We start from the raw sequence: 70,688 nt of genomic DNA, 5'->3' as shown, positions 1-70,688 counted from the left end.
TCCCTTTACAAACATAGGCTACGTCCCTGTAGTAACTTCACCTTCCATGATGCTTCATGCAGACCTGTGGTATATGCTCAGATAGAGCACAGCATGTGGTAAATACTGGTCCTGATACACAGGTCAGAGCAATCTGACCATATACAACCTCATACAACACACAACATGGTAAGATTTTTCTAGAATTTTTCTCACATGATGAAGTTTATCTTTTATTGCGTATTTTTACCTCCTGATAATCAATTATTGCGAGGTGAGAATATTTTTTGTCTCTTCATTTTAGTTGAAGCAGGAATTTCGACACCATTAACCTCATAGTCTAAAAATATTAAACAAATTGGTGAATCGGTCAAATGAGTTGGTTGCGCAGTTCATCAACAAATAAAATATTTTTTTAGCATTATAAAGATATTCAAGACAAAATTAACTTGGTTATGGTTTGCGATTTTTCTAAGAGAATGAATATAGAAGTATAATAACCAATTAATTGTCAGTGATTGGCCTGTTGTTTTGGTGTTAATGGCAATTAGGTATCATTAAGGTATCATTTCAAATGAGTTAACAGTCGGTAAAGCTCATCAACAAGCTGTATTTGGTTGCACCTTGTTAACAAGACATCAGGTATATTCCTAATTGATGCCTGATTGACATTATTTGCCCATGATAACAACCCTTCCAATTTAGATAAAGTCATGTGGTGGGACATAAATAAATGCAAATTAGAAAATAATTGGCCAGCATGTTCTACTATAGTAGGTCAGTTAGAGGTCAGTTGGCTGAAACATAAATTCAAACAAAAACATCAAGGAATATTTTAAAACAAATTTACCAAAAAACAAATCAAATATGGGTCCAGGAAGCATAAAAAGTACCTGGACCCATGTACAATGTAACTCCAATAGAACGCGCTCCGTTATAACGATGTGTCCAATATAACATGGGGGGTCCTTGGATCCCGTTTTTCTCCAACCTTCATTTTATGATTAAAATCAATGTTATGAGCTGTATGTATTTTCTAAAAATTCAAAGATGGCGGCTATCACATCTTGATTGCTTTTTTCAACTATCGGTTTAACCGGTTTTAATCGCTTAGACGTTAAACGACACCAACATCTAATTGGTGTTAATCTGTTGTGAAATGTCCATAAAGGTATGAAAAGCTTGCGAGCCAGTGTTTATTACATGTTTTCCCTATCAAAGCAGTTCGGTGCGCTAATTTCAATAAGGTAAGTGCAAGCTAAATAATTATCAAATTAAAGTTATTCAAAACGATTAAAACATTCTTACTTTGATATGATAGCAGTTTGTCTATATTAAAGGATAGGCTAGCTGTTAAATATACTGCGCACAGTACGAAATTCTAAAACATATTTATTTTCATCATTTGTTCAAGATTATTTGTTGTAAGTGATGTTGTTATTTTATTGGATTTTCAGATTAATGTGCACATTAGAAAAGCGGTATCATGTATCGTCGCTGTCGTTCTCAAACCTCGTGGCTCCAAAATTTTCAAAATATTTTTTTCGTCTTTTCCGAATATATGAAGTCTGGCGCGTGTTTTGTGCTATATCTCGTAGCTCTACGCCAATCAGAGCCCTTGAAAAAGTCACGTGACTAAATGTTGTAGAATAATTGTTGGCTTTTTTCCCGGCAAAAAGTCGTAGCGACGCCATTTCACCTATAGGTACGTCGTTTCGTTTCAACAAATTTGACAAAAACGTTTTTATTTTATTTTTTATTTGCAACTACGAGGTTTCCTATCAGGACAAATTGTCGTACCTCATAAAAATGACAAAACTGTGGTGACAAAATATCGTAGCTACCATGTCTGACTGTCAGTATGACTTACGCGTCTACGGCTTATACCGTATTTTGCAGCTTCATCTGTTTGGTATTTTTACAGAATTTCAATTTCTAAAACATCGTTATAAAAAAATGAGACGTTTTTTTCTCTCTCCTGAAAAGTTGGCATTTTGTAGCTACGAGGTTTGAGAACGACAGCGACGGTGTACTGTTATTGATACGGTTGGGTTTAAATGCATGTATTGGCGATTGACAACACAGCAAGAAAAAGGACCAAATTATATGGGCTATACTCTACCTGTTTTTAAATCACCCTTGCAATAAATGAGCTAAAAACTTACAACGCTGACCGTTTATAACGCGGTAGCATGGCTTGCACCCCGTCATCCCCGTTATATTGGAGTTACAGTGTATTTTATTAAATGTGGGTTCTAAGGCTTTTCCAGGATAATTTTTTTTATCTCTTTCTCAACCCAAGTTGTATCAAATAAAATAAATGATTGATTACAAGACATTTAATTTTTGAACGCATTAACATTTCACAAATTATTCAGACTCGGAAAGCATTATCATTTGACAGATTTCTGTTTTGTTTTTTTATTTAAGTAGAGAAAGATATCCATTCTAAATGATTTCCGTGACATTCATTTAAAAAATATTTGTAATATATCAATATTAATAAAATCTATTACACGCAATTCTAAAAATTAGAGCTCTGTCATAAATTAGCATCATTCTAATGAAGTATCGCCAAATTTCAGCTTCATGTATTGAGTGAGTACACGGATGTAAACAGATGTAAACTAGAGCTTTGTCACAGACGTGATAAATACCCCCACATGCCGCATTGACACATAATATTTTGCATATCGTCTTCACAAAAAGAGCGGACACCATGCTCAATTTTTAAATCGCACTAAGTGACCCCTTGACCTAGTTTTTTGATCCAGAAAGGCCCATGTTCTAACTTGGCCTTAAGATCATCTCCATAAAACTTCTGACCAAGATAGGTGAAGATCGGATGTAAACTACTTGAATTAGAGAGCGGACACCATGCTGAATGTTAAAAAACGCACTAAGTGACCCTATGACCTAGTTTTTGACCCGGCATGACCCATATTCAAACTTGACCAAGACATCATCTAGATTCAACTTTTGACCAAGTTTGGTGAACATCGGATGAAAACTACTTGAATTAGAGAGCGGACACCATGCTCAATGTTCAAAACGCACTTAGTGACCACGTGACCTAGTTTTTGACCTGCCATGACCCATGTTCGAACTTGGCCTAGATATCATCTAGATACAACTTCTGACCAAGTTTGGTGAAGCACGGATGAAAACTACCTGAATTAGAGAGCAGACACCATGCAATGCTCAATGTTTTAAACGCATTAAGTGACCCCCTGAAAGTTTTTGACCCGGCATGACCCATATTCGAACTTGACCTCGAAATCATCTAGATACAACATCTGACCAAGTTTGGTGAGGATCGGATGAAAACAACTTGAATTAGAGAGCGGACACTTAATATGGACCGACAGACAGACAGACCCACCAACAGACAAGCTTACTCCTATATACCCCCCCTAAACTTCATTTGTGGGGGTATAACAAGGCCTTTCCCGCCAAAATGTGTTTGCTTGTATGAAAACTTTTTTTTTAGAGAGTAGAATAATATTTGTAAAACATGGCACCTGTGTCATCTTATTTCATGGATCAATTAGTTATATAATGATTGAGTTGTGCTGTGGAGAATAAAATATATGGAAATGAATTACTTTGAAATAAAATAAAGGGAGACAATTCAAAAACTAAGGTAGATAGAGTTATGGTTCTTAGTCACTGCGCTTCTCCTACTCTCCATCTGTTTAAATGTCAGGTTTCAAGTAAATCCATTCAGTAGATTTAGAGTTATGCTCCGGACAAAAAATTACTTTGAAATTATATAAATGGAGATAATTCAAAAACAAAGGGTAGATATAGTTACTGCACTTCTCCTTATTGCCCTCTGTTTATACTCTTAGTTTAAAGTAAATACATTGAATAAATTTGGAGTTATGCGCTGGACAAAGTTTTGGGCAGAAGGACGTACAGATGGACGCACAGAGACTATTACTATATCCCTTTCTGAAAAATTTCTGCAGGGATAATTAAACAAATCTTAATGAGTATACCAAGGTTCTTGACATAACTGCCTAATGTATTGTTAATTAGAACAAATAGTACAAGACATTAGCTGTTTAAAGTGCACATATTTGTCAAACTTAACGACATGGCATCACCAACATTTTTTTAAGTATTTGTTTATTGATTATAAAATAATAAATTTTGTCACACAATTTGTCAATTAACATTTCTAAAATGAATGATAAATGTACACACAAAAAGTGCCATTTCCCCTTGAACCTTATGCTTGGTGTTTGGAAGGCAATACATCGTTCTTCATATCCCATTTAATATCCACACTTAGCAAACATGCAAGCCATTTCTTGTAAATGTCCTTTAGTAATGTCGGTCAGAATTTTACCTTTTAGAGAAATGTCTGTAAAAATCCCAGACCAGAAATGACAACATAATTTTTGACGATGCTGGAACAGCGTCGTCTAAGGTTTGATAACCAGTAACAAAAATCTTCACAATGGGAACCTATGTAAAAGACCGAGCCAGTCCGATTGAGATAACTCGATTTTTCAGTTACTTCCCTTGGCATTCGCCACTGCGTAGGAGATTGCTCGTTGATTTTCATTGATAACATTCTCCTAGCAGAGTTGTCGTTCGTGTTGATAAAGGAAAATATTAATAGAACAGCATATCCTGGGGAAACAGATTCAATAAGTGTATCAGAACGTTAATTTAAAATTAGTAATTTTACATCCATTTTATTTTTATGGACCAATAAAACAACTATATATTTTCTCTATGTTGTTTGATATTTGTTCTCGATTTAGTAAATAAATTGCGAATAAAACATGTAATATTAACTTTTTACGTGATCACAAAACTAAAGAATGCGAAAAATTTCGAACCTGCAAATTGTGAACGCTGCACTGCTATGATATATATAGATATAACAACATTTCTTTGCGTAATTGTCCGTCCCGCTAGCGCAGTGGTTAGGATGTTAGCTTTTTCACCTTTACGACACCGGTTCGATTCCCGCTCCCGGCGCAATGTTATATTTTGTCTGTTTTGTGGTCACCATTCTGTTTTTTTCTGGATTATCTCATCCCCCCCCCGCAGCATTTTACCATATAAATAATTAAAAAGTATTTCAGTACAAAACAAATAGCTGGAAATTGCAGCTATCATTCAAAATTCGTCCCAACTGTCGTCAATCTAATCTTATTAGGTAGGAGTGCTGGACACACTCCGGGTCCCAATATTATGCAGCCTCAGCGGGGAGGTAACTCATTACCTTGGAAAACACAAATACACAGACTGGGTGCAGCCTAGGCGCGTATTGACTCAAACAAGGCAACAAACTCAAGTGCGGGCACAATCATTTAAAATTTACATATTAAATACGATATTCTAACAGAAATTACACAACCATCTAAGTGTACATACCATGTTTGATATTTTGTTCGATTGTTAGATTTCAGCATATACATGTATAAGGTCATTTCGCTTTTAATTAACTTATCCATATGTTTGTGGGCGAACTCGGTTAGTCAAGTGCTCATACGATTGAGCTCACATGGTCCAGCTATGTGCTCATACCTACTTTCGAGAATCATCATGAAGGCATTGCCATACTTAATGAACAAGAATGTGACCCTCCTCCCAGTTTCGCTCAATGGGTCAAGTTACCCACGGGTACTACTTCCCCGTACCCCTAAACTTTTTTTCGTACCAAAAATGTTTTGTACGCAATTTTTTTTCGTACAATTTTTTTTTCGTAGCCAAAATTTCATACCCAAATTGTTTATCGTACCCAAATGTTTGTATCAACATACACAATTGTGGTGATATAGATAGACTTAAATTGATGTTTTATATCCATCCTCTTCAAAAGCATCGTCACACCAGTACTGTCAGTACTTTGATTTTTCTGGTTGTTGATTTGTTTTTTTCACTGTTATCAACAGTTGTACCTTGAAGGTTATTTATAGCTGCTGGGTTAGTAAATTTACCAGTACAAAGTGCAAATATTAATATCAGTAAGTAACCATTGCCCTGCTCCAATTTGCTGTCGTGACTTTATTTTTGGTAAGTTGGAAAGCATAATAATGTTATGAAAGCCTTTGCTCAGAAAAAGGGTCCTTCGCCTAAAAAGGGACATAAATAAATTCAAAAGAGCAGTTGCTTTTGTATACACAAATTAAATGTTAAAACACAATATTATCTTTTAACAGATAAACAGTCCTGTTCTCAATAAAATGTTTTCATAATTCTATTATTATAAAAAAATTCCCAAACAAATATATTCTGGAAAAAAGCAACATAACGGCAGCTAGCATATTTGCGTAGGCAGGGCCGCTAAAAGACAAATGTTCATAATATGGTGTGGTCAGGGCTAGTACTTTGAAAGATCTCACGGGAAATCATAACTTGCATTGTAATTACATAACAAGGAAATCAGTAAAACTGATGGATGCTCCCCAATGATGCTTTGTCCATATATGGTGTAATTGTGATGAAGAAAAGGATGACCTTGAGAAAATCTATTATTAGCCTCAGTGGCCTTGACCTTGACCCCAGTGACCTCAAACATCATCAAAAAGGTAGAGGTCCATGCAAGGTACCTACATACCAAATATATAAGAGATTGATCAAAATATTAAAGGCGCTATGAGAAACTGTAACCAAAGTGTGACCTTGAGAAAATCTATTATTAGCCTCGGTGACCTTAACCCCAGTGACCTCAACCCTCATCAAAAGGTAGAGGTCGATTCAAGGTACATACATGCCAAATATGTAAGAGATCGGTAAAATATCAAAGGCGCTATGAGAAACTGTAACAAAATTGTGATGGAAAAATCTAGTTTTAGCCTCAGTGACCTTGACCTTGACCCCAGTGACCTCAAACCTCATCAAAAGGAAGAGGTCCATGCAAGGTACGTACATGCCAAATATGTAAGAGAACGGTAAAATGTTGAAGGTGCTATGAGAAACTGTTACAAAATTGTGACAGAAAATCTATTATTAGCCTCGGTGACCTTGACCTTGACCCCAGTGACCTTAAACATCATCAAAAGTTAGAGGTCCATGCAAGGTATGTACATGCCAAATATGTAAGAGAAAGGTAAACAAGGGATGTTTGTAAAATATGCATGCCCCCCATATGGGCTGTCAGTTGTAGGGGCAGCCATTGTGTAAATACATTTTTTGTCACTGTGACCTTGACCTTTGACCTAGTGACCTGAAAATTAATAGGGGTCATCTGCCAGTCGTGATCAATGCACCAATTAAGTTTCATGATCTTAGGCCTAATTATTCTTGAGTTATCATCAGAAAACCATTTTACTGTTTCAAGTCACTGTGACCTTGACCTTTAACCTAGTGACCTGAAAATTAATAGGGGTCATCTGCCAGTCATGATCAATGTACCTATGAAGTTTCCTGATCCTAGGCGTAAGCATTCTAGAGTTATCATCCGGAAACCATTTTACTATTTTGAGTCACTGTGACCTTGACCTTTGACCTAGTGACCTGAAAATCAATAGGGCTCATCTGCCAGTCATGATCAATGTACCTGTGAAGTTTCATGATCCTAGGCGTAAGCATTTTTGAGTTATTATCCGGAAACCATTTTACTATTTTTAGTCACTGTGACATTGACCTTTGACCTAGAGACCTGAAAATCAATATGGGTCATCTGCCAGTCATGATCAATGTACCTATGAAGTTTCATGATCCTAGGCCTAAGCATTCTTGAGTAATCATCCGGAAACCATTTTACTATTTCGAGTCATTGTTACCTTTGACCTAGTGACCTGAACATCAATAAGGGTCATCTGCCAGTTATGATCAATGTACCTATCAAGTTTCATGATCCTAGGCCTAAGCGTTCTTGAGTTATCATCCGGAAACCATATGGTGGACGGACCGACAGACAGACCGACATGTGCAAAACAATATACCCCCTCTTCTTCGAAGGGGGGCATAAATATGGAAGGTGCTATGAGAAACTAACAAAATTGTGACAGAAAAATCTATTATTAGCCTCGGTGACCTTGACCCCAGTGACCTCAAACCTTATCAAAAGGTAGAGGTCCAAAAAAGGTACCTACATGCCAAATATGTAAGAGATTCGAAAACTATTGAAGGTGCTATGAGAAACTGTAACAAAATTGTCACAGAAAATTATATTATTAGCCTCAGTGACCTTGAACCCAGCAACCTCAAAAATCATTAAAAGGTAGAGGTCCAAAAAAGGTACCTACATGCCAAATATGTAAGAGATCAGTAAAATATTGAAGGGGCTATGAGAAACAGTAACAAAAGTGTGACAGAAAAATCTATTATTAGCCTCAGTGACCTTGACCCCAGTGACCTCAAACATCATCAAAAGGTAGAGGTCCATGCAAGGTACCTATATGCAAAATATGGAAGAGATCGGTATAATATTGAAGGCGCTATGAGAAACGGTAACAAAAGTGTGACTGAAGGAAGGAAGGAACCTCAAACTGGCAACTATATGCTCCCCATATATATATATATATATATATTGGGAGCATAAAAAGTTGAGACCCTATGTTTAATGTAATACCCAGTCTATTATCTTACACTGTAAATCCAATATAACGCAAATGACGGGGTCAAAGCCAAGCAATGGCGTTATAAACGGACAGCTGTATAAGTTTTGAACTCATTTAATGCAGGGCGCTATAAAACAGGCACAGTAATGCCTATAATAAAGGTCCTGTTCATTGCAATGCTGTGTTGTCATTCATCAATACATGCATATAAACCGAATCGTATTGATAACACTACATACAACTTTTCTTATGTTCACATTTATCCGATAATCCAATAAAATTACAAAATCATTTACAAAAAAAAATAATCTTGAAAACCATATGCATACGCCAATGTTCATAAGTGTAAAGAGTTCAGTGCATTATGGGGCAGAGCTTTCATTGGACGAGCGAATTTAAATTTAGATTGAATGCAATACAATACATGTACAAAGAAATGTTTTATTGCGTCATACGTGGTCATGTAAAAAACGTGCTTCCCGGAGACTTTCTGATACTGGGCAAAAAATAAAAATGAATCTCTGTTAACAATTACACTTGGTTAGCATGTAAATAAATTGTCTTGATTATTTAATTAATTTGTCGTACATGTTCTGAAAAACGAAACGCCTTAATACTAAAATGATAATGAAATATCAGAAAAACTTGTTTTATACTGAGTGCAGTATTAATATTTAACAGCCGCTCCTTTAATATAGACAAACTGCAATCATATCAAAGTAAGAATGTTTTAATCATTCTGAATAACTTTAATGAGATAATTATTCCGCGTGCACTAACGTTATTGAAATTAGTGCACTGAATCGCTCTGATATGGAATACATGTAATAAACACTGACATACAAATTTTTCACACCTTTATAAACATTTCACAACAGATTAACACCAATTAGCTTCATGATCCTAGGCATAAGCATTCTTGAGTTATCATTCCGAAACCATTTGGTGGACGGACCGACTGACCGACCGACGACCGATATGTGCAAAACAATATACCCCCTCTTCTTCGAAGGAGGGCATAAATATAGAACAAGAAAAATGTAACCCCCATACCTGAGCCAATTTGGACTCCAGGTATATAAAGTGATTTACATAAACTTTGTAGGGCCCACAAAGGGATGCTATACAAATATAGGGAAACAAGTGAATCCTTGGTAAAACCATTTTTTACCCAAAGTGCTTGATATGAACAAACTTGGTAAAGTGCAACTTTAAAGGATAAATATTACACCTCTGACCCTTGTTGTTTAAGAGATTGTTTATGTTCATCGACATAAAAGTCGATATGAATCATGATGCCCCTGCAGCATGGCCATTTTAAACCCAGGGACAAGATTTAAAACAAAATTGTATCAGACCACTCAACAAAGTTACACCCCAAATATTAAAGGGGCCTTTTCACAGATTTTGGCATTTTTTTAACTTATTTATTAAATGCTTTATATTGATAAATGTAAACATTGGATCGTAAAAGCTCCAGTAAAAAATCAAGAAAAAAAATTAAAAAAGGAAAAGAACATTGCCCGGAGCAGGTTTCGAACCAGTGATCCCTGGAGACCTGCCAGTGTCCTGAAGTAAAAACGCTTTAGCCTACTGAGCTATTCCGCCGAGTACACATTCATAACGTATTTTATACATTATATAAGCAATCTTCGTAGTTTCACAAAATTTAACGACAAAAACAGAACTCTCCAAATTATTCAATCGTTTCGCGTTGCAACGCTTTATAATTTTTAGGTTTTAAAATCGTCAAAAGATGCATATAATGGCAATATTAGAGCATGGTTAATGTTCAGTATTACTGTTTCCTCACAAATATCATAACTAAATCGAAAACTTACGAATCTGAAACAACTTTTTTCAATTTTGTCAATTTACCAAAGCGTGAAAAGATCCCTTTAAACCCCTAACCCTGTGTTTTAGTGCAGATAGATAAGTTTTAGGTTTTAAAATATTTTTTTAGCTCTGGTGACCCACATATGCAACAGACCAGTGCTATTTAAACTATAAAAGAGGTTCTCCCAAGAATCATTCCTATGAACTTTCATTAAAATCTGTCAGGGTTCAGGTAAAAAAAGAAGAAGTGTACAGACGCAACACAAACACCAACTGACAGTTGATGCACATCAATGTATCCTAAAAGGTCTCCATTAGCACTTTGTGTTCTAGTGAGTTAACAAAGTTTGGCTTCCGTATTGACCAATACATATTTGTCAATCATGGCCTGAGTACACCAAACAGAGAGATATATTTTACTTGTCAACAGTCATGGCATGGATGAACAATTTATGTTCTCAGAAAACTGGGCATAATGCATGTGCGTAAAGTGTTGTCCCAGATTTGCCTGTGCTGTCCGCTCAGGCTAATCAGGGACGACACTTTCCGCTTTTATTCCATTTTTTGTTTCAAGGAAGTCCCTCCTTACCAAAAATTAACACTTTACGCACATGCATTAAGCCCAGTTTTCTCAAAACAAGGCTCAATTTATGTACTGCAAATCATTGGACAAACAACCTTAGACAGAAATGCTGAGTAACTTATGCTCGTCTATAGATGAATTTCTGACAATCTTGTGAATAACTATTAACAAGACCTCACCCTCCCTTACCTACACACTCATCCCCCCTCCATCCCTCCCCAGCTAACCAAGACACCTTACCTTGTCCATACTCCCCCCCCCCCCAACCCCGCAGCCCATCAGCCCCAATAATTTACCTCTTTTATGATTATAACACACCAACCCATCTGACAGTCTAACAACAAAGTCACCAATGTGACAATAGGAACTTCAAAGATGTTTATGTCTTACCTGAGCAAGCAAATGTAACTAGAGATTCTGTAACCCTTGATAGAGCTCGCCACTCTGTTAAACTGCTATCAGAGAGAGAGGCAGTGGTATATAAATGCTAATTCTGTGGATTGTAGCAGACAGTATACTACATTGACTGAGTGACTGCTTGTAGTAATATTAACACTGACAGAGATATACATAATATATCACCTAAAGGTGCTATATAACAAGAGCGTTATCTGATTGTTGGGCTGTATGATAAATAATATACCAACTGTTGGAGTCTAACGATACACACAAAATATCTGCACATATAAATATGTTAATTAAATGCATAACAATTATTGTATTTAAGGTATGAATAACACTAAATAATAAAAAGAACATTACAGCGGACAATTTTTCAAAATTTCTGTAATTTATAAACTGTGGCACTGAAAAAGAAATATTTGTGTGCAATTAAGGTGTTCAGTTGGTATTTGTGATCCGCATTTGCACGTGCTGGATTGTTATTCATATCAACAGTGACAGGACACTTTCAAAAGGGTTTGTGCATAAGGACAAGGCTGTGGCACAATTTTGTGATTTTCACATTCAAGTTCATTTGAGAATTGGTTATTCGGAAATAGCAAGAAAAGGTAATGTAAAACAAGTTTTGCATTTAGTAATAAAACACCTAAAATATATAATTTAATTATTTAAAAAGTTTTACTACGTTTGGACATTTTTATTTTTTTCCAATACCTTTTCAACTGTACAATTTATGATGAAAAATCTTGAGATTTTTGCATGAAAAAATGTAACGATAATTTTCATATATGGACATTATTTTTGTTTACATTTATGCATTTTGTTTGGTCATTTTATCTTTAAAATTTGTTGAATGTTTATTTTTGTTTACTACTTTCCTCTTACAATTCAATTAATCTTTCTATTAGAAATATTTAATAGGCTAAAAAGAGTTTTAAACATAAACTTTAAATTTATTACAACCAAACAATAATTAGCTTTGCAAGCTCTCAAAGAAGCTTAATGTTTTAAAAATTATAATTACTATAAGAATAATAATTCTCTTTTGTTTTTGTTCAATAAATCACAAGATAAATTATATTATTTAACTGGAACAAAAAACAAACAAACATAAAAATTCAGTGTCAACTCAATACAATTATAATAATTTTAAAATCATGTAATGTCTAGACATACAACTAAACTAGTTTATGAACTGTGTTTAATTGTTGAAAGTAAAAACAAAGGTGGATCTGTATTCTGGCTATCTTACTTAAAGATTGACATGGGGGTCTCAGATTTTAAAACGCTTCTGTCTGCATGCACAGTTTATTTGTAAGTCTGTTTTCTTTGTTTTTTTTATTTAAGCTGTTGTTAAATATTATTTTACAATATTAAATGATTGATTATGTGTAAAAAGGAGTATTCTGGTATTTTTCTTTTGGGGTAATTTTTTTATTAAAAGAGTGATTTTTTTTTTAAACAGGCATATTGGCATTAACAGTAAACAGTAATACGGCCAGAGAACTTTTAAATGACAGAGAACATTCCACTGGAGTCATTTTCTCTACACTATATTATGTCTTCAACATAATTGTTACTTGGCTATTGTGTCTACATGTATGCCAAATACCATCTAATGACCCATTTAATTTGATAATTATTTATTTAATTTTTAAGTAAAATCTGTTGCATGGAATTAAACATGTACATATTACAGTCTTACAATCAATATGTTACATGATACAAGTTTTAGGATAACTATAGTTAATTGGCAATCAATCTTACTCATTTTTACAATGAACTATGATTGCCTTTTTATACATGTTCTATTTTATGTAAACATTTTTTTTTTCTGTTTCAAAATGAATCTCGCTTATAAATTATTCATGATAAAAAGCAACCAACACACTATAAAATAGAAACTTCGATTAAAAGACATGCAAAACATTTCAACAACTATGACTATATCATACCCAATTATGTAAACATTTTTTTTTCTGTTTCAAAATGTATCTCGCTTATAAATTATTCATGATAAAAAGCAACCAACATACTACAGAATAGAAACTTTGATTACAATTCATGCAAATTATTTTGAAAACAAGAAAACATCGGAGATGGGTGATGCTCCCTAAAGTTTTTTTTTGTCACAATATTGCACTATATATTCAGATAAAAGGAAACATCTAGTAGTTGGGGGACAAGAATTGCGCTTTATGTACAATTAATGGAAAATTTCAAAGGGCCATAACTCTGTGAAAAATCATCCAACCAGAACCCGCTGATAAAATGATGCACATCTCCTCTTGGTAGTGAAGCTTCCCATAAAGTTTCATTGAATTCCGGTCATTAGTTGCTGAGAAATAGCCCGGACAAAAATTGTGCACGGACGGACACACACACGGACAGACGAAGCAGCGACTATATGCTCCCCCAAAATATTTTTCGGGGGAGCATAAAAACTATGACTATAACTCAGCAATTCTTCATAAAATAAAACAAAAAAAAATAAAACAAACAAAAGTTGTTTGTGGTTGGGTGGTTGATATGGAGTCTGCCTTGCAATCAGGAGTTGCATGGTTCAATCCAAACTGGGAGAGTTCTTCGAATCTGCTCTTTAGACTTAAGATGCACTCATTTTACCGTAGAAACTGACTCAAGAATATCTCTATAAGCTGCAGGCGTTTGTGCAATTGAGCTTAATTATATTTGAGCTCTGTGAAAATTGGGTCAAATGCATATTCAAAAAATATCATCCCAGATTAGCCTGTGCAGTCAACACAGGCTAATCAGGGACAACATTTTCTGTCTAAACTGGATTTTTTTCTAATAAGAGACTTTCTTTAACAGAAAAATATCATAAAAGCGGAAAGTTTCGCCTCTGATAAGCCTGTGCAGGTTGCAGACTGCACAGGCTAATCAGGGACGACACTTAATGCACATGCATTAAAGCCCCTTTTCACACAAAAGAGCACGCCCAATATGTTCCAACTAAACTTGTTGCCAATAAAGCAGCTGATTCTCATAATTGTAAACACCTTTATTATATAAATTGCATCTGTAAATAATTACACAAGTTGTAGATCAAAAGTTTGATATCCTTTCATAACTTGTTGCCAAAATGGAAGATAAAAGAATTTTCCTAGAGGTTGGAAAACTGTTGTTTTTCTTAATTAAGCATACTTTTTGGGAAATACCCTCAAAGTTCTGATACTGTTTAAATTGTTGAATAAAGTTTGTTTTAAATTTCATGTCTTAACAGATTATAAACTGTTCCAAGCTGTAAATGAAATCACAACACAAACCATTTTAAAATTGTTTGTGTTTAAAAAAAAGATCACACTTGTTATCAGATCCCTCAAATGTTAATTTATTTTTTGACAATAAATACTGTAAAGTAAACTAGAACTATATATTTTCTCTTTATATTCAGTAACCATAGGTAATAACAGATGGGGTATTCACGTGATAGTCAAGATGGCGATGTCTAGGCCGTTTTAAACCCTTTATTATTCTTGTTTAATTGTTTAAGGACGCTCACTTTCCAGCAATATCAGTTAAAAGGTGATTAGCGTTTATTTCGTATTTAAATTCGCTTTGTGTCTGGACTTTACTCTCAGCACATTTTCTTAGTGGAGCCCTAATTAGGTCATCCCGCTAAGAAATTTCGCACAGAGTAAAGTCGAGATATAGAGCGAATATTACAATGAAATAAAAGTCAGTAACTTTCTTGATAATATGGCTGGAAAGTGGGTGGAATTTAAATAATAATACAAGTTATTAAAGGGTATAAAACGGCGAAAAAAAACGGCCTCGGCATGGACGTCGCCATCTTGATAATCACATGATTACCCCCTCTAGGTAATAATATTTCCATCCATGTGGTATATTTGTTTACACTTTGCATAGCCAAAAATAAAGCCAATTTCTAAAGGAATAACAGATGTTTGAAGTCCCTGGGGTCATTCAGACATTGAACAGTCTGTTTTCTAGTTTGACCTCTACTCCCTAATTACTCTTCCAAACCCATAATAGTTTTTGATATCCTATTGGTTATTTTGGTACTTAATTCTGCCATTCCTGACAATTCTGAGCCAATTTAGAAATAAGCATTCATGACAACACTGTCCAAATACAGAAACTTTTGTCTGTGTGATTTTTAGCTCACCTGAGCACAACGTGCTCATGGTGAGCTATTGTGATCGCCTTTTGTCCGTCGTGCTTCGTCAACATTTACCTTGTTAACACTCTAGAGGCCACATTTATTGTCCAATCTTCATGAATCTTACTCAGAACATGTGTCCCAATAATATCTTGGACGAGTTCGAACATGGTTCGGGTTGATTGACAAACATGGCCCCCAGGGGGCGTGGCAGTTTTCCTTATATGGCTATGGTAAAACCTTGTTAACACTCTAGAAGTCACATTTATTGTCCGATCTTCATGAAACTTTGTCAGAACATGTGTCCCAATAATATCTTGGACTAGTTCGAAAATGGTTCCGGTTGGTTGAAAAACATGGCCGCCAGGGGGCGTGGCAGTTTTCCTTATATGGCTATAGTAAAACCTTGTTAACACTCTAGAAGTCACATTTTTAGTCCAATCTTCATGACACTTGGTCAAAACATGTGTCCCAATAATATCTTGGATGAGTTCGAAAATGGTTCCAGTTGAATGAAAAACATGGCCGCAAGGGGGCGGGGCAGTTTTCCTTATATGGCTTTACTGTATGGTGAAACCTTGTTAACACTCTAGAAGTCATATTTGTGGTCCAATGCTCATGAAACTTGGTTAGAATATTTGAACTAATAATATCTGGGCTAAGTTCAGAAATGGTTGAGATCAGTTAAAAAACATGGCCGCAAGGGGGCGTGGCATTTTTCCTTAAATGGCTATTTATTACAAAACCTTGTTAACACTCTAGAAGTCACATTTATTATCCAATCTTTATAAAACTTGATCAGAACATTTGTTCTAACAATAGCTTGAGTGAGTTTGAAAACGGTTTTGGTTTGTTGAAAAACATGGCCGCCAGGGGGGGGGGGGGCAGTTGTCCTTATATGGCTTTAGTGAAAACTTGTTGACACTATATTAGCCACATTTATTGGCCAATCTTCATGAAACTTGGTCAGAACATTTGTCCCAATGAAATTTTGCCAGAGATTGAAGCTGGGTCACATGAGCTCAAAAACTAGGTCACAAGGTCAAATATAAAAAAAACATCTTAAAAGTCACTTTTTTGGTCCAAAATAATCTTCATAAATCAGCTTGCATTTTTTTCAGAATAGTCTAGTGCCTTTGGCTTTCAGGTGAGTGCCTTAGGGCCTGATGGCCCTCTTGTTAAGTGTTAAAGTTGATTAAGTTTGGTTTGGGACGTTTTTTAAGTTTAGTCAATTTCAGCCAGGCTGCAGTCTCTATCAGAATGATATTACTGATTGAAATCACATCCCTCAAGCGCACACAGTGACTATAATCTAATTAACAAACCAGGATTTTTTTCCCAATTAATGAATGTAATAAGTGGAATACGTGTTTTGTATATTAATCATATAATGCATTTTCCACGAATGGTGGTTTGGAACTATTGCAATAAACAAGAAGCAACTTAATGTGTAATAGAAAGTTACATGGTGTTTTAATTAACAATCATGACACGCAACTGATGGAAACCTTACAGTTGTTTTGAAGAGACTATGCAATATTCTCCTATTTTATATTCTTAAAACTTGCTAAGCTGAGATACTCAAAATGTTAAATTGCTGATCATTCAGCAATGAATAATACAGATCAAAAATAAGATTACTACTAGTGAAAAGAATTAATTGTTATTGAACATTTTTTTTGTATCTTACCACTCTTAAAGGCCATATTATGGCATGTTGGTTGAAAAACAAATACTGTTGGATTTTTTTAAATCTAGTTGTATTTAAGTCTTTGGAAAACAAGCAAATTCGATCAATTGATATTCCGTGCCAAAAGAAATTTTTTTGACAGAAAGACAGACTGACAGATGGACTGACTGACTTAAAGACTGACAGACGGACAAAGCAAATTCTTTATCCCTCTGCCTTTGACAATGAAAAAAAAACCTGGATAATCACTACCATATTTCCAATCAAGTCTGTTGACACCCGTGGGCTGTCAGACAGTCAAGGAAGGCGAGAATTTTATTAACATGGTCACCCCAGGCTGTCACAATGATTACAAAACATAGCAAATGGTTATGAGAAACACAATTAGATATGGCAACAACTTAATGACTGAAGAATAAATAGAAATAGTATGGTGCGAATATATGATACAATGACACTCCTGATATCTATACATATGCATGGATTATGCACTGGTGTTGTACCCTTGTATATTTATAATTGGTTTTATTTATACACTTTTAAATGATACTGTTACTTTCGAGTGGCATATGATTGTATGGATTTTACTGGATTGCAGAACAGATTAAAGAAATATGTGTAAATGTAAAATCTTAGTTGCTGTATTTAAAAAATATTAAAATATTAATCAATCATATGAACCTTGCTTTGGGGAAATGCAGGGGCTTAATACATTTGAGTAGTGTAGTAGTGTTATCCCAGTCTGTACAAGCTAATCAGGGAAGACACTTTCTGCCTAGACTGTTTTTTTTTAAAGAAGGGACTTTAAACAAAAATTCCATCAAAGCAGAAAGTGTCTTTTCTCTGATTTGCCTATATGGGACGACACTGTACACACATGCATTAAGCACCAATTCCCCACATTACTTAAAGGCCAGTGTCTGGTAAATGGTGCAGAACTAGATGTATCCTATATATATAACGTAATAGCTCTATGTTTTCGGACACTCTAAGTTTTCTGACAACCCTTTTTTTAGCAAAAATAATTATTTTTCGTGACTCTTAATTTTCGGACACACGAGTTTTCGTCCATAATTAATGTCTCTAAGTTTTCGGACAGTATATTTTACAGCGCTATTTTACCGAATTTCGGTCCTGTTTTCGATATCTAATGACACTTGGATCATGGGGTTTTACAACCAGATTAACATCATAAGACATGGCAGCTGCATGCCTGAGGGCAACAGACAATTATATTTGCGTTATTGGGTAAATAACCTTGTAAACTGGTATTAAACAATGGTTTCACCCGATAGGGGTAGTTTCAATTAACAGTTCAATTATCTACCGCAATGGTACTACCCCTTCTCAGTAAAATAACTGTGACAAATACTAATCGCTTCAAAGCGTGATGCACCCTATTGCAAGTTTAACGAACAATGGAAGGTGTTAGAAAACAACTATCTGAAATGAACAAACAAAGAATTCATAGTGTGTTTTTTATTGCGTTGATTACAGGTTGATACTAGCGAGTATCAGTACATCACATGCTCATCTTTGAACTCGTTGGTCAAAGTACAACCTTGTAGTAACTTTCTGTCAAATAAATTAAGCATTTAAAATGATTTAAAATGCAGTGCAAACGTATATAACTGTAAATTATACTATACGGCATGGTTTTTTACAAGCGCATGCTATTACCGGTTGTCGTTGATACAATTGACGCTATTTTCGGACACTTCAATTTTCCACTCTTAGTTTTCGGACACCTGTATTTTGTGAATATTTTTCGTATCTAAGTTTTCGGACACGAAAAAAATTAATTATTTTTAAGTGTCCGAAAACATAGAGTAATTACGGTATATACATATATGCTTTCATTTCACGCTTTGAACAGACATAAATTTAGAAGATAATTTTCAATTGCACATTAATCATAAATCAAGTCAAAATAATTATACCCTCAACTAAAAATAATTTGGAAAATGTATTGCTTTAAGTTGTTGAAAATTAATCATAGAGATCAGCAAGTTAATAACAATGTGTCATAATTGTAGATATATATTTCATTATTAGAAAATTAGGTTGATTGATTAATTTATCCCATTTAAAATGACAAACATATGGTTTATTCAAATAATGTCACAAGTGATCGATGGCTGGCCATTAAACTTCAGAAAAATAATGGTGGAATTAGCAAATCAATAAATAAGGCTGTGAACTGCTAGGCAAATACTAGTGATCAACAGAAATTATTTCATGTCAATAATCTTCAGGCTTAATTGCAGTGGGTTTTGAAAATTTGCCTCATGCAGTAGTAGTGTTTTTAAAAAGCTCTCCCCAACTTCAGGTTGCGAAGTCCTCACAAAACCTATCCTGTTCACAGTCAAACATGGCTGAATAAATGTTTGTGTCTCAAAAATTTATATCTTAAAGTTGTAGTTATTTACTTCTTTTGTTCAGAGATTTCTTTTAAAATATTATTTACATTTTTTTTCCTAACAAAAGTATAATATTTAGAATAAATTAAAATAATTACAATAGAAATGGAAGTCCATAAGTAAAAAAAGTTGTCTATCACCAGGTTGCAAAAAGATCTGGAGAAGTAAAGCTAACAAACTCAAGGAAGCACGATACGCCATTTCAAATTTTACACACAAAAAATCTATCAAAACAATGTTTGTCCTATCGTTGCATAATTATTTCATCTAACTATGAGCTGTAGCAGACTGATTTCCAATATCTCCAGAGAAGTAAATAACCAGGTACACAACGGATACTATTGCATATTAAAATCAAACAATGACATCAAGCATCGATGTAATTATGTTACTAGATTAAAATGATGGAGTCTGGCTTCTTACAACAATAATTGCAATTCCTGGACCCCATTCATTGCACCTTCAATTACCTGGGGGGTGGTTGATTAAGCCATTCAACTCTTTTATTTCTGGACCTTAAAATATATGTTGACCAAGCAATCAATTCCATAAAATTCCACACTACAGCGAGCATGCACAGTTTTCCAGCCAGCTTGGCAATACATCACAGGTCACAGCAGGCTGCAATAGAAGCTTAATTTGAATTGTTTGCTGGAGAAAAAAAACAACTTATTTTATGAGAATGTTTTGCCAATGGTTTGTTTTCCTTCTAAAACATGCACAATCCTAATAACTTAAAAATGGCACTTATACCTTCTACAAAATGTCCCATTTTTTTCGGTAACATTTATGTATATCTATATGACTGTATATCAGAATATAATGGAAGCTACACCAATAAAGATCCTTTGGGATGATGTTTAGCCCCCAAAGGAAAACTTAAGTGTATGTACAGCCTTTGTAATACTACATGAATATTTTATAGCAAGTTCACATAGCACAATTAAATACAGTTCTCCTCTGATGCATAATTAACCAGCCTGGTAAGAATTTATTGACAAATCAAAGCCTTTACCATTAAGCCAGCAGCACTTGACAAATCAAAGTCTTTACCATTAAGCAAGCAGCACTTTACCATTAAGCAAGCAGCACTTTACCATTAAGCAAGCAGCACTTTACCATTAAGCAAGCAGCACTTTACCATTAAGCAAGCAGCACTTTACCATTAAGCAAGCAGCACTTTACTATTAAGCAAGCAGCACTTTACCATTAGGCAAGCAGCACTTTCACTCTTAATACTTTCAAAAAGGCTTAACCAGCAAGTGTTCAAGGAAATTTTAACTGACAGACTGACTGACAGACGAAGCGGAAACCATAACTCCCTTCCGGTGAAACCGGTAGGGGACAATTAAATATCTTTCTTACTAAATTCAAGTTTTAAAGGCTTCACTACCAATCCTTTGTTACTGATGAGCAGCAAACAGCATAAAACCTGAACAGACTAAGTGTTACTCGCAGGCTGTTCTGGTTTTATGCTGTTTGCACATAGCCATTTTTACTTTGCTTCTTATGGGGGCAAGATTTAAGTTGTTTTTATTTTCATTAATCAAACGTCACAAACATTTTCACGTACGCATTATCACAAACATTAACTAGAAATGGCGCGTCAGAGGCCGACGCGTATCCCCACGCCGCATGTTTGACCTAGGGGCGCCCCAGGGTTGGTAATGGGGCCATGCATAGTTGAGATTGACCGTATTGTCACAAGGAAGTTCAGTATCAATTAGAAGTGAATCAGTGTAGAAATGAAGACGTTATAGTAAAAGGCAATTTTGGGTGGGCGTGGTCTATGTGGGCGGGGCGCCCCAGGGTTGGTAATGGGGCCATGCATAGTTGAGATTGACTGTATTGTCATAAGAGAAGTTCAGTATCAATTAGAAGTGAATCGGTGTAGAAATGAAGAAATTATAGTAAAAGGCAATTTTGGGTGGGTGTGGCCTATGTGGGCGGAGCGCCCCAGGGTTGGTAATGGGGCCATGCATAGTTGAGATTGACCGTATTGTCATAAGAGATGTTCAGTATCAATTTGAAGTGAATCGGTGTAGAAATGAAGAAGTATTAGTAAAAGGCAATTTTGGGTGGGTGTGGTCTATGTGGGCGGGGCGCCCCAGGGTTGGTAATGGGGCCATGCATAGTTGAGATTTACCGTATTGTCATAAGAGATGTTCAGTATCAATTTGAAGTGAATCGGTGTAGAAATGAAGAAATTATAGTAAAAGGCAATTTTGGGTGGGTGTGGTCTATGTGGGCGGGGCGCCCCAGGGTTGGTAATGGGGCCATGCATAGTTGAGATTGACTGTATTGTCATAAGAGAAGTTCAATATCAATTTGAAGTGAATCGGTGTAGAAATGAAGAAATTATAGTAAAGGCAATTTTGGGTGGGTGTGGTCTATGTGGGCGGGGCCCCAGGGTTGGTTATGGGGCCATGCATAGTTGAGATTGACCCTAATGTCATAAGAGAAGTTCAGTATCAATTTGAAGTGAATCTGTGTAGAAATGAAAAAATTATAGTAAATGGAATTTTTTGGTGGGTTTGGCCTATGTAGGCGGGCGCCCCAGGGTTGGGATTGGGGCCATGCATAGTTGAGATTGACCCTAATGTCATAACAAAAGTTCAGTATCAATTTGAAGTGAATCCATGTAGAAATGAAAAAATTATAGTAAATGGAAATTTTTGGTGGGTGTGGCCTATGTTGGCGGGGCGCCCCAGGGTTGGGAATGGGACCATGCATGGTTGAGATTGACCGTATTGTCATAAGAGAGGTCCAGTATCAATTTGAAGTGAATCGGTGAAGAAATAAAGAAGTAAATGTAAAATAACCTAAAAAAATAGTGATAATTTCTGACGCGGCCCCACCCCAACCGCTATAACTTTTGACCCAGGGGTCAGATCAAAATTCCAAATAGTGCAGGGTCGCACATATGCTCATAGCTACCATGTGTGTAAGTTTCAAGGTTCTAGTGCTTTTAGTGTAGGAGGAGATAGTGGCCAGGACGGACGGACAGACAGACAGACGGACGGACGGACGGCGGAGATAACCACAATATCCCCACCTTTTTTTCAAAAAGCGTGGGGATAATTAACACATGCTATTCACAATTTTGAAGACTGATAATCAGAGAAAATTGCAAATAAATTTGAATATTTGTGGAACTGTCTGTTGCATTTATTGTTCTTATGTCAGTCAGTGTCATTTGTCCAAATATAAGACCAAAGCATATTTATACAGGTTTACCTCCCTTTGAGACAGATAAAGTTTGAAACTGTTAATGTTAAACATGGATGAGCTTTTCTGAATATCAGTACTCTTACCTTTGAAACACAACAATTAATTTGGTAAGATGTCCGTAACAATAAGCTTTACATCTAAGTTCAGTGTTAACTCTTGGTTGATTAATGGATTACAGAACAATGGGCTGTTGTATTACTGCTGGTAGATACCATTGCACTGTTACCAATGAAATCTACACAAGGATATTTATTACCATGTTTCTTAATAAAAATGAATAACCCATTTATGTCTAGTGGACTCTCTCATCCTCCTAAATTGTATCAATTTTTTTCCAAAATTAGGGATGTCTAGTACATTGTGTATACTTATTTCTATATTTAGAATATTACTTACAGAAATTCCTCTTAGCAAACAGAGCAGACCCTGATGAGGTGCATGATGTGGCGTCTCATCTGGGTCTACGCTGTTTGCCAAGGCCCTTTTTCTAGAGGCTAGGCATAAATGGGTTAAGCGAACTGTTGGTCATTCAGTTTTTTTAAATTCTCCAAGCATAAGAACTGTCTCTCTCATCTATTGCACCGTTACCTATCAAAGGCTGACATAGATATTTATTCCCATTTTGTTTATATAAATAATTTATTGAACTGTGGCCATTCAAATCAACAGAGACTCATCAAACCTTAGGTGACTGTCTCTTTCTCTCAACTATCTTTTCCTTCTTTTTTTTTCGCTTTTTCCCCTCAAATCTAGCAAAGTGTAATCTTATCTGATGGAGATTATCACAGTATGTGTCTGTCACTGAAATCTAGCATTGATCAGTTTAAGGATAAAAAATCTATGTATTTAACACTTTCCCACTCAGAGGCAAAGTGAAAATGGCTATGTGCAAACAGCATAAAACCAAAACAGCCTGCAAGTAACTCGCAGATTGTTAAGGTTTTATGCTGTTTGCTGCTCATCAGTTTCTATGAGGATTAGATTAAACCTATTTGTTTAAGCTCTATTGCATAGAAAGCCTAAGGCTTATTTGAAACGCTCTCGAGTTCGTTTACTAGAACCAGTACATGATGTCTATGGGGGGAAATCTTTAGAACACGACCACAGTGGTGATCAAACCGGTGACCTCTTGGTCGCTAAGCAGACACCATGTCCACTACAGCATTGCGACCTTATGGTATATGGGTTGGAAATGAAGACTTTAAAACTTGAATCTTGAAAATAGTTAGAAAGGTCTTTAATTAAATTTAACTTTCCAAGGGACTACAAATGCGTCAAAATACGTCTCTAAGTGGTAAGGTTTAATGACCCCCCCCACCTCCCAAGCAGTTCAGTGGACAGTCACCATGACATCATAACATATCAATACTTGAAATAATAGCAAAAACAAGCTACAGCTTTGCCGTAAAATGTCACTGTGGTGTAGATCTCCATCAAAGACACCAAGTACTTGCTCTACCCAGGAAACAAACTCAAGAACATTTCAATACGCCAACGGAATGTAATCAACATTACATGAATAGGTTTATTCTAAAATGTGAGTGTCATACCCAAAACATTGCTTGTTCATCAATGTTAATCGGAAAATAACTAAACAATATTATGGGAAACTATGGCGATAAAAAATATATTGTTTATATGCTTCATTCTAAGCATGTGGCCTTGATCCAGGTCTCATATTTTCTCTGCAACTGCTGACAAGAAAGTACACAAAATGCAAGACAACCAAATCTGTTCTACCAACAAACTGATGATACTGTAATCCAGTAAGTGTTACATCAAAAGTGCGGATGATTCAATGAAGGCAAGGCATGATATTAACATAGCATTCACAATTAGCTGATAGTAGCCCCAACCACTAATGATTGCAGGCCAATTACCACAGCCAATCAAAACAATAAACCTCATTAGGCATCAAAACAAAAACCTTTGGTTCATGTTACCTGACCTACCGTAAAAGTACAACCGAACCCTAAAACATTTTACACAGTTTATCACTATTTATTTTAAGAATTTTAATATTTTGTTACCGTATACTTTCGCTTGTAAAATGCATTTTTAAGACTCAAATTAATAAGTTACAGTTGGGATCGCGTCTTATAAGCGAGATACTGGTGAAAATAAACAAAAAATTTCAAAATATCGAGTTTACTGGGCTTATGCTAGCCAAGTTGGACACTTGTCAGTTGTTTTGAATCATCGCAGCAGCCATTTGCATTTTCTCTAAAGTCTGTATTGGCCAGTACCGTGTATCGGAACGCATGTTCAGTTACCGATTTATTTGTAATAAAATGTACTGTTACTGATTTTGTTGTTTTATTTTTAATTTGAATTTTGTTATTTTTGGGGCGTAAGACGTTATATTGTCCGTGATTATTCTTGAAAAGTTTGTATCACCTGATTGTCTGCGCGCGACGTCGTTAAATGTCATATAAATTGGCCATTATAGTATACATGTGTAAGGGGCGACACGATGCCAACATGCTTAAAACAACAGCAAAATCAATTCTCAATTTGAAACTGTCAATTGTTAAATAAACACGCTGCCGATTACAAATGCTACTTGTTAAGTTTGTATCACCTGATCATCTTTGTTCCACTTCGTTAATTGTCAATTAAGACATAATTGGCAATTAGGGTATCCTCTGAAATAAGTTACCAGTTTGCAACTGTCAATTGTTAAATAAACACGTTTATTCAGACGACCCCCTAATGCCGATGACACCATATTTATTAGGGGCCAACAACGACGGAAGCAAAGAGCGACCGCATGCAATTATCCGCATATGGCTTTCTTCTTAACACGTGATTTCGATCTGCGCTTCTGAGTCTATCACTCTATCACGCGATTGGCTAATTTTTACGAAAGTAGGCATTACCTATTGTTGATAGACAATGGGCGTAAAGTTTGCATAATCTAGGTAATAAAACTGAACGCTTTCAAAATATCTGCCTATTAGTTTTCAATACCTGTCAAACAATACAATTAAGATGACTGATACGATCAATTTTGCTTGTGCATTGATATTATGAACGTAATATGTTTGCAATTGTTTGCATTTGTTAGGGCAAATGATTAAATACGCAATTGTTAAAAATTTTGTTAATTTGATAATTATTTTTATTGCATGAATAATACTTGAAAATAAATTAAAACCCACTAATATATCATAAAATAAACAAATATTATTTACTTTGTTGTTTGATTGTTTTATTTTTCAGACTTGCGTGAATTACTAATTGTATGCAGCGCAAGTTTGAAAAATTCTCAATCTAATTGATGATTTTCTTTAACATTCTGCCATTTTTCGGCCATTTTTTCGGCTGATGAAAACGGCAAAATTTGACCGCGTCATACACGCGGGTCAGTCTCAAATCCACCCATTATAAAGTCCGAAGTCGGGCCGGGTGCGTTTTTATAAGCGAGGGCGTCTTATAAGCGCAAGTATACGGTACTTTATAGTTTAAACTTTCAATTTCAGCTTCATTGATCAAATGCCTAAGGCTCCTTGAAACACTTTTGACTAACATTCTTGATAAACCAGTACTTGGTTCCTTTGTTTGGGGATTGATACAGAGACCTATTTTCTTAGTGTTTGACTTCTGGCAATAGAAATGGTTTTGTTTTAGTCGTATCTAACTTTAAATCCATGTTAAAGACTATAACCCATCTGTTTTGAATATTTGTTTCCTACAATCTCAAAGTTTTTATTTTCCTTCTGTTATGTGAAACAAGCATATTTGTTTCTATGCCTTACCCCCAGCCTAACCGGAAGATTAGCCCAATTACCCCGAAAATGGCCACCCTGGGCCAGAACATTGCCCTCCTCTACCTACCCACACTTTGTATAACAAACAGATGGTGTTGCTCTAGCTGACCCAATTACATCACAACTACCCCAAAGCCAAACAAACTTAGCGGTTAACTTCAGGTCTAAAAAAAGATAGGTAGGGTAAGAATTTAGTGTTTAATATTTATTTTACTTCAAAAGAATGTGTATCCTATAGGATATAAGGGCTTTGGTGACATTACAAAAGCTGCACACAAATTAACAGTCTTTTTTTAAAAGGGCTCAGGTGTTAACTTAAGACCGTCATGACCTTAGGAGCTCTTGTTCATAACATTAAGGTCAGATTGTCTAAAAGAAGTTGGATCTCAAAGTATACAATGGTTACTCAAAACTTTTGGAACGGACATTGGATTTTTTTAGCCAAGTTACAGTCAGGTCAAAGGAAACACATCTTTTTTTCTTGAGCCTTTTTGTCTTTCCACTGTCTCCTCATAACTGTCAAAAATTATTTGCTGAAAAGAATCTTTTCTGGCATTTATTGCTTTGCTTTTATTGTAAAATTGTTTTATGTTTATTACTACAACAGGAATGGTTTGTATCTTATAAAAGTCCTTGCATAACATTTCAGTCATTGCACTACAATAATGTGTTTGATTTAGTTTAAATTTATTTTTTTGTTTTAATTTATTATTTTCATAAAATTATTATCTAAATTTAACATGCAGAACAATTCCCTTGAATATAATAGTAGTCCTTAAAGCAATGTTACAGCAAACAAATTTGCCAAATCTGGACTGATTTCTTAATAAATTACTTTTTTAAATGAATATTGTATCTAATTATGAAAAAATTCAAGAACAAGTAACGCAAAACAAAGTACCTGATGAAGTATGTAGAAACTCATTATTTATACTCGTTAACATAGAAGCAATCTGAAAAACCCCAGGATACCTGTTAGGTAAGCATTAGGTAATCAATCTTTATGCTTCTCTTTCAGAAGAATGCTTTTATTCTGGCCTAATTTAACCCTTTGCATGCTGGGAAATTTGTCGTCTGCTAAAATGGAGTCGGCTGAATTTCTAAAATAAGCATTTTCTTCGATTTTCAAAGAATACTATCAGAATAGCAAACAGTTTGGATCCTGATGAGACGCCACATTCTGTGGTGTCTCATCTGGATCCAAACTGTTTGCAAAGGCCTTCACAATTCGGTTCCAGCACTGAAAGAGTTAATAACTGACTGCAGGGTCTAAACATGAAGCATTTTAAACACGCATGTGTTTTTATTTTTCAACATTATATAAATGTTCAAATAAACTAGACCAATAGGGCGTTTGCCTGTAGTGCATTGCTGGCATATATTTTTTACTCTAAACATAATGATACTAGAAATCAAAGCATTTGCTTATTGCAAGACGTGTGGTCTGTTAGACTTTCAAGTAAGATAAGAAGCTTCTGTCCACAGTTCATTAAAAACAACAGTCAATTACTGTAAAACCATTAAATTTCGTGTGGTACGAATTTTCGTAGATTTCGTTGTTCCGCTGAACCACGAATTCAAGTACCAACGATTATTTTACATTTTTAATCCGAAATCGGTCCTTTCCGAATGTCATTGCCGACATTCTCTATTGTTTTCGGTTATCTGAGATATTTGATTGAGATATGCTAGGTGATACAATATGTTGTTTTCTTGATAAGTGTTTGGGTAATAATACTTTTTAAATCAAGCACGGAATTTAAACTGTACATCAATGATTGTTCTGTTTTACGTCACGTCGTCAAATTAACAGTTTGCAGATTTATCACATATGTAAATTAGTGCCAATTAAAGTTAAAAGAGACATAACGGTTTTCACACCTGTATTTTGGGGACCTTATTACTCAATTGTTACTACTAGGGGACCGATTGAGCAGAAAATTGCAAATATTGTCAAAACAACATTGATGGCAATTAGCGAGTGAGTACCCACAAGATCGACGCTTATTCGCTCTTATCGACAATTATCGGCAACACTTTCATGCTCCAGTGCACATTAATCACAAGCCTTGCTGTCAACACACATTAGCAGATTATTCTTCGTTATTACTCTGGTTGTTTTAAGAAAAGTTTAATTATAATGCCTGTCAATCTTACCCGAAAATTTGAAATCCACGAAATTACGTGTCAATGAATTAGTTGTTTTTTATTAAACCACGAAATTTCATACCGACGAATTTCTATAGGTTTACAGTATTTAAGAAACTTTAAAAGAGCTTTATAAACCAACAGTGAGTTCTTCATGTTTAAAAAACACTGAATTATTTTAATAATTATTTCTAGTAATAATACTTAACAAAATAGCACAAAAAAGGTAAGTGTTTTGCAAGTCATGTCATTGCAGTTAATTCAACTTTTGTTTGAATCTGTAAACCTAAATGTATTTATACCTTAAAAATATATATAAATCTTTAAGGTATGTATATATAATGCAATGAATATTGACAAAATGAATACAAATGTACAGTGTACATGAGACATGGCCATTCAAAAGATCCTGTCCCCAGGTAATGTATGGTCATACATTAAAAATAAATGTTAATTAATAGCAATTTATATAACAATTATCAGCAAATTTTAGCTTTAGGCATATGAAAGCACAAAACTATAACAGATGAATTATTAATTCATTCCTAATTGGATTGAAACAAATAAATCTGCATTTGTACTGTTTGCTCTTATTGTTTGAGTGTACCAGCAATTGGAAGGTAATTATAATAATAATCCTCAATGCACCAAGTGGCTTGCATAGATGCAAAGGATACAATGTCTGCTAGCATCAGGAGATCGAGGGTTCCAGCAATTTGTTTCTCAATTGGGAAAAGTACAGTTACCACACCAATCGGGAACAAGAAACCGTCGGAGACGGGTGATGCTCCCCAAAGTTTTTTTTTGTCACATTATTGCACTATATATTCAGATAAAAGGAAACGTTTTGAGGGCACAGTAGTTGGGGGGGACAAGATTTTTTTTTTAGAAAATTTCAAGGGGCCATAACTCTGCGAAAAATCATCCAACCAGAACCAGCTGATAATATGCACATCTCCTCTTGGTAGTGAAGCTTCCCATAAAGTTTCATTGAATTACGGTCATTAGTTGCTGAAAATTTAACCCGGACAAAAATTGTGCACGGACAGACAGATGCACACACAGACAGACGAAGCGGCGACTATATGCTCCCCCCAAAATAAATTTTGGGGGAGCATAAAAATTAGCGTGCAAAACCCCTAAATTGGGTAACTTCGCATCGTGAAATCTTCAGATTGGGAATACAAATTGTTTGTTAACTAATTGAAGAAATACCATCAAAATATTATTTTACAAGACTTTTTGCAGTTTCAGTGCTCATTGTATTTGTTTACCTGCAGACTTCATTTCCAACCCTTAGGTACTGGTGAGCAGCAAACAGCATAAAACCTGAACAGACTGCAAGTTACTCGCAGGCTGTTCTGGTTTTATGCTGTTTGCACATAGCCAATTTCACTTTGCTTCTAAGTGGGAAAGGTGTAAGTACACATAAACAACAAACATTCAGGCAGAACAATGTGTTTAATTACACATAAACACAAACAAGCTATTATTGCCAATTCCAAATTGTCTGCCTCTTATAATAAGCAGATAATCACGGAGTCTATTTGTGATTGTCTCAGAAGTAGCGGAATGTATGACAATAGAGGCAAACTACAACAACAGCTGCAAAAAAATCACTCATACCTGCATATTCTACTATGACATAAATACAAAACAATATTATGTGCTGTACATTTGTTAACCAGATACATCAGTTTGACACCAAACCTTCGTAATGAGTTTTGCAGCTCACCTACTGCAGCTTACACTATGATTTCAATGCCATGCCAGAAAGTTGCTTTTTTTTTCAAACAGAAAAAAACAAAATGTTACAGAATTTTTTGTGGGATGATTATTTTGTCAGTCTGTGTTGCGTACCTTTCAGATAAGATTAAAGACCAGACAGATCAGGATCGTTTAAAGCGCAACAGTTGGTAATACAAATATGATCTTGTCTTAAATATTTACACTATTTCTTATTACCAAACAAATCTGGAAGACAAGCTGCAACCAAAAGTGTTGCCAGCTTCTCATTGCTTCTCATTATGGTTCATCGTTGCATAAAGTTATTGATAAATAAAATAAACTAAGGAACATGTAAACACCAACTACTGATGTAATGTTCCATATTTTATGCATAAATGTAATATCATATCTACCTGTTGTACTTGAAATACTCACTTTAGTTCGACTTAAAATAAGATGAACCCTTTCCCACTCAGAAGCAAAGTGAAAATGGCTGTGTGCAAAAAGCATAAAACCAGAACAGCCTGCGAGTAACTCGCAGTTTGTTCAGGTTTTATGTTGTTTGCTGCTCGATCATTAGTACTTGAGGGTAAGGAAATAAAGCCTTTAAAACTTGAATCTAGTAAGAAGACTGTTTCATTAAATTTAACTTTCTATGCAACTACAAATAATGAAAATATATGTATCTAAGTGGTAAAGGGTTTAAATAAGATTACAGTTTGAATATGATTGGGCATTAAAAGGGCTCTACGTTCAATTGACCCATGGTAAACTTATCACATCATAATTTATCTGCAACAGGCACTCTCGTATTTTACTTTCATTTTCACACAAACAAACTTATTAATTTACGGCTTTTCTTCTGTAAATGTATATATTTCACAGGATTTATGTTTAAGTCATCAATCATCATTCGTATATCTCTTCCAACCATCTATTACTTATCGCTCCATACTTCCTTCTCTTCTGTGTTAAACTTGTGATTAATAGGTACAGATTGTAAAACATGAGGAAAAGATATGTCAAATATAAGCAGATCATTCACACATCACATGCATTCAAAAAATGTCATTTTAACCCTTAGCATGCTGGGAAATAAGACGTGGTGTCTCATCAAGATCCAAACTGTTTGCTATTCTGATAGTATTCTTTGAAAAAAAAATCGAAAAAAATGCTAATTTTAAAAATTCAGCAGGCGACATTGTAGCAGACAACAAATTTCCCAGCATGCAAAGGGTTAAAAAGACATTCAAAATTCGGTTCCAGCACTGAAAGAGTCGACCCTTTTTATTTCTGAAAATACAAACCTATTTGCTTAGAGTGTTACACTAAGTGCTAACAGATAAGTTATTGGTCTTGTAGAACTGCATTTAATCTTCGCTGTAATTTCTTACATAAGATAATGTCACTATAATGGATTGATTTTTCTGTTTGTTTGTTCATCTGTTTGTGTGTGTGTTTGTTTTTTCATAAACTGACTTTTATAAGTAGAGGCTGGATATATGAACATCAGGAACATAAAGCACAAGCTATATTGGAATGTAAGCAATATACAAGAAATTGGAAAAGTAAAATATCTCTGTAAATACCAATTGTGGAGAGATTTGAATATCTATTGCCCTTATTTAATCAAGTCAATTTTCTCTTGTATTTACATTGTTAGATAGTAGATAATAATACAGAGCATTTATTATAATGCGTATGCAATTTTAATGTAACAATTACATTGAATAACTGTAAATAAACAACTTAGGTAATTTGCAATCTGGTAATCTAGTAATGCTCTTGTTTTTGAAATAATTTCTACATAAAATATCATGATAATTGTTATTTGTGTTTATAACTGTACTACAGTGAAATTTGAAGGTCAAGACAAATAACATTTTAGTCAGGGCAAGTGAAGTGAAGGGCAAGTGAAATCTCTAGACATCTGCCTTGACATCTGCCTGACTGGACAAGTGTCTTGAAAGTTAAAATCTAAATTGGTATTTTCTGGGAAGGTCAGTCAAATGGGCCAATAAAAATATTATTTAATTTCAGTTGTGATTTGACAACCATTTGGAAAATATTAGATGATCTTTTAATATAATTTTTATACGATGCTGTACAAAAATTGATGACTGATCACAACACATTAGGAGCACAGACCTGTTCTTTTCTGCAAAGTAGTGAATTTTTTAATTGAAATAAATTATGTGAAAATGATCACCTTTCTTTGGAACATAGGGAATTTAGTACACAGTTAACCCTTTCAGCGCGGGAACAGAATTTTGAAGGCCTTTGCAAACAGTTTGGATCCTGATGAGACGCCACAGAACGTGGCGTCTCATCAGGATCCAAACTGTTTGCTATTCTGATAGTATTCTTTGAAAAAAATCGAAGAATATGTTAATTTTACAAATTCAGCAGACAACATTTAAGCAGACGACAAATTTCCCAGCATGCAAAGGGTTAAAACAGGGAATTAAGTACAAAGTTAAAACTGCAACTATGGTTATGCGCCAGAGTAATTAAAGCATTTGTTTCCCACAGGTAAAACACATTATTCTCCCCAAATTAAAATAATTAAATTAAAACCCAACATGCAAAAACCATTTGAGTTCAGCCAAATAATTGAAAATGCCACATGGGTGTCAAAATTTAATCTTAAAACAGAAGACCATACAACCAGGCACCTGGTATATGGTTTACTTTTGGCAAGTTGTGTGTATTTTTGCAACACTACACCTGAATCCCACATCAGTTAAATGGCTACTGTAACCAACACAATAAAGTCCTGATGACCCAGAACAATAGGACCAAAGAAACTAAAACTGGCTCACTGCACTTTAATTGATTTTAACCAGGATTTCTGGAATTTTTCAGATGTTTAACTTAGATTACCCAGTAAAAAACAATGACACAAACAAAATCAATTTCATTTTCAGGCTGGAACAGAAAGAGTCTACAAATCTCTGAGCATTGATGTTAAGTATATATGTTTCATTCAAACAATATACATTGAAATTCAAACTTAAGTCAAAACTTTTGATTACTTCAACCCAACTCAACATTTGATCATATAAAGAACGAGATGATAATGCGTTACTTTATGTGTGTTTTGTAATACTTTTCTTCTTTTAACCCTTTGCATGCTGGGAAATTTGTCGTCTGCTAAAATGTCGTCTGCAGAATTTCTAAAATTAGCATTTTCTTCGATTTTTTTCAAAGAATACTATCAGAATAGCAAACAGTTTGGATCCTGATGAGACGCCACGTTCTGTGGCGTCTCATCTGGATCCAAACTGTTTGCAAAGGCCTTTAAAATTCAGCTCCAGCGCTTTAAGGGTTAAAATCAACCAATTAATCCTTCACCACTTAGATACACATTTTGATACATCTGTAGTAATTTTTTAAATTTCATTAAAGATATTTCTCACTAGATTCAAGTTTTAAAGGTTTCATTTCCAACCCTTAGATACTGACGAGCAGCAAACAGCCTAAAACCTGACTGTGAGTTACTCGCAGTCTGTGCTGGTTTTATGCTGTTTGCACATAGCCATTTTCACTTTGGCTCTGAGTGGGAAAGGGTTAACCCTTTCAGTGCGGGAACGGAATTTTGAAGGCCTTTGCAAACAGTTTGGATCCAGATGAGACGCCACAGAACGTGGTGTCTCATCAAGATCCAAACTGTTTGCTATTCTGATAATATTCTTTGAAAAAAATTGAAGAAAATGCTAATTTTAGAAATTAAGCAGACAACATTTTAGCAGACGACAAATTTCCCAGCATGCAAAGGGTTAACAACATAACAAGGTAATGCTCTGCAGGATAAGCAACAAAATCTGGGCAAAATGAAACAAGTATGACTTTTGTGTGTACCTGCTTACCCAGGAAATGTTTGTGTTGTTTAACACATTTATGCCTAGCGGACTCTCCCATCTGTCTAAGTTTGATCAATTTATTTCCAAAATTAGGGATGTCTAGTATATTTATTTTTATATTTAGAATATTTCGTACAGAAATTCCTTTTAGCAAACAGCGAAGACCCTGATGAGACGCTGCATGATGCGGCGTCTCATCTGGGTCTATGCTGTTTGCCAAGACCTTTTTTCTAGACACAAAGCATAAATGGATTAACTAACCATAGTGACGTGACTGCAATACTTAGAAAAATCAGCAAACAAACAAAGATTGTCTATATCAATGAGTTTCCTCAGTTAATGACAGCAAACAAACAAACAAAATTAATATTGTGCTCAATAAAATTACTGTGTTTTCTCATCTATTTTCAGGTTAAGGTCACCAATGTCATGACCAACTGGCTAAGAATCTGACCATATCTCAACCTCCTTCACTGAACCAGCTACCTCTCTTGACAACCATCAACAATGGAGGACCTAGACAGTGTGTCCAATGTTACAGACTTCTTCAACATGTCCAGCATATTTTCTAACGAATCAAACTTTAGTACAGTTGCGCCGAGGCTAGTGCCTGACATGAACCCGCAACTTCGTGACCTCATTTACAATCACCTCGGACCAAGCGTTTGCATCTTTGGCATGCTAACAAACATTATCAACCTAATTGTGTTGACAAACAATGACCTCCCAGAATCTCCATACACGTACTTAACAGGTCTTGCCACCGTGGACTTTGGAGCTTTGCTACTCTCCTTCGTTTACATGAAGTTTTCAAAAGACGTGTTTTCATACGAGTGGCGTTTCTTCGACGCCTACATATTCATAGGTCTGGTGAACATCTGCACCACATCCAGCATTTGGATCACGGTTCAGTTAACCGTTGAGCGCTACCTGTTTGTGCGTCACCCACTGTGGGCCAAGGATATGTGTGACCGCGCCAGTGCAAAGGTCAAGATTCTGATCACCATAGGGTCATCAGCGGTCTTCAACATCCCTCGATTCTTGTGCTTCAAACCAATGTTGCATGAGCCAAAGGGCTGGTTGCTGGGCTCAACAGAATTCCGCACAAGTAAGATATTCCTCGGGATCAACTGGGTGTACAGTATTGGGATCCATTTCCTGCCTCTTGCAATTCTCAGCTGTGCAAACATCTACCTGGTGTTTGCTGTCCATCAGGCAGGTCAGCAACGTCAGAAGCTTCAGATACGCAACAACCGTGAGGCGGCCTGGCAGCGTGAGCAGAGGCGCCTCACAATCACCCTGATCAGCATCGTGTTTCTTTTCATCATCTGCATTATTCCATCCGCCTTCTCCGACCGTCCAATCGCATATGCTCTCTTTGGTGGCTCGAAATCAGAAACGGAGTTCGTGGCATCCAGTGTCTACTACAGCATACAGTACATAGCGAACTTCCTCGTCTGGGTCGAGCTGTCGTTGAATTTCGTTCTCTACTGCGCATTCAATGAGAAATTCCGAAGGGTGATGAAGTTCACAGCCATGAAGTGTGTTAAAAAAATTCCAGTGCCTTCTTTTTTAGGACAAGGCAGCAGGACAGGTCAAGGTACGCAATCGAGTACGAGGAACAGTGTCCTGAACACGCACTCCCTCTCTATTCACTCAAAGGGCTCCCTAGTTCACCATGAGGCCCAACCGCTGCAGAAGCAAATGTACCAGGCACACGCAATCAAGGAAGAAATGTCAAACGGCAATGCGCCACTTATGAAGTCACGTGTTTAGATATTAGGGACTTTTTGTGGCAGTGAGAATATATAAGGGTGATAAACGGTATATCTGGTTATTTTTACACTCATAATGCTGTGAGAAGAAAAGCTATTTTTGAAATGCCATTGAAACGTTTAAGGTCTCTCTTCAAGCCAAAGAAGAAATGACCAATGGCCATCCGCCATATCTGAAGTCACGTGTTTAGAAATTATGGACTCTCTATGTAGCAGTTAGAAAATATGAAGTTGCTAAACCATATATAGAAATAGTTTTATGGTCATAAAGAAATGGAGATGGAAAATGTTCCACTAATGAAGTCACGTGTTTAAGAAATAGGGACACTTCATGTAGTGGTTAGAATGAGTGTAGGACATAAGCCCTCTGGGACATTTGCCCCTAGGACATAAGCCCCTTTGGACATGAGCCCCCTAGGACATTTGCCCCTTAGGACATTAGCCCCTACCTATTTTTACATTCATTTTTAGGTATTTAATTTCATATTATTTTTTTTTATCGAATCAATGGTGTTTTTTTTTTTAAACAGCAAGGTAATTTTTCGACTTCTGGATGGTGTCAGATAGGTAAATGTTTGCAAAATAAATAGAGTCCAAAGAAAAAAATAGTAAAGAAATTGTAAAAAAACACACTAAAATGTACGTGTGTGGTACAAGCTATAATATTGTTTGTATTTACATATGAAATTTAAAAAATGGAATAAAAATGCTTACTTAAAAAAAGTTTTGAACGTTTTAAAACACCTGGGGGCTAATGTCCAAGCGTGCACTTTTTTGAAGGGGCTTTTAATTGTCCTAGGGGCTTTTGTCCTAGGGGCTAATGTCCTAGAGGGCTAATGTCCCTACCCCGGTTAGAATATATGATGGTGTTGTACCATTAATGCAGTTATTTTGCAGGCATAAAGTCCTCACTAATTTGGGGTCCTATTGGCTTAAGAATGGCAACAGGCCTTTTATGAAGTCACACGTTTAGAAAAAAAAGAACCCTTATGTGGCAGTTAGCATATTTGAGGGTGTTATACCATATATCCAGTTATTTTCACTGAAATTAAGGTGTCACTAATTTGGGGTACCATTTGCTGGGCAATGGCAACATAAAATCACATGTTTTAAACATAAGGCCTCCTATGTAGCAGTTGAATTTACCAGGGTGGTATAACATTTATCCAGTTAATTTCACAGTCTTGGTTCTAAGTTCATTGTTTGAATTTTTATATTTTTTATGTATTTCATGTCCCAAACTAAAAAAAATATATAGTGCTTATTAAAAAAAATTGTGTTAATTGTTAAATTGTTAGCTATTGTAAATTGTTTGTTAAATAATGTGCTGTTGTAAATTCTTTGTTGACCGTGTTATTGTTCTCAATTCATTTATCAGTGCCATAAATCTGTAAATACTCACAACATTATCTTGATTTGTTGTAATGTACATTTCTTTATGCTTTTTTGTTTATCAAAATTGTTTCTACCCAGTATTTGTAAGTCTTTTACTGAACATAACTTGTATCTTTTTACAAATTTTGTAAACAACATATCTATGAAAGATGTGTAAAAAAGCAAAGTGGAAATTTTAATTCCTATTTGGGAAAAAAACAATGAAAATACTCTATCAAATAGATTGAGCACATTTAATGGCATACATGTATTTACATGTCTATTGAAACCTCCATGATTCCACTTGGGAGTCATGATTCACAGAACTGAATCTTAATCCTTTGCATGCTGGGAAATTTGTCGTCTGCTAAAATGTTGTCTGCTGAATTTCTAAAATTAGCATTTTCTTCAATTCTTTTCAAAGAATACTATCAAAATAGCAAACAGTTTGGATCCTGATGAGACGCCACATTCTGTGGCTTCTCATCTGGATCCAAACTGTTTGCAAAGGCCTTTAAAATTCGGTTCCAGCACTAATTATATAACTTGCTGGCAAAAATTCACGATTTTCATAGACTGCATTTTTATTTCAAGTCTTTTCAGCCCAAATGCTCTCTTGTAGGAACAAGTAAGAAGCTTTTGATGTTAAATGTCACATTAAACAGTTTTCAAACTGCCAAATTCCTAAACATTTTACTTAAATGTCATAATAAACAGAACACATTTTGAACAGCAGACAAGCAAAAGACAGTTCAATTGAACTTGCACTTGGCACAGATGTGTCCCTTCTGGAATGATGTATTTATGAGAGCCACAAGACAGCCTCTCCCAGATGTTATATAATGTCAAACTTTTGTGACAGATGGGCAGAATGACGGACGGACAGAATGATGTACTGACAACACTAATTCTATATCCCTGCGCCTTTGACACACTACTGAATTTCGTATTGAACCAAAGCCTTTTTAAAAGTGAATACATACCCATCTCACTTGCATTTATTTTATGACATTATTTGGTTTATTTTATATAACAACATTTTCCTGGTTCCTGAATTAATATGCTAAATATAATGGATAGTAATTGATGTTGGACTCAAAATTAGTGACATGCCATTATTTTGACGTCATGACTGTCATTATTCCTGAGAAATTCTACATTTTTAGGTATGCACAGATAGTGAAAAAGTATAACAGAGACAGAGAATTTATTGGTTTTTGTAGGTTATCAATTTTTTTCATCCACTCATGAAAATTAAAATAAACACCACTAATGGCTCTGCGATTCCTAGAAACATTTTTTTTTTCTGAGCACTAATGAACTAAAATTGATAATCTACTGAAAACAAATAATTATCCTTTCATCAAACAATTATATAAAATAACTAATTACTCTGAACACTAATTAACTAAAATTGATAATCTGCTAAAACACATATCCTTTTAATATCATTCTTGTTCCATAAAACATTTGCATACCTAAATACAAGTAAGAAAACAAAATTCATTCTACAAAAAGGTAATGCCTGATTAGTTATGCATTGTCTTTCGTTCACAGTGATGCCTGGCAAAAAATGCAGACTTAATATGAATGTCATTTTTTGTTTATGTTTTTTTATCTTCATGAAGTAATTAAGCCACACTCTGTGAAAAGGGGGTCTAATGCATGCGCGTACATCGTTGTCCAAGATTAGCCTGTGCAGTCTGCACAGGCTAATCAGGGCTGACACTTTCCATCTTAACTGGATTTTTGCTTAGAAGAGATTCTCTTTAAACAAAAAATATTAGAAAAGCAGAAAGTTTTTGTGTAGACTGCACAGGCTAGCCTGGGACAAAACCTAACACAAATGCATTTAACCCCCTTTTCACAGAGCACGACCCAATTGATTAATATACGCCAAACTCTTTAGATTACTTGAATCAGGAACTTCTCCCCTCCTTTGTTTTCTGTCATATTTTTTATGGCCAGTAAATGTTGTTTCAAACTTACATAACGTGTAAGGTAACAAGCCAGATGGGCTAGTCATTATAAAATGTGAATTTCAAAGACTGTAAACCAATAAATTTATTTATTTATTTAATTTTCAGAAAACAAAAGATCTATCTATAATAACGAATAAGCAAATACAAAAATCATGTTGTGACTGTAACAAAACTATATCATAAATGTTGTAAAACAAAATAATAATGTTGTTTAAAATACTCATTTCTCATCCAACAACCTTTTATCATGCTGTTACCATACTATTTGTTGTGGGGTGCAGAATTTATATTCACATTTTTATCACTTGTACATAATCATTATTCCCATACTGTCATACGAAATGATATAAAGCTTTCATTATTAGTAATTTTGTTATATCCCCCCCCCCCCCCCCCCCCGGGGGCTTTCCACCACCAGAAGGCACTTTTACAACATAATAATTTTGGCTTCATATTTTGTATAACATTCTTATTATAGATCTTGTCACCAAACAACACCTTATTATAAAAGGCCCAAAATATGTGAAACAACGTTTCACTTATTTCCTATAAATCAGTTGGTTTGCCAATAATTATCTTTTTTATCAGATTTAACTATATAATTATTTATATTATTATCTAATTTCACTATACATTTAGTGCAAAATATACATTTTTATACATGTTCATATCATTTACAGTTTAATCTGGTAAATAACTAATAAATGAAATTGTAATTCATTTGTTATTTTGCAAATGATAACCCATGAGAACAATACCTGAAATGATAACCCATGAGAACAATACCTGAAATGATAACCCATGAGAACAATACCTGTTGCTTTTCTGTCATGAATGTTGTTGCTCTGCTTCAAATAGTTGCTGCTGTTCTGAATTTGTACACATTTTTGACATTAAATTGTTTGTAAGGCTTTAGCTATTTCCTGTTGTACAAATAAAGTATGGTTCGAAAAAAACAACACTTTCTTTTCTTTGAATCTACACATGAACATGAACAAATTTAAGAGCTCGTCACAATAGGGATGAAGAATAGCCAACAGTGCGCAACTGTGCATGCTACACCATAAGTTGTAATTTTTTTATATATTATACCTCACATAAATGTGATTCTTCTTTGCGTATATAATCTTCACAGGTCCATTATTCTGAATAGTGCATTGTAAAGATGCGTGCACATTTAATAGTGCCTGCTATAATGGTTATTTGTAACATTTGTGTAAGTTTTATTGCCAGAGACTTTTGCTTTATATAATGGTTATTTGTAACATTTGTGCAAGTTTTATTGCCAGAGACTTTTGCTTTATATACTAAGGGAAAACGCACAATTCGTTTGGCAGGTCACAAGTGTGTTTATTTAAATTATGAATCACACATTAAATAAATACAAAAATTAAATGCTATATTTGGGATCAATGTTTTGCATGTCTGTAATAAAAGCAGATATCTTTATATAAAAAATATCTGAATATGTGAATTTTTTTACAATAAAAATGAATTTTGTATAAAGAAGCAAATTTTTCCATGTCCAACTTTCGCAGGGAGACAACTCGCTTACAACAATAATACTGTACATATTATTAATAGTCGCAATTCGTTTGGCAGGTCACGAGTGTGTGTTTTTATGCCCCCCTTCGAAGAAGAGGGAGTTTATTGTTTTGCACATGTCGGTCCATCCACCGAATGGTTTCCGGATAATAACTCAAGAACGCTTACGCCTAGGATCATGAAACTTCATAGGCACATTGATCATGACTGGCAGATGACCCCCATTGATTTTCAGGTCATTAGGTCAAAGGTCAAGGTCACGGTGACTCGAACCAGTTAAATGGTTTCCAGATGAAAACTCAAGAACGCTTACGCCTAGGATCATGAAACTTTATAGGTACATTGATCATGACTCGCAGATGACCCCTATTGATTTTCAGGTCACTAAGTCAAAGGTCAAGGTCACGGTGGCTCGAACCAGTTAAATGGTTTCCAGATGAAAACTCAAGAACGCTTACGCCTAGGATCATGAAACTTTATAGGTACATTGATCATGACTCGCAGATGACCCCTATTGATTTTCAGGTCACTAGGTCAAAGGTCAAGGTGACTCGACACAGGAAAATGGTTTCCAGATGATAACTCAAGAACGCTTACGCCTAGGATCATGAAACTTAATAGGTACATTGATCATAACTCGCAGATGACTCCTATTGATTTTCAGGTCACTAGTACAAAGGTCACGGTGACTCGACCCAGTAAAATGGTTTCCAGATGATAACTCAAGAACACTTTAACCTAAGGTCATGAAACTTCATAGGTACATTGATCATGACTTGCAGATGACCCCTATTGATTTTCAGGTCACTAGGTCAAAGGTCAAGGTCACAGTGACTCGAAATAGTAAAATGGTTTCCGGATGATAACTCAAGAATTCTTACGCCTAGGATCATGAAACTTCATAGGTACATTGATCATGACTGGCAGATGACCCCTATTGATTTTCAGGTTATTAGGTCAAAGGTCAAGGATACAGTGACAAAAAACGTATTCACACAATGGCTTCCACTACAACTGACAGCCAATATGGGGGGCATGCATGTTTTACAAACAGCCCTTGTTTATTATTAATCACATCTTAAAAAATACAAAATTAAATGCTTTATTTAGAATCAATGTTTTGCAACATGTTGCCTGTGATATAAGCAGTTATCTCTATATAAAATGTGTCTCAATGTGTGAAATGCTTTACAATAAAAATGAATTTTGTATAAAGAAGCAAATTTTTCCGTGTCCAACTTTTGCAGGGAGACAACTCGCGCACAACAATAATACGGTACGTACTGTACACAACTATGCTCCCCTTGAGGTGTCAAGTAAACTGTTTCTAAATTTGACCTTTGACCTTGAATTGTTACCTTGAACTGGTTCTTGTGTGTGACCATCAATCCATGCTAATCAATAAGGCAAGTTATATGACAAGAGGGCCAAGATACCCTAGTTCACTCACCTGAGAGGAGTCAGGTCATTCAATATTTACCAAACATCAAACTTAACCTAGATATTGTCCAGACAAACAACCTGGTAAAGTTTCATCATTATTGAACCAAAACTCTGGCATATGGAGTGATTTTGTTTTTGTAAGAGTTGACCTGGTGGCCTTTATTTTGAGTTCACCCCCCTTACCAAACATCAAACTTTGCTTACAAAAATAAATATTATGACCAAGATTCATAAAATCTGAAACAAAATTGTGACCTCTAGAGTGTTTACAAGGATTTTGTATAATATAATGAAAATTTGGACAATCTAAGGGCAATAATTATGGCATTAATTATGTGATGTATATAAAACCAATCTTTTCACCAAGTTTCATGATGATTGGGCAAAAAATGTGACTTCTTGAGTGTTCACAAGCTTTTTTTACTATATAAACTTAAGAAAACTGCCCCCCCCCCCCCCCGGCAGAGATATTATTCAACTGACCGGAACCATTTTCGAACTCAAAATTGGGCAAAAAATGTGACTTCTAGAGTGTTCACATGTTTTCACTATATACATATAGAGAAAAATGCCCAGCCCACTGGCAGCCATCTTTTTTCACCATCTGGACCATTTTCGAATTCGTCTGAGATATCAATAAAACCAATGTTTTGACCAACTTTCATGATGATTGGGCAATAATTGCGACTTCTAGAGTGTTTACAAGGTTTCTCTAAAGCCAAATAAGGAAAACTGCCCCCCCTCCCCCCGGCAGCCATGTTATTCAACTAACCGGAACCTTTTTCGAACTCAACTCTCATATCAAGGAAACAAACGTTCTGACCGAATTTCAAGAAAATTAGGCAAAAAATGTGACTTCTAGAGTGTTCACATGTTTTCACTATATTCATATAGAGAAAAATTATGCCCCGCCCACTGGCAGCAATGTTTTTTCACCAATCTGGACCATTTTCGAACTCATCCGAGATATCAATAAAACCAATGTTTTCACCCACATTCATGATGATTGGGCAAAAATTGTGACTTCTATAGTGTTTACAAGGTTTCTCTATAGTCAAATAAGGAAAACTGCCCCGCCCACTGGTGGCCATGTTTTTCAACCGACGGACGGACAGACGACAGACAAAGACCAGTCACAAAAGCTCACCTGAGCAATCAGGTGAGCTAAAAAGATGCAATGATTATAATGCACACATGTCAGATGAATAACAAAGTTATAAGGTGTTCAAAACATCTACAAGATAAATTCCATGTTTGATTGATTTAATAAGAAAATTCTATCAACTTGACCATTATATTGTTTCATGATCCTAGGCGTAAGCTTTCTTGAGTTATCATCCAAAAAACATTTTACTGTGTCAAGTAACTGCGGTGACCTTGACCTAGTTACCTGAGAGTCAATACGGGTCATCTGCAAGTCATGATCAATGTACCTATGAAGTTTCATGATCCTAGGCATAGGCCTTCTTGAGTTATCATCTGGAACCATTTTTTTTAAGTTGAAACACTGTGACCTTGACCTTTGCCCTGAAAATCAATAGGGGTCATCTGCGAGTCATGATCAATGTACCTATGAAGTTTCATCATCCTAGCCATAGGCTTTCTTGATTAAAACAATTTTACTATTTTGGGTCACCTCAATGTACCTGTGAAGTTTCATGATCCTAGACGTAAGCGTTCTTGAGCTTTCATCCAGAAACCATTTTTCTATGTTGAGTTACCGTAACCTTGACCTTTGACCTAGTGACCTGAACATCAGCAGGGGTCTCTCCAAGTCATTATCAATGTACCTATGAAGTATCATGATCCTAAGCATAAGCGTTCTTGAGTTATCATCCGGAAACCATTTTACTATTTCGGATCACCTTGACCTTGACATTTGACCTAGTGACCTAAAAATCAATAGGGTTCATATGCAAGTCATGATCAATGTACCTATAAACTTTCATGATCTTAGGCATAAGCGTTCTTGAGCTTTCATCCGGAAACCATTTTACTGTTTCGGGTCACCGTGGCCTTGCCTTTGATCTAGTGACTTGAAAATCAATAGGGGGTCATCTGTGAGTCACGATCAATGTTCCTATGAATTTTCATGATCCTAGGCATAAGCGTTCTTGAGTTATCATCCAGAAACCATTTTACTATTTCGGGTCACCGTGACCTTGACCTTTGACCTAGTGACCTCAAAATCAATAGGGGTCATCTGTGAGTCATGATCATATACCCATTAAGTTTCATGATCCTAGGTGTAAGCGTTCTTGAGTTATTATCCGGAAACCATTTTACTTTTTCAGGTCACTGTGACCTTGACCTTTGACCTAGTGACCTCAAAATCAATAGGGGTCATCTGCAAGTCATGAGCAATGTACCTATGAAGTTTCATGATTCTAGGCCTAAGCGTTCTTGACTTATCATTTGGAAACCATCTGGTGGACAGACATACGGACAGACATGAGCAAAACAATATACCCCCTCTTCTTCGAAGGGGGGCATAAAAATGTGACTTCCATAGTGTTTGATCACAAGGTTTGACCGAAACCATTTTTTAACTCAACTCTCGTATCAAAGAAACAAATGTTCTGACCAAATTTCATGAAAATTGGGTCAACTAGAGCTTTGTCACAGATGTGACGAATAACCCCACATGTGGCATTGACACATAATATTTTGCATGTCGTCTTCACAAAAAACAGCGGACACCATGCTCAATTTTTAAAACGCACTAAGTGACCCCTTGACCTAGTTTTTGACCCAGAAAGGCCCATGTTCTAACTTGGCCTTAAGATTATCTCCATAAAACTTCTGACCAAGTTTGGTGATGATGGGATGTAAACTACTTGAATTAGAGAGCGGACACCATGCTGAATGCTAAAAAACGCACTAAGTGACCCCGTGACCTAGTTTTAGGCCCGGAATGGCCCATGTTTAAACGTGTCATAGAGATCATTTCGAAAAAACTTGTGACCAAGTTTGGTGAGGATTGGATGAAAACTACTTGAATTAGAGAGCGGACAACATAGTGAGGTTTAAAACGCACTAAGATACCCCGTGACCTAGTTTTTGACCCGGCATGACCCATATTCAAACTTGACCTAGACATCATCTAGATACAACTTCTGACCAAGTTTGGTGAAGATTGGATGAAAACTACTTGAATTAGAGAGCGGACAACATTGTGATGTTTAAAACGCACGAAGTGACCCCATGACCTTGTTTTTGACCCGGCATGACCCATATTCAAACTTGCCCTAGACATTATCAAGATACAACTTCTGACCAATTTTGGTGAAGATTGGATAAAAACTACTTGAATTAGACAGCGGACAACATGGTGAGGTCTAAAACACACTAAGTGACCCCGTGACCTAGTTTTTGACCGGGCATGGCCCATGTTCAAACTTGACCTACACATCATTTAGTTACAACTTCTGACCTAGTGTGGTGAAGATTGGATTTAATTTACTTGAAATAGAGAGCGGACACCATGCTCAATGTGTAAAACGTACTAAGTGACCCTGTGACCTAGTTTTTGAGCTGGCATGGCCCATGTTCGAACTTGGCCTTCAGATCATCTCGATAAAACTTCTGACCAAGTTTGGTGAAGATCTGATGAAAACTACTTGAATAAGAGAGAGGACACCATGCTGAATGTTAAAAACGCACTAAATGACCCAGTGACCTAGTTTTTGACCCGGCAAGGCCCATGTTCGAACTTGGACTTAAGATCATCTATATACAACTTCTGACCAAGTTTGGTGAAGATTGAATGAAAACTACTTGATTTAGAGAGCAGACAACATGCTGAATGTTTAAAACGCCCTTAGTGACTCCGTGACCTAGTTTTTGACCCGGAAAGGCCCATGTTTGAACTTGGCCTTAAGATCATCTAGATACAACTTCTGACCAAGTTTGGTGAAGATTGGATGAGAACTACAAAATTAGAGAGCGGACAACATGCTGAATGTTTAAAACGCACTAAATGACCTCGTGACCTAGTTTTTGACCCGGAAAGGCCCATGTTCTAAATTGGCCTAGAAATCATGTAGATACAACTTCTGACCAAGTTTGGTGAAGATCGGATGAAAACTACTTGAATTAGAGAGCGGATACTTAATAATCTCAATATCTTGATATTGTTGACAACAAAAAACATAGGAACATTATTGCAAAATTACGTTTGTCCTCTAACAAATTATTCATAGAAACTGGCAGACACCAGAATATTGACAGAGATCAACGCAAATGTATATTATGTAACATAAATGACATCGAGGATGAATTTCACTTTGTTCTTTAATGTCCTTATTATAATGATGTTAGGAATGCATTAATTCCGAAATATTATAGAATCCGACCAAATATGTTCAAGTTTATTAAACTACTTAATAGCTCAAACAAAACTGTATTAAGAAAGCTAGCCATGTATTGTTTAACATGCTTTAAAATAAGAGAAAATGTCATATATATGTAGTGTTAAATAGAAATACATTTTTTACAAAAAAATAAGGTCAGAAATATGTAATTATACCTATATTTGTAAACCTATATGCATAACATTGTGTGACCACTGTGTATTAAACCAATACATGTACCATTCTCACGATATATGTTCACAAAATATGTTTATTTCGTGTTTATTTAGATTATTTATTCTTTAAAATGATGTGTGTTTTTGTGTGTACTTCAACGCATGCTGTTATCTATATGTATGTTAATGACGATGAGCTTCACATGCTTAAGTCAAAAATAAACTATTCTGTTCTGTTCTGTTCTGTTCTTAATAGGGACCGGACCGACAGACAGACAGACCGACCGACAAGTTCACTTCTAATTATACCCCCCTAAACTTCGTTTGTGGAGGTATTTAATGTGACTTCTAGAGTGTTTACATGTTTTCACTATATACATATAGAGAAAAATGCCCCGTCCACTGGCAGCCATGTTTTTTCACCGATCCAAACCATCAAACTCGTCAAAGATATCAACAAAACCAATGTTTTGACCAACCTTCATGATGATTGTGCAAAATGTGTGACTTCTAGAGTGTTTACAAGGTTTCTCTATAGCCAAATAGGGAAAACTGCCACTATATACATATAAAGAAAAATGCCCCGCCCACTGGCGGCCATGTTTTTTCACCGATCTGGACCATTTTCGAACTCGTCCGAGATATTAATAAAACCAATGTTTTGACCAACTTTCATGATGATTGGACAAAAATTGTGACTTCTAGAGTGTTTACAAGGTTTCTCTATAGCCAAATAGGGAAAACTGCCACTATATACATATAGAGAAAAATGCCCCGCCCAGTGGCGGCCATGTTTTTTCACCAATCTGGACCATTTTCGAACTGGTCCGGGAAATCAATTAAATCAATGTTTTGACCACCTTTCATGATGATTGGGCAAAAATTGTGACTTCTACAGTGTTTACAAGGTTTCTCTATAGCCAAATAAGGAAAACTGCCACACCCACTGGCGGCCATGTTTTTCAACAGACCTGAACCACTTTTGAACTCAATCAAGAAATCATTAAGACAAACATTTTGACAAAGTTACATGAAGATTGAACATAAAATGTGACTTCTACAGTGTTTACAAGGTTTTTCTTTTTTTTGACCTTGTGACCTTGTTTTTGACCCCACACAACCCTGTTTTGAACTCGGCCGAGATTTTAATGGGGCAAAGCTCCTGACCAAGTTTCATGAAGATGGGACAACAAATGTGGCCTCTAGAGTGTTTACAAGCAAATGTTAACGGACGGACAGACGACGGACAAAGACCGGTCAGAAAGGTCAGGTGAGCTAAAAATCCAACCCTTCTGATGAAAATACCAATGTGACCTTTGACCGTGAACTGTGACATTTATCTCCGATCTCTGTCCAGTAATTTGAATCCATCCATGCTGGTCAAAGTTATGCTGCAGATAAAGTGTTAATTACACATTTCCTTAATTTCACATTGAACTTGAAATTGTTACCTTGACCTCAGCCCTGGTTCTTGTGTGCAAGACTTGGCCTAATAATGATGATTGCTTATGGTAATTAAGTTATTTGAAAATCCATCTAAACTCGACAGAATTATGCTACTGACAAACATTTTCTGCATCACCTGATACAAATCTGATGAGCACAACTCATACCATAAGAAATGATGGTACAATTTTGAATGTTGTATGCTTAACTGTTTAGGAGAACGCCTCTAGACAAGTCAGTGTCTACAGATTAACAGACATAAATGAAGAATGCTGTATATGCTTTGCATTGGGGGGTATAGCTATGAACATGGTCAAATCCTTTGCATAATTATTTCGCTTTACAAACATTTAAAAACTCCTTTTAAGGAAAACCATCGTTTTTATGATGTATACATGAAGCATATAAGCAATTATGTTTTAAATCATTTACACACATTTGTAATCAAAGCAAAAACAATCTCACTGCGCTTGCTACCTGATGCAACAGTAACAAACTTTGCCTTCATACAACATTCCCCATGCAAGATCAACAGGAATTTCCAGGGTTTATGAGTCATGATTACTATGGCCTATATGCACATAATTCATACATAATTAACAAAATTACAGACATGTCTAATTACATAGTTATTGATAACAGCCTCTGAATCCCTTCTTTCTGCTTACAAGAATATGTAAACATATAATTTTTCTGTACTCACTCAAAATTTGTATATGATTTTCAAGTACTTCATGTCAAAACGTGTAAACACAAAACACAAACAGGCATGGATTATTACAGAGCAAATTATGAAAGATGGGCCCTTTAATGCAGGTACTTGAACAGCAAAGTTCTATCAGATATAAAAGTTGTGGGATACAATAACTTGATTTATCTTCCAATGAAATGTATGAGCCAACTCAAAAACATTCATCCCCATAACCCTTTACCACTTAGATATGAATTTAACCCTTTACCCCTTAGATACATATTAAACCGTTAACCACTTAGATATGCATTTAACCCTTTACCCCTTAGATACATATTTAACCGTTAAGCACTTATATACATATTTAACCCTTTACCACTTAGATATGCATTTAATCCTTTACCCCTTAGATACATATTTAAACCTTTACCACTTAGATATGTATTTAACCCTTTGCAACTTAGATATGTATTTAACCCTTTACCCCTTAGATACATATTAAACCCTTTACCACGTAGCTACGTATTACACCCTTTACCCCTTAGATACATATTTAACTCTTTACCACTTAGATATGCATTTAACCCTTTACCCCTTAGATACATATTTAACCGTTAAGCACTTATATACATATTTTACCCTTTACCACTTAGATATACATTTAATCCTTTACCCCTTAGATACATATTTAAACCTTTACCACTTAGATATGTATTCAACCCTTTGCAACTTAGATATGTATTTAACCCTTTACCCCTTAGATACATATTAAACCCTTTACCACTTAGATATGTATTTAACCCTTTACCCCTTAGGGATGTATTTAACCCTTTACCCCTTAGATACATATTTAACCCTTTACCACTTAGATACATATTTTACCCTTTACCACTTAGATACATATTTAACCCTTTACTACTTAGATATGTATTTAACCCTTTACCACCTAGATACGTATTTAACCTTTTACCACTTAGATATGCATTTAATCCCTTACCCCTTAGATACATATTTAAACCTTTACCCCTTAGATATATATTTAAACCTTTACCACTTAGATATGTATTTAACCCTTTACCACCTAGATATGTATTTAACCCTTTACCACTTAGATATGTATTTATACCTTTACCACTTAGATATGTATTTAACCCTTTACCACCTAGATACGTATTTAACCCTTTACCACTTAGATATATATTTAACCCTTTACCACTTAGATATGTATTTAACCCTTTACCACTTAGATACGTATTTAACCCTTTACCACTTAGATATGTATTTTTACCTTTTACCACTTATATATGTATTTAACCCCTTACCACTTAGATATATATTTAACCCTTTACCACTTAGATATGTATTTAACCATTTACTACTTAGATATGTATTTAACCCTTTACCACCTAGATACATATTTAACCCTTTACTACTTAGATACATATTTTCACACATTTGTAGTTCCTTAAAAAGTTAAATATAACTTAAGACCTTTCTTACTAGATCCAAGTTTAATCTCCAAACCTAAGATACTAATAAACAGCAAATAGCATAAAACCTGAACAGACTGCGAGTAACTTGCAGACTGTTCTGGTTTAATGCTGGTTGCAAAAGCCATTTTTCCTTTGCTTCTTATGGGGGAAAGTGATAATTGGGCTTCAACATTATCTTCAGATGACAAGTTTTATATACAGAATACTGACAAAAAATATTTCAATTGTGTTTTGTTGGTCAAATAACAATTGTAATATATGAGAACTGAACTTATGGTCCGTTTATTAGACAGTACGTGACTGGAACTTTATGATGTCATCCACAAAATATTGGAGTGACAGTGTACATTCAATATGAAAAATGTCATTGAATTATAAATAGCCAATGGAGTTCATAAATATTCACTAGTGTTGCCATAGTAAAGTATATGTTGAGTACTTGTGAAAAGTACAAAATATTAATACTAAAATAACACTGTGTGGCTATTGCTAACAACACAGCTTCTTTTATAATACAATGGCACAAGTTTTTTATTATGAACACCAAACACAATATCCTTTATAACTGTTATTAGCTATTGCAATATCAGACAAACCCATAGAAATTCACAACATCACCCACTGAATATAATCAAAGTGCTGACGGCACTGAAGTTGTTGGCTGTTGTCGTCCTTGATTAGCTTGTGTGCATTGCACATTGTTTAGGAATGACATAAGGCCATAGAAAATAAGTAACTAGATTCTCATCCAAATTTTGGGGAAAATTCGCGCAGGTGGGTGGGTTTTATTTTTTATTTTTTAAGTTTCATTTTATATGTCGGACCTTTATATAAGTAATGAAGTGTTCACAAATTTTTTAGTATATATGCATAATGCCTGTATGTATGTATGTAAAAATATATAGAATAAAAGAAATACATAATCAAAATTTGACTATTGTGTTTTATTTTACCCGTTTAATATCATGTCAAACATATTAAGACATTCAATAAAGCATTGACTAGACAAAACATTGACTAGATAAAGTATTAAATAAAATACATATCTGTAACAGAACCCTTTACATTATTTTTCCAGTATGACTAGATATCATTGATCTTGATCTTGATGTGTTACGGTGAAACATTGAAAAACATTTACTCACCGCACGTGCGTCAAGTAGCTGTAAAAATTACTCCGTTTTCGTGCCCCCCTCTAATTTGATTTATAAACACAGAAACAGGATCGCTGGTAGCTGTTTGGTTTTTGTGAATCAAGTCCGTTGGAAGAGTGTTCCAGTCACATATTGTGTTTGGAATTAAACTGAACTTCAGTACGTTTGTTCTTGTGGAAATTTTGTTAAAATGTTTATAATGCATATTTTTGGTATAACAAATAGGTCGACGCAGTTGATCCGATGGTAAATTTGCACATGAATTTAGTCCTTTGCTAAGTAATATTAATCTATTTTGTTTTCTTCTTTCTTTCAAAGGTTGAAGTTCTAAGTCCTTTAGAATTTTAGTCATAGATCCTGATTGTAAATCCAAACAGTCTTCAAAATTATTTATTTCTCATACCATACGAAGTGGCCCAATTACGTAGTTTGTTTATGTCCGATTGTAAATCCAAACGGTCTTCAAAATTATTGATTTCCCTATAGCAAACACAATTGTCGGCAAAAAGTATAATAATTGAAGTTATGTCCATAGAGATGTCGTTAATATGCACTAAAAATAGGATCGGACCTAGCACAGTTCCCTGCGGTACTCCAGATTTAACAATTGACGATGCGGACCTCAATGGAGCCATTAACTACAACGCATTGCTTATGGTTTACTAAAAACGAATCAATCCACTGTAGAATGTTTACAGGAACTCCATATTTGTGTAATTTAGTTCTTAATAATTCATGAGGCACAGTCCAAAATAAAAATGTCCACTTGCTTGGATTTATCTATAGATGTTGCCCAGTCATTAATGATGGTTACAAGTAAAGTGTTACATCTGTGATTTTTACGAAAAAGCATGTTGATTTTTGTTTTTTTAATCATTAATTTAAAACATGGTATGCATTTAATAGACAGTATTTACTATTTCAAGTTCAGTTTGTATTAATTGGATGAAGATGTTGAGAATGAAGATGATACACATTTAATATGGGAAGTTTCGGTGGTGTCTCCAATACTAAAGTCAATAAAATTTCCTAGACAGCCGACAGTTTGACTTACTGTAACATCGCCTTCGTGTGACACCTGTGTCAATTCTAATTTATTTTTGCCGCCAAAGGCACAGACCATTTTCGGGTGGTCAACTTTCAACGATGGGGCTTGATCATACGAACCACAAATGAACTCATCGTACAAGTTTCTGCACGTTTGGACACCCCGTACCAATTTTTTACGGTTGTAACGCCGTTTCGCTACACCTAAAAATAAGAAACATCTTGGTGTTGTTTTCGCTCGATCACTTAAATTTCAGAGGACCCTCGTGCGCCGTTAAAAATCGATAAGCGTCTCGGACTTGACCTTGGAGATATTGACGTAATTCTTTTGTGCGACACACTGTCCAATCATGGTGAACAAATGTGCCAAAATATTTTAAAATCTCACAATGAATGACATAGTTATGGCCCGGAAAAGCTCATTTATGGCCATTTTTGACCTTTGAACTCAAAATGTGACCTTGACCTTGTATATTGACGTAATTCTTTCACGCGACACACCGTCTTATGATGGTGAACAAATGTGCCAAATCTCAAAATGAACAGCAAAGTTATGGCCAGGACAAGGTTGTTCCGCTCGCCTGCCAGCCCACCAGCCGACATTTGCCAATCTAATAACCAGATTTTTCCTTCGGAAAACCTGTTTAAAAATCTACTAAGGTTATTATATTATTTAATATAACATGAAATTCAAAAAGAAACCTGTACATAACAACAAACAATTACTAAATTTCTGATCAAAGTTAATTTATTTAAGCTTTGATTCAGACCGAGTTCGTGAAAATCGCTGCACAATTGATTAAGTTATAAAGGCTGTTCAAAGCGATGCACCCCGTTTTCGGGTCATTTTGATTTGAATACCTTGAAAATGAAAGTAGAAATTGGACAGGTCTACAAATAATTACAAGAATACCCCAAAGATTGATAATCGCTGGAAAGACTGCCTTCTTATCTTCATAGGAAGGCATATAAACTATCCGGTACATTTTTGTACGGAAAATAACCAGTCTAAAAAATACACCCGGTGTTTGTAAGAATTGCATTTTGTGACGCAAAGTTTTTACAGGAATTACGTTATTAAATTTGTATTTGCATTTTTGTAAACTTTAAAACAAGATGCGTTTCTGAAACACAATGTCCCCCTATATGACGTTTGACCTTGTAGGATGACCTTGACCTTGAACCTTCACCACTCAAAATGTGCAGCTCCATGAGATACACATGCATTTCAAATATAAAATTGCTAGCTTCAATGTTGCAGAAGTGACATTACATGAGCAATTTTGACCCATATATTTGACCTTGAAGGATGACCTTGACCTTGACCTTTCACCACTCAAAATGTGCAGCTCCATGAGATACACATGCATGCCAAATATCAAGTTGCTATCTTCAATATTGCAAAAGTATTCATAAAATAAGCGATTTGGGCCACATATATTTGACCTCTGACCTTGAAGAATGACCTTGAGCCTTTCATCACTCAAAATGTGCAGCTCCATGAGATACACATGCATGCCAAATATCAAGTTGCTATCTTGAATATTGAAATACTGCAAAAGCGTACATTAAATTAGAGATTTTGACCCATATATTTGACCTTTGACCTTGAAGGATGACCTTGACCTTGAGATTTCACCACTCAAAATGTGCAGCTACATGAGATACATATGCATGCCAAATATCAAGTTGCTATCTTCAATATTGCAAAAGTTATTGCAAATGTTAAAGTTGGCGCAAACAGACAGACAGACAGACAGACAGACAGACAGACAGACTGACAGACAGACAAACCAACCAACCAACAGACAGGGCAAAAACAATATGTCCCCCACTACTATAGTGGGAGACATAAAAAAAAAATACGTTTTTGGTTATTTTAATTGCGTAATATTACGCAAATAAGCTTGTAATTATCTATAGCCATGATTAACATGAAGATAGAACAATATTTTGTACTGCTACTGACAAGCCATGGAAGGAAAATCAATCCATTGGTCTGCAAGTGATAGCAATTGAAAGAAGGGAGAATATGCACTTCGACTGTGACCATGATTGTCATCACCATTATGAAAATTTAATTCTAGTTCAGGATGAAAACTTCGAGACTAAATGATTATGTAAATGTTAATAAAGGAAGAATACTTATTAAGTGACTTATCATACTAAAGGGAAACAAAAGATGTGTTTGTCAGAAACACAATGCCCCCTATTGCGCCGTTTTGAATTTGTCCTTGAAGGATGACCTTGACCTTTCACCACTCAAAATGTGCAGCTCCATGAGGTACACATGCATGCCAAATATAAAGATGCTATCTTCAATATTGCAAAAGTTATGACCAAGGTTAAAGTTTTGACGCCGCTTTAAAGCCATATATTTGACCTTTGACCTTGAAGGATGACCTTGACCTTTTACCACTCAAAATGTGCAGCTCCATGAGATACACATGCATGCCAAATATCAAGTTGCTATCTTCAATACTGCAAAAGTTATTTAATATTGCAAAACTTAACCAAGGTTATAGTTTTTCACAGAATGACAGACGGACAGACAGACAGGCAAAAAACAATATACCCCCGATCATTCGATCAGGGGGCATAAAAACTATAAATTCTTGTGCAAAGATTCAACTATTGAAGTTAAATAGAAAGAAACATGAAATTAGGGGGTTTATGATATTGAAGGCAAATTACTTAAACAATAACTTAAACAATTTCTTTAACATTTAATTCTGCAGATTGTCCAAGATTTAACATCAATTAATGTAATCATTGGTGAGCATATAACAGCAAACCAAAACAAATGCGGATAATTGAATGGTAAAATTCCAAACTTCAGTATCTAAATTGATCACATATTCCAAAGTTGTTAAATAGATTTAAGAAGATAAATGCCATTGAACTAATAAGCAATGCTTATTTATAAGAACATTGAAAAAATGTTCAATACTTGTGAAAGTTGAGACCCTTGGTAAAATAAAACAAAGATTACCGTTTGCAATCTTGACAGTTTATTTCTACTTCATAAACAAATAGCTGGATCAGCTTCTGATAGATAAAGCTTATTCTATAACACCATGAAACAAGAAATGATCGCAGAAGACCAAATGCTTCATAACTGTTATGATCTAGCAAAATTTGAATAAGCCTTGGAAATTCGGTCACTTTGAAATAATTCCAAACCAAACATACACCACACTTGTGTTAATCTCTGGGAACTATAAATAATCATTCCATATCAAGTAAAAATATTATTGTTGTAAAGAATGTAATCTACTCGCGCTATGTTGTATAATGCAAGGCCCAGAGAATTACAAAAATTGTATTTTTATTTCATCAATTTCAAACAGTTGATGTTTTGAAACAATAGAGCACTCACCCGATTTTAAGGTAGACCAAGACTTGACATGGTGGTACAGTATGACCCTACTTAACCCAGATCAAAACACCACCATGATATTGTCAAATTAAACATTCTGACCTTGTTTCATCATGATTCAAAATAAGCCTAGATTAAGGGGAGATAAACATTCTGACCTTGTTTCATCATGATTAAAAATAAGCCTAGATTAAGGGGAGATAAACATTCGGACCTTGTTTCATCATGATTCAAAATAAGCCTAGATTAAGGGGAGATAAACATTCGGACCTTGTTTCATCATGATTCAAAATAAGCCTAGATTAAGGGGAGATAAACATTCTGACCTTGTTTCATCATGATTCAAAATAAGCCTAGATGCCTAGATTAAGGGGAGATAAACATTCTGACCTTGTTTCATCATGATTCAAAATAAGCCTAGATTAAGGGGAGATAAACATTCTGACCTTGTTTCATCATGATTCAAAATAAGCCTAGATTAAGGGGAGATAAACATTCTGACCAAGTTTCATCATGATTCAAAATAAGCCTAGATAAAGGGGAGATAAACATTTTGACCAAGTTTCATTAAGATTGAGTCATACATCTGGCTTCTAGAGTGTAAACAAGATTTTTCTACGATGTGACCTGATGGCCAGTTTTGAGACATCCATTACCCAGATTCAAACTCTGCATAGATATTGTCAACATCAACAGTCTGACCAAGCTTCATCAATTTGATTCTAACATGTGGCTTCTAGAGTGGTAACAACGTTTTCATGAGCTAATCACCTTGGTAACAAATGATCAAGATTCCAACAACTGACAAAGCATGCCATACAAAATACAACGCAGCTAACAATAAGCATGTTGTGCTCAAGTGACCTAAAAAGGCAAAATGTTGCTTTTCCCATAAAATTGGTGTTTCCAAATAGATAATCCAGGCATGTAAACCAGACTGAAGGGGCACCTTATTCATAGAGTATACTTCTGTAACACTAACATAGTGGTCACAATTTAAGTGTAATATGCAATTCATAAATAACCCCTCTAAGAACAGGCTTTCCAGTTATAACTCCATCGTTACAGGAAACCACATAAAAAAAACAATGCAAAACCTATACATCTTATATCTAAGAAGGCTTTCAAATTCTTATGGAAACAAAAGAAATCATGAAAGTAATTCTTCCTAGCACTGCTGGAGCCATTAGGTAATGGAACAATATTTCAAGGCCAGGCATTATATTTTTGAAAACTCCAATTTAGTATTTAAAGTTCATACGAAAACACAAACACCTCAGCAGGCATACAAAGGGAAAACTTGGTTGTGATACTCATCTGCTCACACTACCAAACACATCAAATATACCAAACAACAGCAAAGGTCAAGAAAACTTAACAAAACAGCAAGCTTTTGCTTTGTTATGGAGCAAATTAATGTTTTCAAGTGAAATCTTAACACTATCAAACATGGATTGAACATGTTGGAAATCATAGCACCATTGCTCTTGAAAGATGTGATACAAATTACACTAGCAACCAGTTTTTGCGCATCTAGTCTGTTTGGGTACCTTATTGAAGGTTTGTGTTCTTTATGATCATTATAATTGAAAAAAGACAAAGTGGCATCCACATGAAAGTAAAAGATACTCATGGAGTAATTAATGAGCTCATTAAAGCTAAGTACTCTAAAGCTAAGTATCACTATTAAAATCTTTATTCATAAGAAACCTTAAAATTTTTAGAACATTTAATGAGAAACATGCATCTGATCAAATACTGTGACTCATCTGTGTAACACTTGTATTGTAAGTGCATATCTCACAAATAAAGGATTCCTAAAAATTGTTTTAAACAAGGGCTGTTTGTAAAACATGCATGCCCCCTATATGGGCTGTCAGTTGTAGTGGCAGCCATTGTGTGAATACGTTTTTTGTTATGTGACCTTGACCTTTGACCTAGTGACCTGAAAATAAATAGGGGTGATCTGCAAGTCATGATAAATTTACCTATGAAGTTTCATGATCCTAGGCCAAAGTATTCTTGAGTTATCACCCAGAAACCATTTTACTGTTTCGAGTCACTGTGACCTTGACCTTTGACCTAGTGACCTGAAAATCAATAGGGGTCATCTGCCAGTCATGATCAATGTACCTATGAAGTTTCATGATTTTAGGCAGGTTTTTTTTGGCCCGATTTTATAGCTGAAGTTCGGTTATATTCCCAATCGCAAAAAGTATACTTTTTTCTAAACCACATTTTCAATTTTCTATGTATAAAAAGGGCACATAATTCTGTCAAAATGCACACCAGAGTTATCTAACTTTGCCTGCCCAGTCCCCTCATGATAGTTAGTAAGTGTACCAAGTTTGAATGCAAAAACTTTGATACTTTATGAGAAAAGTGGACCTAAACACAAAACTTAACCAGACACCGACGCCAAGGTGATGACAATAGCTCATAACTTTTTTTTTCAAATGACCTTGACCTTTGACCTAGTGATCTAAAAATCAATAGGGGTCATCTGCGAGTCATGATCAATGTACCTATGAAGTTTCATGATCCTAGGCATAAGCGTTCTTGAGTTATCATCCCGAAACCATTATACTATTTCGGGTCACTGTGACCTTGACCTTTGACCTAGTGACCTGAAAATCAATAGAGGTCATCTGCAAGTCATGATCAATGTACCTGTGAAATTTCATGATCCTAGGCATAAGCGTTCTTGAGTTATCATCCGGAAACCATTTTCCTATTTCGGGTCACCGTGACCTTGACCTTTGACCTAGTAACCTGAAAATCAATAGGAGTCGTCTGCGAGTCATGATCAATGTACCTATGAAGTTTCATGATCCTAGGCATAAGCGTTCTTGAGTTATCATCCGGAAACCATTTTCCTATTTCTGGTCACCGTGACCTTGACCTTTGACCTAGTGATAAAAATCAATAGGGGTCATCTGCCAGTCATGATCAATGTACCTTTAAGTTTCATGATCCTATGCCTTAGCGTTCTTGAGTTATCATCCGGAAACCATCTGGTGGACGGACATACCGACTGACATGTGCAAAACAATATACCCCCTCTTCTTCGAAGGGGGGCATAAAAATGCAATAATTTTTTAATTCATGTACACAAAATGTTTTTACATAACAGTCTTTTTTTTCCAAGTTGGGGCTTGGAAACCCTCATCATAATTATATTTGAGTAACACAGTACCTGCAATGTGAAAAATGTCTTTGAATTATTTATTAATCAATATTATAGAAACACTCTTTTATTAATATTTCGCCCAAACTGGATATAAAACTGAATATTATAGAGTTAATATTTATTCCCTAGGTGTGCCATAGTGAAGTACCTTCAATTCTTATGAAAAGTTGAGACCCATGTGGAAAACAATTTTGTAATTATTAAAAAATATTAATACTAAAATAACACTTTGTGGCTATAGCTACCAACACAGCTTCCTCTTTAATACAATGGCAAAAGCAATGAACACCAAACCCCAGAAGTTTCATAACTGTTATTAGCTATTGCAATATCAAATGGACCCATGGAAATTCAGAATGTCATGAACTGAATATAAAAACTTAAATAGCATCATACTGTTTATCTAAAAGAACAAATAGTGTTATAATATTATTGCTTTAAGAAAAGCAATTTCCTGGTGTGATGTTGAATATGGCCTGTCATTCAAGGCTGACAGAAAAGTCTATGAAACTGTGACAAGTTCTTTTATATCGTGATGATTCATGATTTAAAAAAGTAAGGAAAAATTTTCTTTTTCAAATCTTTAGTAATACAAACACACTGCTTGGAATAAATGCTATATAGACTCGTAATATATACGGAATATTACGCTAGTCAATTGTTACAAGAGTTTATATTACTCGAGTGGCTTGTGTGATGACGTATCACACGAGAGGCGGAGCCTCGAGTGTGATGCAAAATAGCACAAGCCACGAGAGTGATACAAACTCTTGGAACAATTGACTAGCGTAATATTCCTTTTATTATATACAACTAACAAAAATTGTTAACAATTATATATTTTTACTTTAACAAAACTGACAAAACAATGACTAAAAGTTCGGTACGCCATAGATAATTTAAGCCGCGTATGAATACAGTTTATGTAAATTAACGTGTAAACATTCCAACTGGGAAAACACAGGTTTCCGAAACGCTTACCTTAATGCCATCGTTAATCCAATGTTAATAATAATTAAGTTGACAACTTAAAATTTTAATCCGATATTTATAGCAAAAACGTTGAAACGATATGCACTTCTACTTCCATCTTCGATGTCTTTATAGAAACTTAGTTTAAAACACACTATTTTATTGTATTCCTATCAAAATATACATTTATACACACACTCCAAAATACGTTTTGAATTCGTTCTATGTTTTTAACAAATAGTTTACTGTTAAAAAACACCACGTCCGACATGGCCTTAAATTCCAGAGATTTTAGATAAAACCATTGTGTTTCGTCACAGAAATGACGTCACACGATGTACTACGTAATATATTTCGTAATATAAAATAATTCTATTTTCGGTGCGAGTAATGTGACGTCATTAAATGGGTCGAAGTAGTCCGGCTAGTATGGTAATACGGAATTGGAAACAGCGAGTAGCGTAATACGGGATTTTTTTATTTCAACGATTGATACAGCCTGTATTTTGTAAAAAGCATTCAACAGGTATATAATAAAAAATCATTCTAGGTGCAGTGGTACTACTTTCCAATTACGCTGTGAAGGTAACCACAATAAAAACAATGCAAAATACATCAATCTTACCTAAGCAGGCTATAAAATTCTTGCGAAATAGTCATGAAAATACCTTGGGAACACTTTTTGAGCCATTATGTCTTCTTTATGATTTGGAGCCATTACATAATGGAACAAAAGTTAAATGGCAGGAATATCATTGCTGAATAGTTAAGTTGTTAAGTGAACATAAACAAGTCAGCAAGGCATACAAGAGAAGAACCTCTTGTGGAATTAATCTGCTCAAACAACATTACCAAACACTTCAAAATATGCAGCCAGCTTTGCAAATTAATGTTATTAAGTGGAGTTTGAACACTATAAATCAGGAGTTGAACACATGTTGAACAGCATCAGCACCATTCCTCTTGAAGGGTGTAATGCAGATTACACAATTGGACCAACCGCATGCCTACCAGCCCATTTAGTCAGTGGATACCTTTCGCTTGTGATCTTAAAGGATCATTATGAAACAATTTTGCATACATATAAAAGTAATCATTAAACTGACACATTAAAAGTTTACTTTTTTCATAACAAATCTTTTAACATTTGGAATGTTCAATGAGAAACATTAATGAGAAGAAATTTATTCATAAAAGTCTTCCTGTGAGCAATTTCAGTTTAACCCTTTTTACCACATAGATATGTATTTTCATGCATTTGTAGTCCCTAAGAAAGTTAAATTTAATTAAAGACCTTTCTTACTAGATTCAAGTTTTAAATGCTTCATTTCCAACCCTTAGATACTGATGAGCAGCAAACAGCATGAAACCTGAACAGGCTGCGGGTTAATGTTTTTATGCGGTGGACAACAGTTATCTCAAGCAGCATAGTGTGATTAAAATCAGAAATGGATGATTTCTTGAATATTCCATTTTTTACTCATTTCCAACATAAATCTAAATTAAAACTGATAATATTTACAGAGGTACATATGTATTAGCAATTGTATTTAGTCAATCATATCATATTATACATAATAATTATTATTTTCGTTGTTGTTCTAACATCCATGTGCATATATCTAATATAGTAACCAGAAAATAAATTTTTGAGACAAAGCAATTTAAATTAATTAAAGATTAATTTACTAAGTAGTAGTAGTAGTAGTGGTAGTAGTAGTAATAGTAGTAGTAGTAGTAGTAGTAGTAGTAGTTGTAGTAGTTGTAGTAGTAGTAGTAGTAGTAGTAGTAGTAGTAGTAGTAGTAGTAGTAGTAGTAGTAGTAGTAGTAGTAGTAGTAGTAGTAGTAGTAGTAGTAGTGTAGTAGTAGTAGTAGTAGTAGTAGTAGTAGTAGTAGTAGTAGTAGTAGTAGTAGTAGTAGTGTAGTAGTATATAGTAGTAGTAGTAGTAGTAATAGTAGTAGTAGTAGTAGTAGTAGTAGTAGTAGTAGTAGTAGTAGTAGTGTAGTAGTAGTAGTAGTTCCAAAACGTACACACTTGTGTTAATCCCCAGGAACTATACATAATCGTTCCATCTCATGTAAAAACAGTATTGTTGTAAAGAATGTAATCTACTCGCGCTATGTTGTATAATGCAAGGCCCAGAGAATGACAATTTTTTTTTTTTTATTTCATCAATTTCAAACAGTTGATGTTTTGAAACACTACTAGAGCACTCACCATATTTTAAGGTAGACCAAGACTTGACATGGTGGTACAGTATTACTCCACTTGACCCATCAAGGTAGACCAAGACTCGACATGGTGGTACAATATTTACCCACTTGACCCATCAAGGTAGACCAAGACTTGACATGGTAGTACAGTAATACCCCACTTGACCCAGCAAGGTAAACCAAGACTTGACATGGTGGTACAGTATTACTCCACTTGACCCAGCAAGGTAGACCAAAACTTGACATGGTGGTACATTATTACCCCACTTGACCCAGCAAGGTAGATCAAGACTTGACATGGTAGTACAGTAATACTCCACTTGACACAGCAAGGTAGGCCAAGACTTGACATGGTGGTACAGTATTACCCCACTTGACCCAGCAAGGTAGGCCAAGACTTGACATGGTGGTACAGAATTACTCCACTTGACCCAGCAAGGTAGACCAAGACTTGACATGGTGGTACAGTATGACCCCACTTGACCCAGCAAGGTAGACAAAGACTTGACATGGTCCATTTTACTGCTTTGGGTCAGTGTGACCTTGACCTTTGACCTAGTGACCTGAAAATCAATAGGGGTCATCTGAGAGTCATGATCAATGTATCTATGAAGTTTCATGATCCTAGGCATAAGTGTTCTTGAGTTATCATCCGGAAACCATTTTACTATTTCGGGTCATCGTGACCTTGACCTTTGACCTAGTGACCTGAAAATCAATAGGAGTCATCTGCTAGTCATGTCCAATGTACCTATGAAGTTTCATGATCCTTGGCATAAGCGCTCTTGAGTTATCATCCGGAAACCATCTGGTGGACGGACGGACCGACATGAGCAAAACAATATACCCCCTCTTCTTCGATAGGGGGGGGGGGGGGGCATAATGAGAAAACTGCCCCCCCTCCCAGCAGCCATGTTATTCAACTGACCGGAACAATTTTTTAACTCAACTCTCGTATCAAGGAAACAAATGTTCTGAGCAAGTTTTATGAAAATTGGGCCAAAAATGTGACTTCTACTGTGTTCACATGCTTTCACTATATACATATAGAGAAAAATGCCCCGTCCACTGGCGGCTGTTTTTTCACCGATCCCGACCATTTTCAAACTCGTCTGAGATATCAATAAAACCAATGTTTTGACCAACTTTCATGATGATTGGGCAAAAATTGTGCCTTCTAGAGTGTTTACAAGTTTTATCTATAGCCAAATAGGGAAAACTGCCACTATATACATATAGAGATGCCCCGCCCACTGGCTGCCATGTTTTTTCACCGATCTCGACCATTTTCAAACTCGTCCGAGACATCAATTGAACCAATGTTTTCACCAACTTTCATAATGATTGGGCAAAAATTGTGACTTCTACAGTGTTTCTCTATAGCCAAAGAAGGAAAACTGCCCACCCACTGGCAGCCATGTTTTTAAAAGGATCGGAACCACTTTTAAACTCCAAGATATCATTAAGACAAACATTTTGACAGAGTTACATGAAGATTGGGTATGAAATGTGACTTCTACAGTGTTTACAAGGTTTTTCTTTTTTTTTACCTAGTGAACTAGTTTTTGACCCGGCACAACCCAGTTTCGCACTCGGCCGAGATTTCATTGGGACAAAGCTTCTGACCAAGTTTCATGAAGATGGGACAAGAAATGTGGCCTCTATAATGTTTACGAGCAAATGTTAACGGACAGACGACATACGACGGACAAAGACAGGTCACAAAAGCTCACCTGAGCAATCAGGTGAGCTAAAAATGTTGCTTTTCCCATAAAATTGGTGTTTCCAAATAGATAATCCAGGCATGCAAACCAGACAGAAGGGGCACCTTATTCATGCAGTATACTTTTGTAGCACAAACATAGTGGTCACAATGCAAGTGTAATATGCAACTCATAAATTAACCCTCTAAGAAAAGGTTTTCCAGTTTCAACTCCATATGTTACAGGAAACCACATAAAAAACTATGCAAAACCTATACATCTTATACTTAAGGAGGCTTTCAAATTCTTGTGGAAAGAAAAGAAATCATGAAAGTATCTCCCTAGTACTGTTGGAGCCATTAGGTAATGGAGCAATATTTCAAGGCCAGGCATTTTATTTTTGAAAACTCCAATTCAGTATTTAAAGTTCATACAAAAACACAAAAACCTCAGCAGGCATACAAAGGGAAAACTTGGTTTTGATACTCATCTGCTCACACTACCAAACACATCAAAGACACCAAACAACAACAAAGGTCAAGAATATTTTTTACAAAACAGCAAGCTTTTGCTTTGTTATGGAGCAAACTAATGTTATCAAGTGAAATTTTAACACTATTAAACATGGATTGAACATGTTGGAAATCATAGCACCATTGCTCTTAAAAGATGTGATACAAATTACACGTAAGCAACCAGTTTTTGCGCATCTAGTCTGTTTGGGTACCTCATTGAAGGTTTGTGTTCTTTATGATCATTATAATTGAAAAAAGACAAAGTGGCATCCACATGAAAGTAAAAGATACTCTTGGAGTAATTAATGAACACATTAAAGCTAAGCTTAGCTTTAAGTACTTCAAAGCTAAGTATCACCATTAAAATCTTAATTCATAAGAAACCTTAATTTTTTTAGAACATTTAATGAGAAACATGGATCTGATCAAATACTGTGACTAATCTGTGTAACTCTTGTATTGTAAGTGCCCATCTCACAAATAAAGGATTCCTACAAATTGTTTTAAAAATTGCAATAATATTCTAATTCATGTACACAAAAAGTTTTTACCAGTACATTACTGTTTTTTTTTTCCAAGTTGGGGCTTGGAAATCCTCATCAGCGTTATAAATTTGAGTATTGCAATATCAAATGGACCCATGGAAATTCAGAACGTCATGAACTGAATATAAAAACTTCAAATACTATCATACTGTTTATCTGAAAAGAACAAATAGTGTTACAATATTATTGCTATAAGAAAAGCAATTTCCTGGTGTGATGTTGAATATGGCCTGTCATTCAAGGCTGACAGAAATAGACAAGAAACTGTGACAAGTTCTTTTATATCATGATGATTCATGATTTTAAAAAAAGTAAGGAAAAATTGGCTTTTTCACAACTTAAGTAGCACAAAAACACTGGTTGGAATGCATGCTTTATAGGATCATAATATCAAATCATTCTAGGCACAGTGGTGCTACTTTCCGTTCACGCTGTGAAGAAAACCACAAAAACAACAATGCAAAATACATCAATCTTACGCCTAAGCAGGCTATAAAATTCTTGTAAATATAGTAATGAATATATCTTGGGAACACTTTTTCAGCCATTAAGTCTTCCTTACACTTTTGGAGCGATTACATAATGGATCAAAAAGTTCATGGCAGGAATTTCATTGCTGAATAGTTAAGTTGTTAAGTGAACATAAACAACTCAGCAGGGCATACGAGAGAACAACCTACCGTGGTATTAATCTGCTCAAACAACACTACCAAACACATCAAAGACACACAACAAGACCAAAAGTCAAGAAACATCTTCAAAACATGCAGCCATATTTGCAAATAATGTTATTAAGTGGTATATGAACACTATTAAACAGGGATTGAACACATATTGAACATGATCAGCACCATTCCTCTTGAAGGGTGTAATGCAGATTACATGATTGGACCAACCTCCATGCCTACCTGCCCATTTAGTCAGTGTATGCCTTTGGCTTGTGATCTCAAGCAGTCTTGGCATTAATTTTTTTTAGGCACTAGCCAAGCCAGGCTACCAGCTTGGAAATTTCACTAGCCCGAATCAATTTTAACTAGCCCGAAATGAATGTTATAATTCTTTTACATTTTTAACTATGTTTGCATTGAAGAAATATAGAACAATAAAGATTAAACAAATAAACACTTGATTCTGTTTTATTCACAGTTAATATCTGACAAAAAATTTATCACAAGGTCTCCAGACATCTCCATTCCATCATGGTCATTGTCTGAGTCACCGACATCCCGGTCTGACATGTTAGGTATGCTCTTAAAAGCGCCTGAAAACAAAAAAAATTGTTATAACATATGAATTTTACACTAAATATCTGAATAAGTAAATGCATTGTCAAACTAGCAATTATACCAGTGCATAATAAGTAGAACAAGAAGGTAACTTTCTGCCCTAACTTCTGAGTGGGCTTGATATAAAACATCTTGTTTAGCAGTAGTTCCATTGCCTAAGCCACATCTGCTTTGTCGCCAATTGTACCAGCATCTAAAATGCAGTATTACAATGTATAAAAATTAAAACATTTGCATTTAATGTCAGGATTCGTTTATTGACAGATTAATGTTATCTGTTAAAAACTATACTTGTAAGTTAGTGCATGATATTTAATTGCATGTTGTTTGCTTACATTACGTATGAAATGCACTAACCAGCCAGCCAGTCAGAAATGATGGCTCAGAATCAAAGTCCCCAATACTTGTACTCCAAGGTGGCAACTTGGAGACATCAAAACGAAGCTGATTATTTTTCCATAACGGTTGCAATTTTCATTTCAATGACTGTTCATATTTTTTGTTGCAACCTTCATTCTCATTTTGCAGTTGATGTTAGTGGGTTGCGCGCTCAAAATAATGCAGAAAAGACATTAAAATGAATTTATCGCCGCATGTTCTCCACCCAGTAGTAATAATAGTTATAGCGTCTCGCGAGATTGACTTACAACACTGTTCAATAAGCGTCTAATCAATGAGTGCTCAAGGGAAATAACAAATGCAGTTTTGAATAAGCGTCTCTATGAATCTTTTTCGGACGTGTTACTAAGTTCGGACACGAAAAAATGCAATCTACCAATCGGGCTACTGCCTTGGAATTTTCACTCGACCGACGCAAAAATCACTCGACTCTGTCGACGGTCGAGTGGGTTACGTCCAAGACTGCTTAAGGACCATTATGAATCAACTTGACATACATATGAAAGTAATCAATATTTATCAGGTAATAAATGGACACATTAATTTAAAAGATTAATTTTACTAGTTACAACTTTTTTTTCATAACAAATCTTTCAACATTTGGAATGTTGAATGAAAAATAATAATGAAGAATTGTTGTTATGAAAGTCTTCCTGCGAGCAATTTCTGTGTAACCCTTAACAATTTAGATACGTATTTAAGTAGTGATTATTTACCCAATTACAGGAATGTAATGGTCTAAAATGAGGGTGTCCACAAACTAAGTGTCCGAAAACTTAGAGTAATTACGGTAATATGGAGTTCTGACTATGTTATGAAGAATGAACCCAACATTGAAGAGACTTGACAGGCAAAGCTTCTTCACCTATGGAAAATATATCACTTTCAATACTTATCTCTATAACTGAGGTTCAAAAAAATATTCAAAAGACAAGTATTGATGTCAGAAAAGTAAGAGCATTTTATTTTAAATTCAACCACTTTTATCACCACTTGTAATTTAACAGAATCACTTTTAATCTTGTGTTCCTATGGTTGCATTGCTATTTTGTTCAGATAGTGAGATTTGCAATCAAAATAAACATCTGTATTGGCACTTATAAATGTAGGGAAAGTACAAACTATCACTTGAATCAAATTGTGTACCTGTTTGTTCACTCTTTAATATATCAGGACACCCTCCAAGAACATGAGAAAGCATAATTTGATATATATGACATATATTCAATAAAATATTAAATATATATTTATGATATCTCAGAACACATTTTCCATAGTATTCCAAGTATTTGTTATCCTCTCCTGTGGAATAAAACTTCAGCAATTTAACCTCTTGCTGTGAAGACAGAGTTAAGGAAGCTGATCTATTGGTCTACAGCTGATAAGCAATGGAAGGAAGTACAAACTATCAGAGTGGTGCAGATAAGAAATGGAAAGAAGTAGTACAATCTAATAGTTTGCAGAGGATAAAAAAGGAAGAAAGGAAGAACAATATATTGATCACTATTGGTCTAAAGACCATAAGCAATGGAAGGAAGTCAGAACAATTTATTGGTCGAAAAGAAAATTGATGGAAGGCATTATCAATCAATTGGTTTGCAGGCAATATCTGGTCTGCGGCAATATCTAAGAGAAGGGAGGAAGTATATTTATTGGTCAACAAACCATTTCAACAGATGGAAGGAAGTAAAAAATCAAAACTGTTTTAAAGACAATAAGAAACAGAAGGAAGGTAAAATCTATTGGTCTGCTCGCCATATAAGCATTAGAGGGCATGAAGAATGATCCATTTGTCTACAGACAATAAGCAATCAAGGTAGGAAGAACAATCTACTGGTCTTCAAGCCAAAAGATCTTGAAGGAATAAGAATCTATTGGCCTGCAAGCCATAAGCAAAGGAAGCTAAAAAGAAAGACCTAATGGTCTGCAAGCGCTACACAATTGATGAAAGAACTATTGGTTTAAAAGTGACAATCCATAGATGGAAGAACACTTTTTTGGTCTGACCATGATTTTCACCACGACTTTGACGATGCCCTTCTAGTTTAGGATGAAAATTTTGAGTCAAATGATAATGTTCATCTTCAAACATATGAATACTCATTGAGTGGCTATATTATTATATTTAAGGCAACAAAGACATTCTAAGGCCACTGGTTTACAGCTATAACTGATATTGCATTAAATGGGACATGAATTGAGGGGTTCATAATACTCAACGCAAAATTACTTAAATAGTCAATTTTGAAGATTTGAAAATCTATAAATTGTATTTATAAGTGAGCATATTAAACAAAACAAATGAATTTTGGTGTCTCCTAATTGGATGCTACAAAGACAAACTTGACTTTTTAAATTCATAACAAATGCTCCAGGTGATGACAACTGTGACAAATCCCTTTCAAGTAATACATTTCTAGCATTAAGCATTAAGAACATTAAAATTTATTTAAGCATAGTTAAGAGCCATGCTACATTTAAGCAAAAATTACCGTTTGGAATGAGAACAGTTTATTTTCCACCTCTAAAATAACATACCGGGCGATAAAGCTTCTGATAGATTATAAGCTTCTCCTAAAACACAATGAAACAAGACATGAATGTGGAACACCAAATGTTTCATAACTGTTATGAGTGTTTGCAAATTCTGAAGGCACCATAGAAATTCGGTCACTCTGAACTAATTCCAAAACAAACATACACCATGATTGTGTTAATCTAAAGGAAACTATAAATAATATTTTATATCATGTAAAATTATTTTTATTATGAAGAACTGTATACACTGACTTGATATAAATTCTAGGCCAAGATAACCAAACATTTTTTTTTTATTTCACGAGTCTCATGATGATTCTGTTTTGAAATATTGAGACAGCACTCACCTAAGTTCAGGGTACACCAGCTGCCAAAGACTTGACCTCAGGTGGCACAGTTTAACCCCAACTGACCCAGATTCAAATAGATCTTTGTTATTGTCAAGTTTTACATTCTGACCAAGTTTCATCAAGATTGAGTCATAAATAAGACTTATGATTGGTAACAAAGTTTTTATAAAAATTACCTAATGACCTAACTTATGGTAACACGAAATACGATCACAAAAGCGCTCCGTGACCATGTTGTGCTCAATTGACCTAAAAAATGTTGCTTTTTCCGCAACATTGATGTTTCCAAAAGATAAACCAGGCATGCAACGGCTGGAAATGACATCTTTTACATTTGAATCTAGTAAGACAGGTCTTTAATTAAATTTTACTTTCTAAGGGGCTACAAATGCATAAAAATACGTATCTTAGTGGTAAAGGGTTAAAGGGAACCTATATCATGCTGTATACTTATGCATCACTAACCCAGTGCTTGGAATGGATGTGTCATAAGCAATTTATATTTAATCCTTCTTTGATCAGACTTTCCACTTTGCATTCAAGCCTTGCAGGGAACCACAACAACAACAACAACAACGCAAAACCCATCCATCTTATATCTAAGCACGCTTTCAAGTTCTTATAGAAACAAGGATATCAGTTAAACTGATGGATGCTCCCCAATGATGCTTTGTCGATATATGGGTTAATTGTGTGGTAAAAAGTGAGACCTTGAGAAAATATAATATGAGCCTCAGTGACCTTGACCCCAGTGACCTCAAACCTCATCAAAAGGTAGAGGTCCATGCAAGGTACCT

At 35.2% G+C, this 70,688-nt stretch overlaps 1 protein-coding gene and 1 long non-coding RNA gene across 2 annotated transcripts; one reads left to right on the top strand and one right to left on the bottom strand.

The window, feature by feature from the left end:
* Positions 1 to 11,409: 11,409 nt before the first annotated feature.
* Positions 11,410 to 40,412, top strand: LOC127844374 (FMRFamide receptor-like). The gene is made up of 2 exons (XM_052374514.1): positions 11,410 to 11,936; positions 34,734 to 40,412. Exon 2 carries the CDS (start codon positions 34,830 to 34,832, stop codon positions 36,096 to 36,098), a length of 1,269 nt encoding a protein of 422 aa, XP_052230474.1. The 5' UTR covers positions 11,410 to 11,936; positions 34,734 to 34,829; the 3' UTR covers positions 36,099 to 40,412.
* Positions 40,413 to 66,438: 26,026 nt separating this feature from the next.
* Positions 66,439 to 67,235, bottom strand: LOC127844393 (uncharacterized). The gene is made up of 2 exons (XR_008032708.1): positions 66,666 to 67,235; positions 66,439 to 66,579 (listed from the first exon to the last, which is right to left on the bottom strand). It is a non-coding gene; the product is annotated as an uncharacterized LOC127844393 (long non-coding RNA).
* Between the last annotated feature and the right edge of the window lie 3,453 nt (positions 67,236 to 70,688).

The sequence above is a fragment of the Dreissena polymorpha genome, chromosome 9 (genome assembly GCF_020536995.1).
Source record: "Dreissena polymorpha isolate Duluth1 chromosome 9, UMN_Dpol_1.0, whole genome shotgun sequence".
In the NCBI taxonomy this organism is placed as follows: Eukaryota; Metazoa; Mollusca; class Bivalvia; order Myida; family Dreissenidae; genus Dreissena; species Dreissena polymorpha.
This window is presented reverse-complemented; position numbering and strand designations above follow the sequence as displayed.

What these genes read in the sequence shown, in the direction of transcription:
- LOC127844374 (XM_052374514.1), top strand. Translation starts at nt 34,830, where the DNA reads ATGGAGGACCTAGACAGTGTGTCCAATGTTACAGACTTCTTCAACATG.